At 30.8% G+C, this 65,707-nt stretch overlaps 6 protein-coding genes and 1 pseudogene across 10 annotated transcripts; 5 read left to right on the top strand and 2 right to left on the bottom strand.

The window, feature by feature from the left end:
- The first annotated feature begins 10,131 nt into the window (after positions 1-10,131).
- Positions 10,132-11,463, top strand: LOC130982761 (uncharacterized). The gene has a single exon (XM_057906844.1). It carries the CDS (start codon positions 10,237-10,239, stop codon positions 10,858-10,860), a length of 624 nt encoding a protein of 207 aa, XP_057762827.1. The 5' UTR covers positions 10,132-10,236; the 3' UTR covers positions 10,861-11,463.
- A 9,891-nt stretch (positions 11,464-21,354) lies between these two features.
- Positions 21,355-28,901, top strand: LOC130980043 (golgin candidate 1-like). Its single transcript, XM_057903640.1, has 21 exons — positions 21,355-21,639; positions 22,236-22,316; positions 22,995-23,041; positions 23,123-23,728; positions 23,817-23,879; positions 24,041-24,118; positions 24,227-24,430; positions 25,150-25,206; positions 25,303-25,377; positions 25,458-25,529; positions 26,048-26,110; positions 26,220-26,318; positions 26,595-26,672; positions 26,799-26,867; positions 26,994-27,041; positions 27,122-27,217; positions 27,300-27,376; positions 27,742-27,787; positions 27,870-27,968; positions 28,065-28,109; positions 28,413-28,901. The coding sequence occupies exons 1-21, from the start codon at positions 21,612-21,614 to the stop codon at positions 28,479-28,481; spliced, it is 2,100 nt and encodes a 699-aa protein (XP_057759623.1). The 5' UTR covers positions 21,355-21,611; the 3' UTR covers positions 28,482-28,901.
- Positions 28,902-28,949: 48 nt separating this feature from the next.
- LOC130980044 (uncharacterized) lies at positions 28,950-31,442 on the bottom strand. 2 transcript variants are annotated; one of them, XM_057903641.1, is made up of 3 exons: positions 31,271-31,442; positions 30,476-30,699; positions 28,950-29,622 (listed from the first exon to the last, which is right to left on the bottom strand). In XM_057903641.1, the coding sequence occupies exons 2-3, from the start codon at positions 30,656-30,658 to the stop codon at positions 29,368-29,370; spliced, it is 438 nt and encodes a 145-aa protein (XP_057759624.1). In that variant the 5' UTR covers positions 30,659-30,699; positions 31,271-31,442; the 3' UTR covers positions 28,950-29,367. The 2 variants fall into 2 exon arrangements, with proteins under 2 accessions (XP_057759624.1, XP_057759625.1); XM_057903642.1 differs by having other exon boundaries at positions 30,476-30,695; positions 31,271-31,429.
- A 2,517-nt stretch (positions 31,443-33,959) lies between these two features.
- Positions 33,960-36,522, top strand: LOC130983271 (uncharacterized). The gene is made up of 3 exons (XM_057907487.1): positions 33,960-34,209; positions 35,308-35,613; positions 36,218-36,522. Exons 1-3 carry the CDS (start codon positions 33,960-33,962, stop codon positions 36,316-36,318), a joined length of 657 nt encoding a protein of 218 aa, XP_057763470.1. The 3' UTR covers positions 36,319-36,522.
- A 4,361-nt stretch (positions 36,523-40,883) lies between these two features.
- LOC130979586 (probable RNA-dependent RNA polymerase 3) lies at positions 40,884-49,996 on the top strand. Of its 4 annotated transcripts, none has more exons than XM_057903051.1 (18): positions 40,884-41,325; positions 41,857-42,028; positions 42,115-42,244; positions 42,629-42,703; positions 42,930-43,119; positions 43,358-43,556; positions 43,662-43,749; positions 43,848-43,988; positions 44,744-44,815; positions 45,316-45,422; positions 45,926-46,074; positions 46,225-46,447; positions 46,761-46,986; positions 47,179-47,351; positions 47,648-47,807; positions 48,454-48,592; positions 48,907-49,079; positions 49,749-49,996. In XM_057903051.1, the coding sequence occupies exons 1-18, from the start codon at positions 40,977-40,979 to the stop codon at positions 49,758-49,760; spliced, it is 2,778 nt and encodes a 925-aa protein (XP_057759034.1). In that variant the 5' UTR covers positions 40,884-40,976; the 3' UTR covers positions 49,761-49,996. The 4 variants fall into 4 exon arrangements, with proteins under 4 accessions (XP_057759034.1, XP_057759035.1, XP_057759032.1 ...); XM_057903052.1 differs by having other exon boundaries at positions 49,746-49,996; XM_057903049.1 differs by lacking the exon at positions 49,749-49,996 and adding an exon at positions 49,209-49,649 and having other exon boundaries at positions 41,863-42,028.
- A 2,226-nt stretch (positions 49,997-52,222) lies between these two features.
- LOC130982237 (40S ribosomal protein S26-3-like) lies at positions 52,223-53,832 on the bottom strand. Its single transcript, XM_057906140.1, has 5 exons — positions 53,611-53,832; positions 53,431-53,523; positions 53,270-53,354; positions 53,023-53,156; positions 52,223-52,497 (listed from the first exon to the last, which is right to left on the bottom strand). Exons 1-5 carry the CDS (start codon positions 53,611-53,613, stop codon positions 52,420-52,422), a joined length of 393 nt encoding a protein of 130 aa, XP_057762123.1. The 5' UTR covers positions 53,614-53,832; the 3' UTR covers positions 52,223-52,419.
- Positions 53,833-60,480: 6,648 nt separating this feature from the next.
- Positions 60,481-63,208, top strand: LOC130981288 (pentatricopeptide repeat-containing protein At1g59720, chloroplastic/mitochondrial-like; annotated as a pseudogene).
- Positions 63,209-65,707: the final 2,499 nt, after the last annotated feature.

Here is a 65,707-nt window from a genome sequence, read left to right as displayed (position 1 = left end):
AAAAATTTAGGAGTTTGGAAGCTAAGTTATGGCTCACTGAAATTTTGCCAAAAATCATATTTTTACAAAAATGCTCTAACCTCTACTTTCATCAATTCACCATTCAAAACCAACTTTATATGCTCATAATCAACACCAAAATATATCATACCATAGAAACACATCCCCACATCCTACCACAACCAATCATACCTCAATTTAAACAATCTCATACATGAACTTCTCAATTAAACCAACAAGATCATTAATAATTCATCACATGTATATATTCATTCCCATCATCCTCATCATTCATCATTAAAATCATCATGCATTAATACATTCTCACCACAACATCAATTACCAAAATTCATACTCAATCCAAATCAACAATCATCATCAAGGATACTAAATATTTAACACAATCATGCATTCCAACCTATCTTATGGTCATCTAGCCTAAGTTTTCACAAGACATTATATATTAAATACAAGAAACTAGAACCATACCTTGGCCAATTTCTCCCATAAGCCAAAAACACCCAAATTGACGAGGTCACAAGCCTCCAACACTGAAATCTCAGCACTCATGGCTTAAACAAGCTTCCAATCTCTTCGATTGTGTTCCAATCTCATATATACACTACCTAACATATATTATCACATTCTCATGCACCAACTTAATTCTCATTCACAATTAACCAACGGATTCACTAGGGTTTGAGGATCTTTACCTTGTATGTGCCTTAATCAAACAAAAGCCTGCTAATTCCTCAAGTTAACTTGATCCTAAACATCAAATTAACCAAAGATCACAACACCCACAACACAAATTTTCAAAATTAGGGAAGAAATAATTGAAATTAAGAATGTGACTTTCTTACCAAATTTCTTACCGGACTTTGTAGAGCTCAACGATGCAGTCGTGTGGCTGCAAACGGTGCGGCAATCGAAACTCGGAGTAGGAAGATATTTTGGTTTGAAATTGGTGTTAGGGTTTAAACTTCATATTTAGTCCCTCCCTTCTTGATTCAGCGTTCCTCATGTAATGAGGATGAAAGATGGCTGAGTCCTTTTATTTAATGAGGTTTGGGTTGGGCCTTGGGCCTAATATGAGACCAGTTTTTCCAGTTCGTTTTGTTCGACCCAATTTTAGGCCAAATTCTTTAAAATTAGTATCAAAATTCTTATTTTAATTAGCTCTATCTCGTTAGATTATAATATTCTATTTTCTAATTTCTTGATTAATAATTAACTTTTTTGATTAATTATTTACAAATTTTGTGGATTTTACACCAGATATGGAGGATGATAAACCACTATTTTATGGTGTATTTTGTATTGAATTGAGTGGATTTTATCCATTATTCTCACACTTATTCATATAATTCACAGTTTTACATTTTCCTTCCTAATTTTGTGCTATGAGAAAACATGCTTCTTTGGCCTTAAATTTGCTAATTTTAATTTTCTCTTATTACCATTCGATGTCGTGATATGTTTGTTAAGTGTTTTCAGAGTTTATATGGCAGGAATGACTTACAGGATGGAAAAAAAGCATGCAAAAGTGGAAGGAACACAATGAATTGAAGTTTTGAGAATCCGATAGTGACGCGTACGCGTGACTGAGTCAATGTCTAAATGACGCGCACACGTGGCTGACGTATACGCGTGGCCAGTGAAAAGTCCAGCGACGCATACGCGTGGTCGACGCGTACGCGTGTCAGAGTGTCACGTGCTGCAATTGCAGAAAATGCTTGGGCCAATTTTTGGGCTGCTTTTGACCCAGTTTCAGGCCCGAAAATACAAACTAGATGCTACAGAGTGAAGCTGGAAGGGGAACTAATTTTCATTCATTCACAATTTGTAGGTTTAGATGTAGGTTTCTAGAGTTTCTAGTTTTATTTCTTCTCCAATTCAGATTTTCATCTTGCTTTAATTTAGTTTCTCTTCTACATTTTATTATTCTAGCATCTTAGTTTATCTTCTCTTGTTGATTTCTTTATTTTCCCAATTTATTTTATGAACTCTTCATGTTAGATGCAATTTCCTTTTAATGTAATTTGAGGTATTTCATGTTTATTGCTTCTTTCTTCATTTGTTGTTATTGATTCCTTGCAACTGTGATCATATATTTTACATTCTCTTATTACTTTTCTATACTTTTATTTTGTGCCTTCCAAGTGTTTGAGAAAATACTTGGGTGGATTTCAATTTAGATTTTTATGTTCTTAACTTGGATTGATTATTTAGAGACTCTTGAGTTATCAAAAGTCTTTTGTTGATTGGTGATTAAAGATTGCCAGTTTGCTTGAACTTCACCAAAGCTAGTCTCTTACTATGAGCTGAGTAGGACTTGTGAACTCAAGTTGATTGTATACACTTGACCTTCCTTCATTGGCTAGAGGTTAACTAAGTGAAACCAATTTACATTTACCATCACAATTGACGATGATAATGAGGATAGGACTTCTAATTCTCAATGCTTGCTAAGAGCTTTCTTAGTTATTGGTTTATTTTTCTCACAATCTATATTTTCTTGTTCCTTATTTCAAAAACCGCAAAAATATACTTTCCCATAACTAATAATAAACTACACTTTCCTGCAATTCTTTGAGAGACGATCCGAGATTTAAATACTTCGGTTAATTTTATTGGGTTTACTTAAGTGACAAACAATTTAAACATTGACCGAGGATAATTTGTTGGTTTTGAACTATACTATACAAATAATTGAACTACTCTTTGTGAGAATCAACAACCACCACCATATACCTATGAACCCCATCTTCAATATAGCCCTCAACCACCATACTCACAAGCCCCCTACAATCAAACATTTTCATATGACCTTAACCCATATCCACCATATCAACCACCTTATGAGCCAAATGAACCATACATAGGGCCACCCCAATTCCAACCCAATTACTCCCAAGAACCACCACCTCAATATACACCACCTCCAATGTATGAAAATTTTCTACCACAATATGAATTTTCTTTTTCACCACAACCTTCCATAGAAGAATGTCCATATCCATCAGTCCAAGAGAACTATGATCCTACTTATGATAGCCAAGTGGAACAAGAGCCAATGGATCGTCTCAAGGAAGCAATGGATCAACTTCAAGCAACCATCCATCAAAAGTTTGATTCATAGGACTCATGCAACAAACAAAGCATTTTCACGGATGAATGTAGAAAGTCAACCGAAGAGCAGCGCATGAAGGAGATATTGGAATCTCAACTCGAGAACAATGGACTGGAGTGTGTTGTGCAACAAGTGAAAAAGATGGAGATTATTGAACCGCCACATCTTTATCATGATAAACCACCCTCCTGTCATGAACCATTCCTCCCAAGCAATGAACCTTCATATCCACTCCACTCTCCAACGGATGACACTCTTGGTGTTTTTCTTCAAGGGCAAAGAAAGATGCAACGGACAATACTAGAGTTCATATATGAGAAGTGCACCCATTGTTACATGTGGATAATCTAATGAGAAGCATAGCATGAAGGAGAAATTAGAAACTCCGGTGGAAAATGAGGAATGTGACTTCGTATTGGAACAATTGGAGGAAGCCATAATTTTTGAAGAGGAAGAAGTGGTTAAAGACTTAGGAGATGCTGAACCTCCATGGGAATCTAGAGTTGTAGAGTATTCCTCTAAGAAGCTTGAATTTGATATTGAGGAGGCTAGTGCACAACCTCCAAGGCATGTTCCCTATGAAGAATTAGACGGGATAGATCAAGAAGCAAATTTCCTTGGTGATGATGATCATGAATCAAGCCATCCTAGTTATGAGTTTGCACCCACAAGTGAACCCCTTGAGTTAAAAGAACCATCCCCCGATGACATTGAAAGCAACGTTGAGGTAGATTCCTCTCAACCTCATGTTTATGATTTGAGTGACGGAGAAGAGTTGGATGAACTCGGTAAGGAAGAGCTTAAAAGTGAAGAATCTTTTCAAAAGGTGGAAGTCCTTAGGCAAGGTTGGACGGAAGTTGAATATGCTTTGTCAAGATCGTTGGAGACTTCTCTATCTAGGTTGCCGTCTACTCCTTCATATGAGTGGGTAAAACTTATCTCTCTTAACTTTATTGTCCCACTTGAGTGTTGTATTCTTGAAACGGATGGCTAACTTAGGAGGCTTTGTGGAATTAAGCATAAGAGAAGGATGTTTAGTGGTTAGAGTTGCAAATCAAGACTCATCAAGGTTGAGATTTCAAGAGCTAGATGCAGAGGTTGGTGTAGAGTTCAATTGAAAGGGTCTAGGAAGCTGTTTGGATGCTTCATTGAGAATTCGACTTGCTTGTCACCCGGTTGGAACAAAGATGATCAACTTAAAGACGGATATAGAAACAAGATTTGGAATCCCAGCATACAAGAGGATTAACTTTGGGAGCTCAAAACTTGTGAAGAACTTCATCAAAACTTGGTGAATTCACTTGGAAATGTTGGAGCGTATTGGAAGTCCAAGCGTTGGTAAATTCATTTTAGAGTTTAATTTTAATGTATTAATAGTGTAAAATATTTTATGGAAATTTCAAGATGAGTTCAAGCACAAGTCACTATAACAAGGAACTTACCGAATGTCCAACTTAAGAACTTTAACTAAAAGTACTAAGTGGGAGACACGCCACCATGGTAAATTCTTTCTATTTTCTCTTTTATTTATATTGGTAATAAATTGCATTTTTATTTTTAGTTAGGTTTATTTAGTTATGTTGTGGTTTTACTTATTTAATAAAGTTTAGCTTTACTTTGGCAGCTTGTTAGTTTATTTAAAAAAAACGGGAAGCTCACGCGTGCGCATCGCCGATGCGCACGCGTCATATTGAATGTTGCTTTCTGGTACATTTTTCCGAGAGTTAGTCTGGAACTGTGCGGGTAGGGTGCCTGCCGCACAACCCACCCCACGCGTACGCGTCACCCATCCATTTCGTCCTTTTACGCATACGCGTGAGCGACGCTTACGCGTCATTCTCTCACCCTGCTATCCACACGTACACGTGGACGACGCTTACACGTCGTTTCTCTTCTCCCATTTCTTTCTTCTTTCCTTTCTCCTTCTTTCTTCTTCCTTTCTTACTTTCTTCTTCTTCATTTCTTTAACTTCTCATCCTTATTCTCTTTATTCTCTTTTGTTTATTGCATTGCATACTTTCATTCATTGCATTTTAACTTTGCTTTTGTAACTTATTTTTATTTTCCTCCTTATGTGTCCTATTTTACCATTGGTGTTAAATTTTCTACTCAACTTTTGAAAATTTCTTAAATCATTTTGGTGCTTCATTACTTGTTTAGCATTAATGAAAATTTTTGCCCCACACACATGATTAGTGCTTTCATCCCTTCTGACTCATTATTCTTTGTTTTTATGCTTCGTTATCAATGAGTTAGGATATGACCAAATGCTCTCATGCTTATCACTAATCTTATCTGTGTCATTTCTTATTTTACCTTGATGTTTCTGAGTATTCTTTTTATTACCTATGCTTTGACTTTACTCTTGCATCAAGTGTTAGCTGATATGCCATTTTCTTATATTATTTTCTCACTTGCATGCTACCATGTAGTTGAGAACCTCATTATTATTTGGCATTAACTCACCTATGTTTTATTTGTTTGCATATCTTTGTTTGTGGATTATTCTTCTTGTTTTTTCTCTTCTTTTAGGATGGTCACTAACGCCCAGCCTTCAGGAGTTTGAAGTTCGTCACAGTCATTCAATACCGGAATCCTACTCGGAATACCACAGACAAGGTTAGACTTTTCGGATCCCCGGGATCCTACTCGGAATACCACAGACAAGGTTAGACTCTCCGGATCCCCATGAATGCCGCCATCTATCTAGCATATACCACGAAGATTCTGTTGGGGAATTTAAGAGATATGCGCCCGGCCTAAGGTAGAACGGAAGTGGTTGTCAGTCACGTGCGTTCATAGGTGAGAATGATGATGAGTGTCACGGATCATCACATTCATCAAGTTGAAGTGCAACGTATATCTTGGAATAAGAATAAAGAGAATTGAATAGAAAGTAATAGTAATTGTATTGAAACTTGAGGTACAGCAGAGCTCCACACCCTTAATCTATGGTGTGCAGAAACTCCACCGTTGAAAATACATAAGTGAAAGGTTCAGGCATGGCCGAATGGCCAGCCCCCATGGTCTAAGGACTATGCGCCCCCAGATGTTCCTTAGATCTAAAGTGATCAAAAGATGTCTAATACAATAGTTAAAAGTCCTATATATACTAGACTAGCTACTAGGGTTTACATGAGTAAGTAATTGATGCATAAATCCACTTCCGAGGCCCACTTGGTGTATGCTTGGGCTGAGCTTGATCTATCCACGAGCTGAGGCTTTTCTTGGAGTTGAACTCCAAGTTATAACATGTTTTGGGCGTTCAACTCCGGATCATGACGTGTTTCTGGCGTTTAACTCCAGACAGCAGCATGTACTTGGCGTTCAACGTCAATTTACGTCGTCAATTTCTGAATAAAGTATGGACTATTATATATTGCTGGAAAGATCTAGATGTCTACTTTCCAACGCCATTGAGAGCGCGCCATTTGAAGTTCTGTACCTCCAGAAAATCCATTTTGAGTGCAGGGAGGTCAGATTCCAACAGCATCAGCAGTCCTTTTGTCAGCCTTTTTCAGAGTTTTGCTCAAGTCCCTCAATTTCAGCCAGAAATTACCTGAAATCACAGAAAAACACACAAACTCATAGTAAAGTCCAGAAATGTGAATTTAACATAAAAACTAATGAAAATATCCCTAAAAGTAGCTTGAACTTACTAAAAACTACCTAAAAATAATGCCAAAAAGCGTATAAATTATCCGCTCATCAGTCACCAAAAAGGGAAGGAAAAAGCTTCTAAATGGGCAAACAATAAGTCCCGCCGCACAATCTTTGGAAAAAGCGCATCAGTTGTAGCAACCCGTCCACTTACACATCTTTGCATGCACTGAGGACGGTGCAATCTTTTAGTGTAGGGAGGTTGATACCGACTTCCATGGGTAACTACTTCCTTCTTCAACACCAATTCTTACTCTTCTTTGTTAGTTAGTTGTTACATTGCATAATAGATTGCATGTGTAGTTAGTTGCTTGCATGTATGTACTACTTGGTTGAAGTAATGATTTCTTTTCCAAGAAACTATTTTAGAGTACTTCACTAATTCGAATTAGAATTTTTGTTGAACTTGCCTGAAGAAATTTATTTTCGAACATGGGTTAGAGCTAAAACACACAAAAATCAATGAGATTTTGAACTTAATTGATTGGTTGCATCTTATCAACTAATATTTTATTTTGGTGTGTGTTGTTCTCTCTAAAATTGTGATATTTGTCTTGCTTGATTCTATATTTTCATTGTTTGATGTATGCATACACTTATGTGATTGAGACTCTTGTTTCGCTATAGCTCACATACCCATATGGCCTTACCCTTTCATTATCCTTTGCAAACCAATGTTGTGCCTTTTTAACCCTATTTATTCTTTACTTTAGCTCATCACTAGCTCGAAGAGAAAAACAATAAATGTCCCTGGTGAGTTTGGAAAACTCCAAATTAGTATTTGTGATGAACAAACATTATTAAAATAATTAATTACAAAATTATTAATTTGATTTTCATTAATAATTTTGTTTTGCAGGATTTTTAATATGGGCCGAAAATAAAAGAAAAACCATTGCAAGCCCAAGTATTCTATAAGTACATTCAGCATTGATGCAAAAATGTTTTAGTTGTTGTGGCTGAATTATTATTCTTGTTATTGGGCCAGATTGAGTTATTATTACTACAAGCCCAAATGAAAGCTTTCCTATTTGTTCAATACTTGATCCAAAAATCCATCAGGAAAGCAAATGTTACTAGTTGGGCCAAAATGAAATCTATTGCTACCAAGCCCAACATTAATGAATGTTTCCATGCTTTATCCGAATCCATGAAGCAAAGAAAAAGCCTCAATGCTTCCAACGGATTCCATTTCACTCTTTGGAAGGATTTGAAATTTAATTCACTAGCATGGGGAACATGAGAGAGAAAAGGTCAAAGTGATTTGATGGCAATTAATGGTAGCTTACACGCTACTACACAAAAGCATGGAGAAGTGCACCTAATTACTTTATTCATCATAACACTCATAGCTTTGCTTTTGTTTTCTCTTTCTTCTCTCTCTCTTTTTCTTCTCTTCGGTCATTAACCAGGAAACTATGGAAGCTACACTAAGCTACTCTTACCGAAAAGAAGGAGCTGCATGCATAAAGACCATCAAGTTAATGATGGCAAGAAAAAGAAAACCAAAAGTATGTTGTGGCTGAGATTTTCACCAAATATGGTTAGATTTGGTGAGGTAATCTCGGATCCTTCATACTCAAAAAGAAGGAAGAAGATTCGGCCAGCAAGGGAGATTTTTGAAGCATGGCTTGTCTTTGATTCTGCTCAACCACCACAGGAAGTAGCTAGAGTGGCAAAGTGATGGTTGAGGTAGAGATTGAAGCAGATGAAGTCATCATCATCATGAAGCATCAAGGGCCAGAAATCCATCTTGGAGAGGAAGCCAAGGATGGAGCGCTCGGATTGATGAAGAATGATGATCAAGAAAGAACCAGAGGTAATTGCATGTTGGATTTTGCAGGGTTATCTCTTCTCTCTCTATGTGGCCGAACCGGTTCTGTTTCTTGAAGGAGGAAGAAGTTGGTTTGGGTGTTGGCTTCAAGTGTGGAGGCTTCCCTCTTCTTTAAAAAGAGAGAACAACCACTGTTTGGAGCAAGGAGTAAGATTTGAGAGTGCAAGGCACAGAGTTCTCAGAGCTACCTAAGCTAGCAGTTCTTCTTCTTCTTCAATGTTTTCTGTTTTGTATTTTTCTGTTTAATTTTGTCATGTCTTGAGTCTCATGGAAAAAGGCAAACAGTGAGGTTTGTATGAAAAAGCCATAGAGCGGAAAAAGGCAAAGAGTGCAAAATTAAAAGAAAAAGCCATAGATGTCTTAGAGTTCCTTTGTACATCTGTGTTGTATTTCATGATTCTGTGGGAATCCCCTTGTAAGTTGGGTTAGCACTTTACAATTTATAATTTGGATGATTATAGTGAAATTCCATCATTATTGTGATGGAGACTGGATGTAGGCTGCACTGCACTTAGTAGCTGAACCAAGATATATCTGGGGTAATCTTGTCTCTCTTCCTACTTCAATTCTATTTTTTTTACTGTTCAGATGAAAAATAAAAAATGTCTCGTGTCAAGTGACGAGACAAAATGAAAATGTCTCGTGGCTAGGGACGAGCTAAAAACAGAAAAGTTTCCTCTGAGTCCAGCAAGAGTTAGCAAGCAAAAAGGCGGCTAAGATTCAACCCCCCTTCTCTTAGCCACTGAAACTATCAGTCCCTAATTTGAATCCTTGGTTAGCTTAGATGAGTGAGAGTGTCCATGATTTAAGTGTGGAGAAGTTGAATTTGAAAATATTTGGTCTGAAAATTGGGTATTGTATATTTTTGTAAAAATGAAAAAAAGATAGTTGAGCACATATTCTTACATTCAATACCTTACTCATTGAGAAAAAATAACAAATAGTAGTAATTCTATTTTTCACACTATATATATCTTTTTACATTTCAATTATTTTTTGCTAAAAGAATAAAAAATAACAATTTCTCAATATGTACTAATACTTCTTGTATATATTCCAAAGTTGATTTGTCTTACTAGCTATAGGATAAACTTCTACTAAAGCAAACCTTTTTTCAATTATCATTTACAAAGGTGTAATTGTAAAACTTATAATAATTATTTAACAAAAAGTCTCCCAAAAAGTATTTAGCCAAAAACTACTAAAATTTATTAGTTTTGATTTTATTTAATGCACTCTATAATAAACAAATATTAATAAACTAGGACAAGTTTGAATTATTCGTGTTTTTTTTTTAGTATTATCTATTATTTAATATGAAAAATCTTGTTAAAAAATATGTAACCCTACATAAAACGTTTCCTCACGCGCTATTATACGAGGTGGGACTTTATTAGTCTTGCCCTTAATTAATTAATTTAAGGAATTTAATTACAATAAGATCTCTTGGATCCCTTTAAATACCATATCATCCCCCATTCCCTCATTTCACAAACCAAAACACACCAATTCCAATTCACTCATCACACCCTCACTGGATCACACATATACATACATATACTTTTTCTCTTTCTCTCTTTAAACAAACCAAGAAAACAACACATCCATCATGGAAATTGAAGCAAGGGCAGCACCAATGGTGGCAAAGAAGCTCTTGAACATTCTAAGAATAGTTATGGTCATGTTAAGAAAAGGTATATCAAAGAGCAAACTCATTTCCGAGTTCAATCTCTTGCTCAAGCGCGGAAAGATAGCAGCCAGCAACGCAATCTCCACCACTCTCACTCTCCACCACCACTACGCCGCCGCCTTCACTCGCCGCCGTTCCTCCTTCCGCAACAACAAAAACCTCTCCTTCTACCCTCGCGAATACCAATTCAGCTGCACTAGTAGCCCTGCCTTTAATTACCACAGCCGTCGCCACCATCGCTGCCACCACCACGAAGACGTTTCAACCCTATGTAAGGTTCTTGAGATGCTAAAAGATAACAACAACAATAGCAACTGTGAGATGGTGATGGATTCGCCATTGATGCCATTGCCAGGGTTTGGAAAAAGCCCTAAGCAGTTGAGGATCACTGATTCCCCTTTTCCTCTCAAAGACGAAGAAGATTTTGATGATGACGATGGTGGCAAAATTGATATTAAAGCTGAAGAGTTTATTAAAAGGTTTTATAAGAATCTTCACTTACAACACACAAATTCTCCTTATTATTGCTCTTGGGACCGATAATATATATATATATATATATATATATATATATATTAATTTTAATATATTAATAGTATAAAATATTTTATACAGTCGTACAATCACAATTATATTTTTACTAAAGTTATGTGATTGAATGAATATGTAAAATAATTTTATACCATTAGTACGTTAAAATTATATATATATATATATATATATATATAATTTGTACCTTATTTGGACACTAAGAAACACAATATATTGACTTTATTTATTGAGTAATGTCAAATATTGTGTGTTTCTATTCTGTATAATATATGTTCTTGTGTCCGATAATAATATTAGCGTACAAATAATATTCCTATTTTCACGTATGGAAAAAAAAAACTTCCTATAATTTACTTATTTACATATACACCCGCCTCCTCTACGTGTTTTCACTGCTTTGTCAAAGGAAAGTATCACGTGACTGGGGATATCAGTGCAACCACAGCATCACGTGACTTAGTTATTAAGTAATTTTGATGTAGTAGGGTTTTTTTTTTTTCAAGGGGGAAGAGGTGATGCCTTGTATATATGTGTGCTTATGTTGTATATAGTGTTTGATTTCAGCTCAAACTCAATATATGATTTTGGTGTTTCCTTTTTATTTTTATTTCACTGCCCTTTTGTAAAATATGGTGGTGGTTTATTTTATACATCTTTAATATTTCCATGTGTTGATAATAAGAGTTCAAATTACATGCATTCTATAATGTAAACACTTTGTGTATGTATAATACTTAATTAATCAGAATATGTGAAATGAGGGAAATAAATTATAAGACAAAAATATTCCACATGTAAATAAGAACTTTTATATACATATAATAAATTATACAATTATACTAAACTATACATTAAAATTAGTTATAAAAATTAGTTATCAATTTAAAATATAAAATATAAATTAAAAATAAATTAAACTACACAGATACATATATATTTATATATAAATTAATTTTAATATATAAATAATATTTATATAAATTATATTTAAAATAATTACGCTACAAAATATCTACGAAATTGCAAACCATTTGAGGACCGAAAAGGATGGGTGCCATTTGGTTGCTAATTCGAATTAACAACTAAGTCATTACTAAAATATAGAGATTAATTTATAAATAAAAATGACCAATTCAAAAACTAATATAATACGAAAAGTATTAGGAACAGTAAATTTTATAATTTGTAATTATTAATTAGTTATTATTAATTTTTTTAATGATATAAAATTATATCTAATAGTAAAAAATTACTTACTTTTTTTTGTTAGTTAAGTGTGTTAATAATGTTACAAGTATAAAGAGTACATAAAGTTAGTCTCACATAAAAAAAAGTAAGATGAAGAGTTTCTTAATAATGAATCAATAGCTAATTTGTTATCAATGTATCAATCGCTAATTAGCAACCACAATTCCAATTGCTTTTTTGGTCACTACTATTTAATATATATAGTAACTGGAGAATTCTTTGTTGCTATATGGTCCCTAATCCCATCTTTTCAAAAATTTCATTTATACGTGAGTATTAGCTACCGCCTACCAGCAGTGCAAATCAATTGTTAAATCAATCTCTAATCCCAATTCATTAGTATATAACTAATACATGTTTATCAACCTTAATAATTTTACAAATACCACTTTTAAGTTGGACAAACCAACATACTCCTAGAAATATATATCATCACTTTAATTGTCATTATCTTTGAATGATTATTGTTCATCCATTATGATGAATATATATATATATATATATATATATATATATATATTTAAGAATTTATGGTTCTCTTGTAGAAATGGATTTATTGGCTCCCATCAAAGCAAGGCACCTTTTCTACTACTACTTTCCATGATAAAAGTGAGATATATATAAAAGCAAGGAACTTTAAGTACTATTATTATGTGTGTCAATAATGTTAGTGAGTAATTAAATATAGAAGTTTAACGTTCTACTTTAAAGTTGGTGAGTTGGAGGTTGGCTTTATTATCCCTTTCAAGTCTATATCGATATCTTGTCTCTTCTACTCAATTATTGGCTTCTCACCCTCTCCAGCAATATATATGGTGCTGATGGTAGTTTATATATGCATGTCCATTATTTCCACACAAATCTTTTTACGAGCATATATTTTTTTATACAATAAAATAATTCTTTCAATATAATTTTTTTATATTTAACATTTTAATTAGTAAATACTTTTAAAATTAAAGTCATTTATTAACTAATTTGAATTAGTCCAATGATAAAATCACTTGACTGTTTAAATAAGTATCAAAAATTCGAATATCATCATATGCATGAAATAATTTATATTAATCAATAATAAATTTTTAAATTGAACTTAAATTTGTAACAAATTAATTTTTAATCTATTAAATTAAAAGATACCAAAAAAAATTATTCATTAATTAAATCTATAAGTTATGCATCACATTCAATATGAGAAGGGATAGAATTAGTTGAATACTCAAATGTAACGAGACACTATTTATGTTATTAGGAATATATATATTAAAATTAGTCATTAAAATAAATTATTAGTATAAAATATATATTAAAAATAAATTAAACAATGTATAAATATATAATAATTAATTTTAAAAATTAATTTTAATATATAAATAATATTTTTTTAATTAAAAAACACTAAATATATGAGTGATTTATTTACATTAAGAGATTTTAACATAAAAGTAACAATTAAAATATAAATAAATATTATATTAACTAATCTAATCAAACATCTTAACTTATATAACATATATAATTTATTATCTTTAATTTACATAAAAATATCGTTTCATGCAAATAGTTACCTATGCCATGCTTCGGTTGATGCACGAAACCAATATATAAAGTGCATGTACAATCTAACCGCCCACTTTGTGGTTGATATTTTTAACCTTTTGAATCAGCTTTAATATATTAATTATATCTTCTTCTTTAGAGTAAAGTTGGGACACGTATGTCTTACATGTCATGCAAGGTAACAAAGACATTATATTCACCATTTGTTTCACAACACGTTTACATATCATATCATTGTTGGACATCAATCATTTTTGTTTTACTTTATATGTGAATAAAGTCTGATAAATCCTTTCATTTCTGCATTTCAATTTACTTTTTGGTTTATATATATGGTATTTGTTCGTTCATAATGTTTTCAGTAACGGTCAATATTTGAACTCTTCATTTTATATGAAAGGACGTTTGGATTTGCGTCTCGCTTAGCTTCATTATTCTTACAGTAGAAGTTATAATCAGGGTATTAGTTTATTCAAAATCAATTAATCAAGTACTATTTTCAATATAAAAGAAATTACAGTAGTCACAAATTCTTAATAATCAATGTAATTGATCTCTAATGACAAAGTTCGAATACATGGAAAGTTTTATGGTGGCATGGAAAATAATGGCTAAAAATGACTAAGAGTTGACTAGTCTATAAAAAAAAAGACAAATAGTGATCCAATGATTTCTAAGTTTCAGTTCTCTACAAGTCTATCATGCTCCACATTTGAAAAAATTTTCATGCTCCACCATGCTTCAGCTGCCAAGTGTCAAGTTTAGAATATTTAAAATTTTTTTTAAATACTTCAAAAAAGGTTCAAACTCTTGACCACAAAGATATAAGAATGATGTTCATACCACTATGCTGCAATACCTTTTATTAATATATAAACAAATTATAATATATATAACAATTATTTATTTTATTTATATTCAATTTATTTTAATTTTAAAATTACTCATTTTAAAATTAATTATATTTTATTTAATTATAAATTTTATTAAATATATATAAATTAAAAAGATAAATAAAAAATTTTTATTAATTACAATTTATTTTTTTATGATTATATAATATCTATTAATATTATTTTTTCAAAAAATACTTATAATATATAATAACAGGTAAAGAATCACATTAGAATTAATACTTGAATTAATATAAACTTTCAGATTGAGATTTTTTATTTATTAGAATTAAATTATAAACTTTTTTTTAAGTAGAACATTTTTTTTTGCACAAAAGATAGCTGATTTCAGTAAATGGAAAAGATGTTTTGTTTCACAAATCCATAACTATTTATATTGATCAGTATTAGGAAAAGGAAAAATAAAAATTATAATAATTTATTGAAGTTTGTCCACTTACTTGTAATGTCCAAACATAAAAAATATCTTTTGGACAACATAATTACAAGTCTATCCTGCATTAAATTCATGTAAATTATTGCGCTCCACACCAGCCTAATGGATGTCAAAATCGATGCGGTGTAAGGTTACTGAGTCACTTGGTCATTGGTTCAATCGGTGAGTCACTGGTCGAACCAATTAACCTGGTATCATTAAATAATTATATAAAATTTAATTTTTTTATTATAAGTACTTTTATTTTGTTTTTATAAAAATAATTATTATTTTCAAATTTTAATACTTTATTAATTAGTTTATATTTATTGTATTATTATAGGTGAAAACTCACGTACTTAAGAACCGTTAGATGATTTGACAAGTTTGACTAAATATCATCTAAACTTTTTCAACTATTAACTTCATATGAATGCAACTGCATGTGAGTCTTTACCTATTATTATATACTACAAGTATTTATTGAAAAAATAATATTAATAGATATCATATAATTATAAAAAAATAAAGTGTGATTAATAATTTTTTTATTTATCATTTTAATTTGTATATATTTAATAAAATTTATAGTTAAATAAAATATAATTAATTTTAAAATGAGTGACTTTAAAATTAAAATAAATTAAATATAAGTAAAATAAATAATTGTTATATATATTATAATTTGTCCATATATTAGTAAGAAGCATTGTAGTATAGTGGTTTGAGCATCATCTTTGTATCCTTAGGAGGCAAGAGTTTGAACTTATTTTAAAGCATTTTAGAAAATTTTTCAAATATCACAAGCTTGACACTTGGCAGCACTAAAGCATATAGAGTATGGTAGACTTACAAAGAGTTGGAGTATTATAGTCAAAGCAAAACTTATTGTATGACCACTTATCTTCTTTTTATAAACTAGTCAACTCTTGGCCATTTTTAACCATCACTTTTTATGCCACCATAAAACTTTCTCAAATACATACATATCTATATGGTTAATTACGAATTTGATGAACATAAGATCTCATTAGCACAACGTAAATTAAATACATTAGTTAATGACTTAATGCCTTAGGAGTTTGAGTGAGCAAGCGAATATATATTACCACTATATTAGTGTAAAACCGCCACAAAAAATGCTTCCTAAGATATTGGATCTTATTATTAGAAACCTTTGTCATGAGATAGAAGCCACGGTGACCGTTCAAGCTAAGTCATAAACTTCCTCAACTTTAGAGCCATAACTTAAAAGTTAAAGGTATAGTAATAGATTGATTGATTTATTTGTCCATTTCTTAATAAAGCAGTGGTTGTGGTAACACTTGCAGCCATTTTCTAAAAAGACAAAAATAAAAAAATCCATGCATGCTGCTTTAGGGTTCATTAATTATATATATTGAAGAAGCAAAACGAAATAGAATAAAATTAATAATGGTGGTTGATTCAATTAAGTGATAATGGTAATGGGATAAAATAATGGACTTTAAGAAAGCTATGGTGTATATTGTAGATATAATAATATATTAATAATATTATTGTATATATATATACTTGTATCTATGGACACCTGCAAATTTGGAAAGCTCAATACTTTAATTTACCCTTAAAAAAGAAAGAAAGAAAGAAAGATAAAGAAGAAGCTTAGCTTAGTTTAGGTTTTAATTAACGGTATCCTAAAGGGTTTAATTAAGATTATATATAATCTTTTAATTAATAGTATCTTAAATCATTTTAAAAAATTCAAAATCTAATAAAATGAGACATCTAATATTATTGAAAAAAATATCTAAAAATTAAAAAAAATCTAACAAAAAAGAGATATTTAAAATTATTTTAAAAAATAAAAAAACTAACAACACAAGACATTCAACTTTACTGAAAAAAGAACATTCAAAAATTAAAAAATATCTAAATTATTAAAAAAATCAAAACTTAAAAAGAAGAAATATCTAAAACATAAAAAAATATTTAAAACATATAAAAAAGACATATCTAAAATTTAGGAGACATAAACATTTAAAACTAGAAAAAATATATTCCAACATCTACAACAAAAAAGAAGAGGAAAAAAAAAAGGAGAGGAGATTGTACTCTTTTATGCGTCGTCAACCATGGAAGACGCATTACTTCTGCCAGCAGATGACTGGTGCACGACGGAGCGCGAATTTGGCGTAGCATGGTGGCTGCACGAGGTGGAAGAGACACTAAATGGCTTCGCGGGATGAGGATTTGCATGAAGAGGGTGCGAGGTCGCAATAAGAGGGGTTGAGGGGGTGCACTGCGTCATATTTTCTAGAGCACAATATTGGGATGCATTAATGAAATTTAAAATTAGATCTTTAAAAAAATTAGTTGTCTGGTAATAAAATTGGCTACACACTATTGGTCACTTACTATATTTTCTTTATATAATTTTAATAATTGAAAAAAAAAATATAAACATTTCAAGAATCAATGTTTTTTATTACTATTAGCCAATACCTTAAGCCTATTATATTTTTCGACTATTATAATTTAAAGATTAAAATTTAAGATTTAAAATTTAAAATTTAATTAATTTCGTATTTTTTGACATTATGTATAAAAATTATTTATTAGTCAAATATTGATCTAAAATGATAAATTTTGTTAGCTATATAACACAGCTAAAAAGATAATCATCATACAAACTAAACGATGTAATATGATCGAATCTACAAATTAAACAATCTAATATGATCAAATTAAACTTACAGAATAATTTTTGGAAAAAAATTACTAAAAATAAAAAAAATCTACATTGTATTTATTTCTTTTGGACTTTTGGTATGTACACTTACTCCATTGCGTCTCGTCTCCTATCTTATCGCGAACCAAAAGTATTGCTTTTTCCATTAAAGGGTTTCATCCTATGTATTTATTAAAAGAGTAGAAAAGGAGGAAAGAAAAATAATAATGGAAGTTGGGATAGTGACCGTGACTATATATTAGTGCTTTTTTATTAAATTAATCATCTATTAGAAGTGCTTATGTGTCTCTCTATATTTAACGCCAGGCTATATCTTTATTTTCAGTTGGCAGTTATTTGTAACTTTTTGTAACATCACGATCAATTAAAAGATAGCGCCACTAATAATTCCAATTTATTAGTAAATCTCATATGTCCAAAAAACCTTAATCAAATCTGTCCACGAGTTCTGAGAGAGAAAATGAAAGGTTTTGAGGGGAGGAAGGAGAAGTGAAAGAAAGATTTGAGATTTTTAAATATTGTCTTGTTCACGAATTTAAAGGAGTTTATTACATATTTTTTTATAATTTTATCTTTTATTAAAATATTATATACAAATAAAATAGTCAAAATCGTGACTCAACTTGCAAAATCGTACGCTTTAGCGATTTTGCAGTCTTTTTTCGTTTTGATTTTGTTGTCAAGTGAGAGTATTGATGTTCATATGGAATGGTCGAGAAAAGTTGTAAAATGGTTCAAATCATGATTTTGTCAACAACCCTGTATGAAAGGAAGAAGACCAATCCATAAGTGGTATTTCAGTGTTCTCTGATCGACCTAGTTTGGAATCTGACCCGAATCCAGGCCAAACGCGTGGAGAAAAAAAGTAGAAAGAAATCCTAAATTGTTTCATTTATGCATTTCTCTCCCTCAGGGACTTAGCCTCCCTCCCTAGAGATAGAGATGATTCTGAATCTCTAGTTTTCTCAAACAATGAAACCTTAGTATCTCAATCAATTTCTCTATTCTCTTCTCCTTTTGTCGTTGCTAGAGCTGATTGTCTTGGTTGAAATAGGACCTGCAACAGTACTTTTAGCCTCTTCTTTACTACTTTATTCTAGTCGTGTCTATGCTAGTGAATATCATGTAAACATTAGTTTAGAAAGACACATAGCTTGAATTTGCTCTGAGTATCTGATTTGAATGCTTTATGCCTTTACCTAAATTCTTTTATTTTAAAACATTTCAATTAGTGAATTTGTTAACGTGTGAATTGAACGTGCAACTCCTTTCTTTTTATGAATATATATGTTTTATTGTAATATTTTGAATCTGATTTTATGTTTGAATTATTAAATAAATATATTTTTTAAATGATTTAATGAATCTATTCTAATTAGTGTTATGTTTAACTATGTGTGATTTTGTTTAAAGACTTGTTTATGAAATTAATTTTATATTATATTTTTTATATTTTATATTTTTTATGATTTATAAAATATATTTACATTCTGTCTAATAATTTTACAAATTACAACTTTACATTAACCTTTCATGTCAAGATAGAAACTACAATTTTACTACTTTACATATAAATTACTAAATATATATAAATAATTATATTATATACTATAAAATATTTTAATTATATTTAAAAAATTCAGATAGTTAGTATTTATTGATAATTTATGTTATTGTTATATTTCAACAAATATATTTTAATTAAAAATTTTAAAATAATATCATTAGTAACAGCTGTTTTATGAAAATTAAAAAGACACCACCAAGATGGGTCCAGCTTGATGTTCCAACCAATCTTGTTTGTCATGGCCCAATAATGCTTACCCTAGTTACTCTTTAGTTACAAGACTAACGAAGTAAATGTATTCAAGACCAAAAAAAAAAAAAAAAACGAAGTAAATGTATTTGTTGTCTCTACCAAACCATCTTATGATCTAAACAATTATCAATTAGTTGCTGCAGGTATAAAATAAGAGTTGAATTTCTGATATTTACTCAACTAGACGAATGAGTTAGATATTTAGCCAATTTAAGTCGGTATGTCCTCATGAGTATTTTATTCTATCCACTTTTTGATATAATATTTTTTTTTCATGGTATTTTTCAGTCAGATAGACTAAGGTATTCGGCATGGATCTGAGCTCCACTTAAAGATCTGTCATTGGTCAATGAATTACTGCATGCACATACCAAAATTCGAATTTCAGATATTTGTTTAAACAGATGAGTGAGCTGATCATTTGACCAATCCAAGTTGGTTTTTTGGTATAATATTTTAGAACCTCCCATTTAAGCAGGCCCAATGTTTGGTTCCATGTAGATTTGGGCTCCCTTATCCAACAAGTGGATCCGAGTTGTTGTGTTTTGTACAATTTTGATTTAGACCCAATGCCACACATAAAGTTTGGGTCAAACCACAAAAGAGTTATTAATTATTTTGGTTGTTGGAGGCCCAAATATAAATAAACCCTTAGGCCACACCCAAAAAAAAAATGGAGGTAGTTGTATTTTGAGAATAGATCATTTTGAAGAGGGAGATTCGTGGCTGAGGCATGTGTAAGACCAAAAAATAAATAAAAAAGAGGGAGATTCTATGATGTGAATAGGCTTTAAAAAAAGCGAAGCAAGTAACCACTAAAACCATGTGGAGTGGCTGTTAAGCTACTAAGGTTTTTCTTTTTCTTTTTTTATTTTTAACTTTTTTATGATGAGAAGTGGACTTAACAACTAATTTCTCAAACCAAATGAAAATTAAAAATGATTTTGATTGTTTACAGTTTACACTATTATATAATGAATCATCTAACCATAAATAAAATTTTTTACTTAATGGATGTAAATTCAAAACACTTTTAAACAATCTATTAAAAATGATTTTGATTGTTTACACTATTATATAATGAATCATCTAACCATAAATAAATTTTTTTACTTAATGGATGTAAATTCAAAACACTTTTAAACAATCAGAATTATATTTAAAGTATTTAAATATAGTCCATTAGAAAATTTATTTTCTATTCACGTTTATAATATATTATATTTTCAATCTTTTCTATTTTTAATGTGATTTTTAGGAACCCTTTTAATTTTTTTAAGAGCATCTCCAATAAAATATTTTTAGAATATTGCATTTGATACTTTTAAAAAATTAATTAATTTAGAATTAAAATTTATATTAAAGTTGATTGATAAAATAAAATTGATATTAAAAATATGATTTTATTTTAATAAAAAATCAATAAAATTTTACTATTTATACAAATTTTATTTTTAATTTTAAATTATTATCTGTTACATATGATCCCATAAATATTTTTATGTTATCTTATAAAATACAAAATAAAATTAAAATTGCCAACGAACTATAACTCAAATGACATAAATCTCTTCTTCTCACTTAAAAATTTTAGATTCGAATTTTATTTCTAATTTAAAATAAAAAAAAAAGTAAAATTAAAATTTGATCTAACATTAAAGATGCTTTAAATTTTGCCAAATTACCAATATTAACCGACTACATAGCCAAAAATTATAATATTTAAAAATAAATTGAAAAGGCTTAAATAAAAGATTGGAGGGCCAATATTGTTGTGCATAGATGTAAGAGTGGAGTACCCATACACCCAACCTCGAGAAAGTAGCGGTTTTCTAATTTCTCGCGCAATTCTGAATTCTGCAAGAACAGAGAGAAAGAGAAAGAGAAAGAGATCAGTTTCAGTGCTTTCAATTCTCGCTTTGGTTTTGAAGATTAAGTACCTTAAACGACGTCGTTTCGGTGATGGAAGCTCAATTACCGGATCTCTGAATAAACAAGAAGAAGAAGAGGAACCATTCGAACTGCACTCGAATCTAAGCATATTCATTCCCTGCAATGGCGTCGTGGCTCAAAGCAGCTGAAGGTAATTGATCTCCCTGAATACATTCGCAGTTTCACCCATTTCCGTCGAAATCATTCTTTTTTCGTCGTTGATTCAACTTTGTTATTTAATTTTTATTCCGAGTTTGATTCGAAAATGATTTTGGGAGCTCAGAGAGGTTTTGGTCTCAGCTGGCATCATTGCATCTTCTTATATTTTGATCGATTCACTGAACCTGCAACACATCGTTAACGCTGACACGCTCTTATTCTTCAAATCAACATGCCAAGTTTTTAATTAAGGTTAAGTTTGGCATTGAGTTATAATATTAGGATGAAAGTCAATTTATTGAGAGTTAGGGAATTAATTAGTGAATGTTAACTATTTTACATAATATGATATACCCCCATACATAATCTCTGATGCTTTGTCCATATAGTGTAAGGAGTATAACATGTTTAAAATTTCAATGTACATGTCTAATCAAGAGAAGGGCGCCTGCACTAGTTCATTTGATCTCAATGGAGCTCACCTTCTTTTGTATTGCTTGCTTTTCAGGGTGTTGCCTTGTTATGTAATGAGTTTATCATTTTGAGTTCAAATTTGACATGCCTTTTTCTTTTTTATTTTTTTATCAGATTTATTCGAACATGTAGATCGAAGAGCAAAGCTGGTTGTCAGTGACTTAGCTGAAGAACAACCAGACTCTAAGCCTCCAGGTTTTGATTTCTTTTACCTGCCTTTTAGCGATCGGTTTGTGCCAAATACCTAGAATCGATCCTGGGTATATTTTTGTGAAGTTATGCTGACAGTTTATTCAAAAGATAGACTTCTAAAACCATGATGATTAGAAGGTTTCTTGTGTTATATATTTTAGTTTGACTATTGATGGTTCTTAAATGTGAGTTCCATTTTGTGATCTTTTATATTGAGTAATATATTGGCTTAAAAGTTTGGTGTCAACTTTTGCTAGGTCAAGAGAAGACGGTTTGATACCTCAACTTAAGTTGTAAGACATAAAACTTATGTGTGTTTTGCAGATATGGCCATCCCATCAGGAAAATGGTTTTCGCAGAGCTTTCTTTTTAAACTATACCACTAACAAATCTTTTACTTTCTCCCTTCTAGATTTAAAGGTTTTACATCTAATTTGTATCTAGGTTGATCTATGAAAATAACGACTGTTACTACTACTAATAATAATCTTTGTTTAGCTATGTGGAATTGGCTAGGTGAATCAAACCATGCCATAGTTATATAGTCTTGTCATTATCTAGTTTAATTTTAAACTAGAATAAATGAGTAAAAAAGCGTGCCTTTTCAATATTAAGTTTGGCATATTCTGTTATTAGAAGTGCTAGCAGTTGTTTATTGTATCTTAACTTTTTTTGAAATAGCTTCCAATGGGCAAGGATCTAAAGGCAACAGGACCAAAAAAGTCAAGGTATTGCCTGTGCATTACTATACATGGATAATGATCTTGTAGTTAATTTTCAAGTTGAGCTTCTCTTCTTGATTTCTTCAGGCTCATAAGAGACTATCCACGCCAGCAACTGTAACGAGTGATGCCACTGCAGAGAAAAGTGAAACTCTAGCTGCAGCAGTGGATGCAACAACTCAGAGGGACAATGTTGAACTTGTAGCTGAAAATGATCGGAGTACCCCCATATCTGCAGATCAACCAAACAAGGAGCAACCTGTGGATTCAACGTCTCCCTTGTCCGACACTTCATTATCACAAAAGCCAACTGATGATGTTGGTAAACATGCCACAGATGATGTGAAAGTTTTAGCAGCTGAAACTGTTTCTGAAGTTGCCACTGTATCTACAAATGGTGAGCCTGTCAAAGAGAATGCTTATGAGGAGGATCCTCCCCAAACTTCCAAAGGAATTGAAGCCCCAAGTGATGAACTCACTAATGTTGGCCAAACTAACAAGCCTAGGGATCTGGATGCAAATCAAAATGTGAATCAAGAGAGATCAGAATCTGTGGGTGCTGATATTGTTCCTAATAATGATGATGGACCTAAAGATGGTGATGTAAAGAATGAATCAGTTCCGAATAGAAAGAATGATCAGCATCATAAAACCGAGATCTCCCCACAGAAAGTACAAGATCAACTTGAAGAGGTAACACTGATTTTGGAGAAATTAATTTATCAATCATTATTTCATAAAACATCACATCTTTTCTTCTAATTTTTTAGTCGGTTCATAGGCTCAAGGGTTGCTTAAAACAACAAAATCAACTGGTGGGTCCAAAGAGGCAAGGTTAGCTCGGGTAAGAATGTTGTTTGAACCAATATTTGTGTTGGCTTAGCCTCAGATATGGGACAATCTTGATCAGATAAAGATCCTGTAGAGTATTTGTGGAATGTTGAATTGTGTTTCTTTGTAATTGCTATTATAGATGCCTGATTTATACTTTTTCACGATGCTTAGGTCTGTGCTGGATTATCAACTCGCCTTCAAGAATACAAATCTGAAAATGCACAACTAGAGGAACTTCTCACTGCAGAGGTGAAATACAATTACTATGTCCTGGTTTCAGAGACTGGAATGTCTCATTATATGCTGGCAATGAAACACTTGAGTTGTTGCATTACTAAAATAATTCCATATTTACAGAGAGAGCTGAGTAAATCATATGAAGCTAACATAAAACAGCTACAGAAGGATTTGTCTGAAAGTAAAAGGGAAGTAACAAGAGTTGAATCAAATATGGTTGAGGCCTTGGCAGCCAAAAATGCTGAAATTGAGGCACTTCTAAGTTCCATGGATTCACTTAAGAGGCAGGCTGCACAATCTGAAGGAAATCTAGCTTCCATTCAGGTTCTTCTTTGTTAATTTATTTAAGTAAGCTTTCATGCAGTATTTTATGTCCATATATGCTACTACTTTGGAGTTCAATAGGAATCAAGAGATGCCAAAGCCTCCCTCATAGAGAACCTGGTGTCAGCTTTGCAACTTACTTTTTTGTTTTTTTCAGAACTTTATTCTCTAATATTTGCTTTGGCCTTGTGGAAGCTTTATCCTTCTCTGATTAACTCATTGGATCGCTTGAATGCTGCTACCTTCTGCGTATTGCCTTCATGGTCTTGCAGTTTGAATAATACTTTTCTCCATGTTGGTTTATTAATGTTAATATCTGGCTTGCACCGTTTCCTTGGCCTACCAAGAATTTATTGTTTATGAATGATGTTGGTTGCTGGAAATGCATGTTTATCTATCCAATTCATAAGAAAACTGCAATTAATTGAAATATATTATCCCACTGACCATAATATAGCTATAAGCTGCATTTATCCATTCCGAAATCCGAAGTGTGTCTTTCTGCCCTGTCTTAAATTTTACTGAATTAGACGATATCCGGAGTCTTTTTCTCAATAAATTAGGAAAACCTTTGGCTATTTTGGATTGAGTAACATGACAATCCTCTTTATTCTGTTGGTTTCTTCATTAGTTTCCTTCTATATATTTAGGACTTCTCATTTCACTATGGCTTGTACGTTCATCGCAATGCTTGGATAACACTGTTTATATCTTATTAGGTAAACATGGAATCTATGATGAGAAATCGAGAGTTAACAGAAACAAGGATGATGCAGGTAAGTTGGTTCTCCGTTACATGCTTCCTATACTTGTATGATATTTTCCATTAATATGATAAAGCTTTTTGTGTAAAAAATCTGTTATCCTCGTAGGCTCTAAGAGAGGAGCTAGCATCTGCAGAACGAAGAGCAGAAGAGGAACGTGCAGCGCATAATGCTACCAAAATGGTATGTATCTTGAATTGCTTATTTCTTTTATTCTTGTGTATTTGCCTTACATTCAAGTGATTGTGTTATTGGTGTAACAGGCTGCTATGGAAAGAGAAGTAGACTTGGAGCAACGAGCCATTGAGTCATCTACAGCACTTGCAAGGATACAGGTAATGTAAGAATTTACTGCATTTTATTTAATTTTTAATTAGTGTACACGTCCTGTTGAACTGTTATTTTCTGTTTGTTTTAACTTCCATTTTGGTGTCCGTCACTGGTTTCTGTTCTGTTTTTGTTTTATTGTGTTCAATTTTACTGTTTTTGTTTTATTGTGTTTAATTTTAAATTCCTAGGTGTTCTCATTCATTGGATTAGAAATCTTTGAGAATACAAAAGGATCTTGTATAGTAAATTTTAAGATGATTATAAAATGATTTTCATCATCAGAAGTCTTGAAAGCTTTTGTGTTTTATTAAATTTGAAAGAGGCAAGGGAGATCATTTCAGCTCATTGAATGCTGCTATTTAGTCTTGCTTTTTTTAAATTACTAACAATGTGTCTGTTTTACAAATTAATCATGAGTAGTGGTACCAAATCCACAAGGAAATCATCCGTGTAAATAAGGCTACTACTAGTCTCCCTTTTCAATCAAGGTTAATAGATTGATTTTAGTTGCTTATTTTTTCAGAGAATAGCAGATGAGAGGACAGCAAAGGCCACTGAACTTGAGCAGAAGGTGGCACTTCTTGAGGTACATAGAACAATTAATCTTTATTTTTTTATTTTAAACCATGAAGGCTGATTAGTAATTAATATTCTGCCATGGAGATCTACTGAAGCTTTTGTCAACATTTTTTTAGGTAGAATGTTCATCTTTAAATCAAGAGCTTCAAGATATGGAAGTCCGGCTGCGTCGTGAACAAAAAAAGTCACCAGAAGAAGCAAATCAAGTTATTCAGGTATATTGTTTGCATACAGGCTAGCCATATGCTTTAATAGGTTTAACAGAAAGTTCTGAGAGTTCCAAGAGGGGTGGGGGTTGTTGGTGGGGGAATGGGAGGGGTATGTGGGAAAATTACTTGAGCTATTGCTGCCAAAAGACCAAAATGATTCTGGCACCAACTGTTGGGCCATTGACACACATCATTATTGTTTAAATTCTGTTTTAGTGAAATTATGCAAATATTTGTGATAAATTATTCATCCTTATGGAGCTAGTGCATTTCATATATTAGATGCAGGCACGGCAGGAAGAACTGGAGCGTGCACGTCAGGGTCAGAGGGAAGCTGAAAATAAGCTATCTTCCTTGGAGGCAAGTTTTTCTTTTTACTTATCTGTTAATAAAGTTTATCAGAGATAAGTAGATAACGGTCTCCTGTTTTGTAGTTCATAGTTTACTTTCCTATTATTTCTTAAATGTTTGGTTTCACGGTTTCAGGCTGAATTTCAGAAGATGAGAGTTGAAATGGCTGCCATGAAGAGGGATGCTGAGCATTACTCACGTCAGGTGATAGGGGGTGTTTTTCACGAATATCTTATTTTGTTGAATGGGGTTAAAATTTGAATCTGTAGGTAGGATACACATTTTTTGGAATATTACTTGTACTAAGCAAGCATTATATCCATGTAACAGGAGCACATGGAGTTAGAGAAACGTTATCGGGAACTGACTGACCTCCTGGTAATTTGCAATTTCTCATCATGTGTTAGATTGCAATTAATTGTAATGTTCATTAAATTAATGTACTACCTTCGTCTCAGTACTACAAACAAACACAATTAGAAACCATGGTTAGTGAAAAAGCTGCAACGGAGTTTCAATTGGAGAAGGAAATTAAGCGTCTTCAAGAAGCACAGGTATGTTGTTATTTGTTAGATTCCTGTGGCTACTTGATTGTTAGTTTGACTGTGCATCTGATATCACTATCATGTTGAACAGGCAGAAGCTGAACGAAGTAGGGTTTCTCGTCGAGCGTCAACATCTTGGGAAGATGAGACTGAAATAAAATCCCTTGAGTATGTTTCTTCATATGATGTTAGCATATAGAGATTGTTTATCTGTGTTGCATTTTTAGAACTTATAGGCCAATAGGGTGCAAAGTTAAGGCAAAACCTTTAAAATCATTAATCTTTTGTAGAACTAATTTGTTTACATCCCCATGTTAAATCATCTCTGATGTAGCTGTTTCTCTCTTTTTCTTCTTCATCTTCTTCCTTTCTATTAAAAAAAGAAAGAAAAGAAAAAAGAAAATGAATAGTTGGTTGATAATATCACTCGATTATTTAGTTATTCCTCTTTCATATCTTTGTCACTTCTCCATCTGTGTTTTGATTTCCACTTGTAGACTTTGGAAAGTTATCTTATAAAGTAATAATTGCAGGGCTCTTCCTGTGCATCACCGTCATCTGGTTGGTGCAAGTATTCAGGTAACAATCATCATGTCTCATGTTATTCCCATTCCCCCTTTGAGCATTAGTTTTTACTTTGTATTTGGCTTGCCACGTGCAGTTGCAAAAGGCAGTGAAATTGTTAGATTCGGGAGCTGTCAGGGCAACAAGATTTCTCTGGCGTTATCCCACAGCTCGAGTTATTCTTTTTTTCTATTTGGTGAGATTGCTTAATTTGATGCTTAAAAGTGTCAAATATCTGAGATTAATACCATGGAAAGAAATGAACTCTGCTAACCTTGAGAAATTGCAACAGGTATTTGTACATCTCTTCTTGATGTATCTCTTACACCGCCTTCAGGTAAATATATTCAGCCGTTGCACCGCAAAGATATGACAATTATTAGTGCGCAACTGTGCATTTTATTCTGTTTTTGTAGAATTGATTCTACTGTAGAATTATTATATAGAAACTAAATTCTAGATGCCACAATTGGTTTTACCAAGTTAACCAGACATTAATCTCAGAATCGATTTTCGGACCCCAAAATTGATTCTTCCACCTCCCACCGAGTTTGTGATATGCAGTCACGTTAATGATTTTGGATACTGAACTGCTATCAAGTATTGCCGACTGCAGCCTCACCTTTTGCCCCCTGTGCAGGAACAAGACACTCTTTCAGCTAGAGAAGTTGCAGAATCTATGGGACTTTCTACCCAGAATTTGCATTGAGTTATACAAGCATTCTATTTAGGCTTGTACCTGGTGTTGATCCTTTATTGACTATATATTTCAAGTGTGCATTTACAATGTGGCTGCTTAGAATGCCTTCGAATTGATTCACCAAAATACCTAAGGATCCAATGCAAAAGAGGAAAAATATTAGAGCATTTGCTGCAGTTGGAATTTAGAAAATATGTTGGGATTTGCTGAAGCTAACTCAGTTGTATCACCATGTTTATTGTAAACCTGTTGAGCGAATCCAATTCTTTAATGACATGTTTTATTCGTTGTTTTAAGTGAAAATGTATTCCTTCTGGAAGATAAATGTTGTAGATACAAGTTTCTTTTGTTATTTCCTTTGACTTTTTGTATCAAATGTAAGATACTATCCCATAACTATGAGAAATATATAATTGATAATTTTTTTTACCCCTAAGAATCTGAGCATATTATTTTGCACTGTAAAAGTATAAGATGGAATTCAAGAGAAGTTAACATTTGTTGCATAACATATTACATTGAGAAATTGAAATATCAACGGATATTCAGGTTGCTCATTTTTACCCATTTACAACTACTCTTTCCAGAGATACTAAACGTAAGATACAAGTATAGCTCAATTGCTTTAGTTCCTGGGATAGACTACCATGTAAATCAAGAAGTTTACCAACCTCTCTCCAAAGAGATTATTCTTCAAACTAAAAATAAGAGAGACAACATCTAATACCCGAAAAAACAAAAATAAAGATAAAAATAAAAACATCGTTATGCTCATTGATCGTGTGCTTGTTAACTGACACTATCAATAACTAGATGTCTGGCACGTAAAATGCAAGGCCAATGGTTTTATAGTCTCACAGTAGAAGCAAACAAAAACACTCAATTCTCTTTCACTTCACTTTGTTTCTTCATCTACCTCGTACTCATCCTCGTCATCGTCGTCGTCCTCGTCATCATCATCATCAGGTCTTCTGATTCGAGACAAATTGCTTAGCTCAAGTGCACCTTGCTCACTAAAGAACTCATTTCCAAATCTAAAGTCCCGTTGTTTAACCAGAAGCCAGCGGAGTAACCGGTCTTCCTTGTTTAGATAGTGCAGCTCCTTGTTTATTTCAGGAGTAGCCATCATGCTCAGTTGCATCAAATAGCCCTACATCATGGAAAAAAGGAAAACTACAATACATTAAATTACAATTGACTAATTGATAATTTTCCATTGCTACCTCAGATAAATTTGTCAGTATGGCTATTTCACATGCAGCATGCGGCAAACCACACATTCAAAAGAAGCATTCACTCCTTTGATTTTCCAATAAGAAGTTGCAATTCACTTCTATGAGCCACATGACCACAGTCTAAAATTTACACATCCAATAAATCAACTTTAACTAATGAGCTAGTTATGTTGAACATTTCTCCAAACTATTCAGCATACCAACGGAGCCATTTTTACATTAAGGTTAAACCACATTCATCTGGTAGTTTCTGTAAACACATGGCTCTGTCCATTGCTAATATAACTCGAATGATAAAAGCAGTTCACTCACTGAGATTTTGACTTAAACAGTAAAGAAACAAAATTATTCACCAAACAATGGTGATTAGACCACACACCACTGACTCACAGGTAGCAATGTAATACAACAAGGTGAATTGGTAAATGATACAAATGATGCGCATGTATAACAGAACAATACCACATCAAACATAACAGTTCCTTGGGTGGGAAGGAACCCTATGCTAATTGGTGAATGAATTCATTAATCTAAAATATCGGTCAAATAAGTAAAATTTTATTAAGTTCCACCATCACCATAATTTTCAAATAATAGATGAGGTCAGCGAAACATCAATTGAATTCCAAATTTCATTAGGCAGAAAAAACACTTGCACACATCAAAGCTGATAAATATAAATAAAACTATAATGGAAAAAATAAAAAGAATTGCATATGCATGCACAGTGGAAAGTCATTCAACATTGCGAATAGTCATCAACCTCACCTTATAATGTCTGCCATCTAACTTTTTTATACCGTAGCCTAATTGAACTTCTCCGAAACTCTTAACACCGGTGACAACCCCATTTCTTCTACAAACATGTTTCCCCACCCTAGTAACCAAATCCAAGAGGTCTTTCTTCTGTATATGGGGCTTAAACAGAAGCATACAATCGTAAAGTGGCATCTTATTCCTCCTGCACTAGGACGGCCAAGTCAGCTACCTTTCTGCATCAGATAGAAGTTGATTAGGAAGGCTAACTATGTTGCTAATATCACACTTTTTTAGCAACAAAATTATCAACATCAAACTTGCTTGGATTTCGCTTATACAATCGGATAGATCCGTGATCTGTGATATCTATTCTAAGGGTACTTGCAGTGGTGGTGGTAGTGGTGGTTTGAAAACGAGGTGAATATCTTCATGGATAAGTTCAATGTGTAAATTTACACATGAAGCTCATCCATAAAAATTTCCACCCTATTTGTACCCCAACCAAACATACCCTAAGATTTCAATTCAATCCAAGTTATATTAACTATATAATGAATCAGTGCAAATACTTTCATTTCAAGCACTTCTCGTTATAAACTTCGATACTTATAACAAACAGAACATCAATGAGCTGAAAATTTTACTTTTCCAGTTCTATACATATCATATGTTCTCTCTACCACCAGAAAAATATATAATATACTTTTATTAAAATCTAATTTTTAGTAAAAATATCATGCGATAAAAAAGGTACCAAGCAAATCAACATCAGAAATCCAAAAAATATTGGGGGTAAAAATTTACCTCAAGCGTAATAGGAATGCGAATGACTGCTTGGTCTGCGGCGCCGACGGCGAGAAGGAGGAGAGTGGATTGTCGAGGACGGCGGCGGAGGCAGGAGGTGCTGCGAGAGGGAGGGAGAAGAGAAGAGCTCACACTCGAGTAAGAAGAGCGAACGGGTTTGCGAACTGTGATAGTGTGATATTTAAGGCGAGGGCAATTTCGGAAATTCAATTTGTAGTCCAATGCACCACTTTGTTTCCTATTTTTTGGTCTGGAGTCCAATAACTCATTTTGCCCACTACAAATTAGAGAAGAAGGAAATGTTGTTGATAAAAAAATTAATATGGTGGGCTTGGGCAACAAAATGGGCCTCTTATATAGTTTGGTTTTTGGTCATGTAAATATTGTTTTAATAATAACAACTGAATTATTTAATGGGCTCAGCTGGTTTTCAACTTATTACAATCCACAAAAACTAACATAGATCGTAGACAAAAAAAAAAGTAATAATCTGTATATTTAGGATTTACCCATTTAGTTATCTTGTATCATACTGTCATAAAGATATATATTAAAAATAGGCTGATTTTTTTTTATTTGAAAAAAATATTGGTGTTTTTTTTAGAAATAGAATTATTTTGTGTAATTACAGATGGGTGAATTTTGTAAGTGAGAAGTTAACACGTGGGGAGTGTGTTGGACACGTGGCAACATATTGACTAACACGTGGGGCGTGTTGAATGATTCCAATAATATTGTAATACATTTCAAATATTAATATTCAACCAAAACACCTTTTTCATTTCCATATTAAAAATAATTTCTGCTAAAAATATGATAATAGAGTTTTTTTTATGTATTTAATGTATTAAAATATAAAAAAAATCTTTGCACAGTATAAATTTTTTTTTATGATATTCTTTTGTTTCTCTTTGGCTCATTGTGGCGCTTTCTCTTCATCTTATTTCTATTATTTCTCCTTTAAGTTTTTTTCCTCAATAAATTTATACTCATTTATATCAATATTTTAAAAAATTGGCATTTTTTCAACCCATTATTACGAATTTGTATTTATAATTTCATTGAATAATGTTACATGTACATCAAAATCAGCAACCAAATTCAGCCATTAGTATAAAATATATGTTAGAATATAAATACATATTGAAAATAAATTAAACTACATATGTATTTATACACAAATATATTAATGATTGATTTTAGTGACTGATTTTGGTGTACAAATAGTATTTTTGAATTTCATTTTACCCTTTTTTTTTTCAAACAAATATCTTTTTTATGAGTTTTGAAATAAATTAGCTACTACAAATACTACTTTACAACCAGAATAAGACACTATTATTAATAATAGATATATTCCTTTATTATAGTAGAAAAGAAGTTTAAATTGTCATCTATCTTTTTGATAGTGTAAAATCAAAAGGCACTTAAATGAATTCACCAGATTTGGCCTTGGAAGTATATGAAAACTTATTTAGAATAATAAAACAGATTTTATTCACACACTTTCTAATTAAGTTAACTCTTAATAACACCCGATAAAATACATGACCATCTTATCTTCAACTAACACTATTAAATTTCATCTCTCTCTCTCTCTGCTTCCATTCAACATTTCAACTAAGTTAAAGCAACATTATCTTCTTCTTCTTCTTCTTTTTTCCCATTATTTATTATTTCGGAAGAAGTAACCTATTTGCTGCTTGAAAATTGTATATTCTAAGTTATTGGAGGTGCAAAATAAAAAAGACAATATTACTTCATAGTGTTTGTCTTTAGGAATATGTGGAAAGCTATGAAGAATAAGATACAAATTACGTAAGTTCTTGACACTATAGAAGAAAGACATGACCATCAACACCACTGTGGAGACAAGGTTTCTATTTAAATGAATAACAATTTCGGTTGGGGGATACGGTGGATAATATAAAAAAAAAATTGTATCAATATGACACTTCTATAATAGATGTGGGATTTTGTAATAATAACTTAATTTGAATATAAAATTTGAAAATGAATCAAAATATAGCATATCTCAATTTTGCAAGGTTGGAGTGTGATAGCTAGTATGGTGACCTCATAAAAGAGGAGATTGCATATTATTCAAACTTTAATGATGAGAGTGTAAAAATATATTTGTTATATTAGCTTCATAATTAAATAGTGTATGGCAGCATGTGCATTTTTCATTTTTATTAAAAATTAATTTACATAGTATAGCATTTTTTTAATTAAATATATTTTAATTATTTATTTATTTTTTTATTAATAATTCAAATTAAAAAGAATATCTTGTTATTCAGGTTAATCATTTTCTTGTAGAATTATAAAAAAATATTTAACCTACACGCTTATTTATTACCTATAATAGTTATTTTTTAAAAAATTATTCATTCTCTCTTTTTTTTTTCAAAAAGCATTAACATTTGCTTCTAATAGTAAGAAAAATAATTTCTAATAGTAATTTATTTTCAATTTAGCAACGGTAAAAATAATCATATTTATTATAGCATATTAATAATGATAAGTATATAATTATAAAAAAATTAACTAAAAAATAATAATCATAAAACTAATGTCTTTAAAACTGTCACTAAAACTAATTTTTGTTGTAGTAGTACTTGTATTACTATTATCCGCTATAAATACTCACAACTTTTTCATCAACTGTTAATAAGAAGTTGAGGACATGGCAAACTGCACCAAGCAAGTTCCTCTTCCTCTTTCGGTGGAGACTTTGATAGAGGAGATATGCAAAAAGCATAACCAACCTCCTCTTGATCCCACTTTGAGGCTAAAGCTCGCTCTCATTGGGGAGCAACGTGCTCTTGAAATTCTCAAGCAAATCAGAAAGACTGGAATCGAAACCTCTTTCAGTGGTTTCATTAAATTCATGATCGATAATTCACCTTCTTCTTCTTCCTTTAAACCCTATAAAGGTTGTTTCTTAAGTAAAGTCTTAACTTCTTTAATTTCTTTATAAATCTGGAGAAGTTTTGACATTTTTACTAAATAATTAAGAAAATTTATTTTTGACTTTTGAGTTAATTTATTTTTTTGAACAACTTTTGACTTTTGAGTTAATTAGTTTGTAGATTTTTTTTTTCTTTTAATCATTGTATTTATTTTTCATTTCATTTCTGCCCTCGTCCCTTTCATTTCATTTTATCAAGTATGTCTTTATATATATATATATATATATATATATATATATATATATATATATAGGCTATTATTAATAGTTGATATTAAAAGATAGAATATTTTAAAAGTATTCAAAATTTAGTTACATCGATGAATTATGAGCTTAAGTACTTAAGAAATTGTTATTCTTAAGGCATGGCTTAACAAAACTTACACCCTTTTTTTTCTCAAAAGATAGATATTATTTTATTATTATAAAATAATAATGTTTTCATAAGAAAGTATAAAAAAAGTTGGATATTTACAAAACTTACACCTTATTTAGTTTTTGTTCTTTTTTTAAAAAAAAAAAACATATTCCATTCCGTTAAAATAATTGTCGCCTTGACTTTTTGATAAATTAAGAAATTAATGTATTTAGTCTTATTTTTTTATTTAAATAATTGATTTCAATTTATAAAAAATTAAAATAAAATTATTTTATAATGAAACTCTTTAAGCAAAATTACTTTAATTAATAAATAACAATTGATTATTTTTTTAAGATTCAAAGACTATTAATAGCTGAATTGATTAGAAATAAAATAGTTTGAAATTTATCTAAAATCTATCTTAAAATTATAAATTGAAAAAAATATTAAAAATAAAAAATTAAATTTTCAATACATGTATTAAAAAATTAAATAATTTCACTAAAAATAAAATTAACGTATGCATAATAGATTATTTTATACAAAAATACTACATAACCAATAAATATTAATATTTTTTATCAATAATAACTTACGCCTATATTTACATATATTTTAAATATAAAAAATATATAATTTACACTTATATTTATAATTTTTCTTTGTTGCAAAAACTAATGGAAGTTGAGGTGAATTGCACAGAACAAGTTCCTCTTCCAACTAAAGTGGAGAGTTTAATAGAGCAGATATGCAATGAGCAGAAGAAGCCACCATTGGATTCCGTTGTGAGAAGGAAGCTCGCTGCCATTGGAGAGAAACAAGCTCTTGATATTCTCAACTGCATTAAAGAAAGGGAAATCCAAAAGTCTTTTGGTGGTTTCGTTCTATACATGATAAAGGAGTTATCTTCATCATCATCTCCTTCTCCAACACAATATGCTTCTACTCTTTCGGCCACCAATGATACTGAAGATTCTGATGTTACACTTAGTTTGAGCACACACCAAGGTTCTTTGCTTTTCTTTCCTAAATTATCACATACCATATATTATTATCGAATTTGTTCAAGTTTTGAGGTAAACACTAAACACACATTTAAAAACCTTTTTATCCAAGGCAAAATTTAAAAAATAATCTGCCTTTATTATCATAATAATAAACAGCTTGTCTATTTCAGCAAAATTTGGTGTTGCTGTAGTCCAAAAATATTGTAATGATAAGTCACTCCCGAAATTCAAATCAAAAGTGTTTGAGAGTTGTTAGGCTCCTTTGTTTATACTGTTTGCTTCCTTGAGAGGTCTTGGATGTATGTTTATCATGTGTAATCCATTATTCGAAGGTAAATCATAGGTAAATTAGATAAAATACAATTTTCTTTTTTTTGATGGATTAGACAGTTTCTAATCTTAGGCATCACACATTCATACACATTTAAAAATTTTATTTACTACTTAATCACGGTCAATCCCAATAAAACATATTAAGAGACAACACATTTAATTACTCAATCAAAATCTCAAATACAGATACTAATTATTTGGATTATCATCTGAAATTGTCCAAAATACTAATTAGTAAATTTTTTTGTTATTACTATTTTTGAATGGATCAGGATGCACAAGGGGCCAAATTATAGTGAAGGACGACGAGAAGGATGTTATCTTGAGTTTGGAAGCCTTGGTCATAAGTAAGCCCAAGGCAAATAGAAACTAAGAGGGAGGCTGAATGATTATATTCAAATTGCTTCTTGGAACTGTTATGGATATAGTGGATCTCAGAGGCAATGAAAAAATCATCAGCAAAACATGATCAACATATATTTGAATTATCTGATCTTTCAGTTTTTTTCCCCTTCATGTGTGTGTGATGTCTTTTTAAGTTGTGTTTTAATTACATTATCGATCAATGTAGTTTTCAATGCTTTATTTATTAAGCCTGAAGAAATATTATCAATATGAATGCTTCAACTTGAAAATTTTCCTCTCCAAAGTACAAATATTATCAATATGAATGCTTCAACTTGAAAAAAGTAACACTAATGATTATATCTCTAATATTCCATAAACTTCTATTGTATACATTGTATAAATATTTCATTGGCTCCTTATACTTTCCCTTTCTATATTTGTATAGTTGTGTATTTTTACACATTCGCATAGTGGTTTGTAGTTCTACAAGGTAGTGTTTGTTTTCGGAGACAGTACATGGAGACATGGACAACACATTCTTAAAAAGCGTTTGGAAGCAAAGACATGGACACTGAACATTGTCTCCGGGACAGTTTTTTATACTTTTGTGTCCACTCTTTTACGAAGGACAATGATGGACACGGACTGTTTTTACGAATTTTTTTTCTTTTTTGTCCATGGTGCTATTTTTTATTATTCCACTGTTACCCCTTCTTATTTTTCCTATTTTGCGTTGTTTTCAAAAAGTACCTTTTTACTCCATGCTCTTTTTCTATCTCTACATTCTTTTTCTTTTTCTTTTTTTCTCAGGTACTCTCTCCTTTTTATAAAAATTTTTATTGGACTGGATAATTTTTTTTTTCTTATCATTCTTACTTCAACATCATTTTAACTTTATATTATATTATTTGATTTGTAATAAAAATAATAACAAAAATAATTAGTCTGAAGACTTTTAAAAGATAAATATTATAAAGGTAAAATTGATATTTTAAAATGCTAAAAAATAATTTATAAATTGTAATTGATTTTATATAATTTAAAGAAAAATTAATTTTTTGAAAAGAAAAATAAAATTTTAGATAAAAAAATTAATTTTTTAAATAAAAATAGATTTTTATGTGCAAAAATTAATTTTTTTCCATTTAAAAATGGATTCTTTTTTTAAAACTGATTTTGTATTTAAAATTAATTTGGTTTATTAACCTAAATGAAATTTTTTATTAATGAAACTCAGATTTTTTTTGTTAATATTAACCATATGTATTCCTACATATTAATAATAAATTTTAAAAAAATTATATTTATAAATTTTATTTTAATATAAATACTATTATATAATTTTTTATTAAAATTTTTGATTGCTTCAAATATTTTTTTCAAGTTCCCACTGTTTGTACTCCTACTTACTCTCATTATTTATTAAATTAGTTTATACTAAAAAATTTGAAATCACATGGCTATTTTAGTCATTTTATATAATATTTTAGTCTTGTCCATGTGTATCCAAACATAATACTGGACATTACATTAGTGTCCTATCCATCGTATTCAAACACGATGCACAAAACATAATTTTTAATGTCCCTGTCCTATTGTCTTTGTCTCAATGTCCTGTTCTATCGTGTCTCTACCAACAAACGCTACCCAAAGTCCTAAAAAATCTCATTGAGTCTTCGGGTAAAAATAGAAAGTAATATTAAGTAATTAACATAATTAATTATTTTTTATTAATATTTAGCAATATTAAATGTTAAATTTTAAAAACATAAAAATAAAATATTAGACCAAAATATTAATTAATATTAATAAAATTATTAATCACTATCACTTTTCAAAAAATATTTTTCATGAACAGAAAGGAATGCCAATCTATATATATGAGAATCAAAACTATATTAGGTGTATTTGGCAAACCCGTTTGAAAGGATAAAAGTGCGTTGAAGTTCTTTGAACGCTACTTTTTTATGTTTGGCAATCTTTTTTCTCTAAACGCAGAAATGATTTTGCAGCTTAAAAGCGCGTTTACTAGAAGCAAAAAATTGTTGCTTCTGCATTCACTTCAACGTGAGTTCATCTTTGATGATCATTATTGGTTTTTTCCAAAAAAAATTCATATTTATTTCAAGTCATTTCAAATATTTTAAATTTCTTCTCAATTTTTAGTATTTTTTATATTTTAATTTTTTTATTAAATTTGTTATTTTAATTCTATTATAATATAAATTATTGATCTTATTAAAAATGATAAAGTAAATAAAAAACTAATCATATATAACAATGGAATCATAAGTAATAAAATTTTACAATCCAAAATAATACTAAATAAAAGAATACTGAAAGTACTAATAAAATTATAGAATATTTTTTTGTTTGACATTGTGAAATTTATATTATAATTCTTGTTCATTGTTTATTATTCTAATTTGTTATAATATGTATTATTGTTCGTATTGAAAATGATAAATTAAATAAAAAATTAATTATAAATAATAATAAAAACATAATTAGTAAAAAATTAGAATCCAAAACGATAAACAAAATAAGATTATTGAGAGTACTCATAAAAAGTACTAAAATATATTATTTTATATGTTATTTTTAATTTAATAAATAAATATTAATTTTATTAAAAAAACTATAACAAACTAAAATAAAATTTTATAAAAAATATTATATAAAAAATATACTAAAAGAAGTATAAAAAGAATCAAATATACTAATTTTAGTAATTAATTAATTATCTATCTAAAAGTGATTTTAACTAGTATTATTCAAACAATTTCATTTTATCAAAATCAATTTTTGTTTAAAATTGCCAAATATAAATTATGTTGACACAAACTCACTTCTATCCAAAATTAATTTTACAAAATTACTTTCATTCAAACTCCAGTCTGACCAATTATAATCCAAACACACACATAATAAGTCTTCAATTGTCGTAAAAGAAAGACACGTAAATCCTTCCTATTGAATTCATACCGTTGTCAAACGAAACTCTATATCCTCCAATTTGGTCATGATCATAGCATATTTATAACTAAAATTAAATTGGAAAAAAAAATTAATTGTATAGTATCTAGTGTCTATTACTATTTTTTTTCTCTTATTTAAATAAGGTGGTTATTCTAATAAAAATTTTATGATTGTTATTATATAAAAATATTTTATTTTAATTATTGAATAATAAATTATAAGACTTAATTTTTATATACTATAAAAATATTTTTTTTATTTAAAATATAATTAAATAAATAAACTATACTTTTTAAATAAAAATTATTATAAAAAATGTTTTTAACATTTTTATTAAAATAGTTGTTTTTAAATAATACTTCTCCGCTAAGTTAACCACAAAGAAGAGCATTTCAAACAAAAATGCATGTTAGAGTGTTGGAGAGGACACACCACTACTACTAGGCTACTAAAGTACTACTACTCTTGAGTCTTTTCCGTCATCATATTTGAAACTTGGTAACAGTGTTATGTCTTATCACCCATTTTTTCACTCCACCAATTTTGTTCATTTACTTTTTAGACATCGTTTTTTTCGATTGTTTTTCTTTTAGATATTAACCGCATTTTAATAACTCAGTTATTAAATTTTATAATATTTTTTAAAAATTTGGAGACCAAAAAAATACCTTTCATATATTATTATATATTTAAAAAAATATTAAAATTTATTATATTTTATTATTATTTAATTATTAATTTAATTTGTTAATCTAATTTTGTAATTTAATAATTTAATACCATATTTTTTCTTAATTTTTTAAATATTGATAACTAATTAATAAATAAAAATAATAAATTTAAATATTTTTTAATGTTTGTCTATATTTAATATTAAAATATATCATCTGTCTCTTCCTAATCACCAAAGTTTAATCAATATTTAAATGAGAATCACTCATATATAAAGATGTTTAAAACATCTTTTTTTAAAGATTTTTTTTAATAATTAAAATTTAATTTATATAATCGATCAAATTGTGTTATTTTTATCAAAATTAGACGAAATTAATAAACTAAATCTTGAATCAATTTAAATTAATATTTTTTATAAAAATAATTATAATATTTTTATTATAAAAAATAATTTAAAATATTTTTATTATATAAAAAATTTTAAATTCTAACTTTTCTCTTCTTTCTATACTATTATTCAATTAGAATTTAAAATTTTTAAAATTAATATATGAGAAAGTATAGAGAGTCAATGACCTAAACGTACAATATGTACAATGAAGATTTAGAAAGTATTAGAGATATGATTATTAGTATTACATTGTCCTATTAGGTTATGTTTTTGGGATGAGTGATTTCAGGACATAGTATTAGAGTTTCAAATCCGGAAGGTCAAGAGTTCGAATTTTGATGAACCCAAAATTAATTTTTTAGGCCATTGACTCCCTAACACTACTTTTAATATATATAATAAAAATATTTTAATCATTTTTTATAATATTTCAATTAAATCAATTTATTTAGTCTAATTTTGATAAAAAAAAACATACGTTAAAATATCAACCGTTATATGTAAACGCGGAATCATGTATAGTCACTACTCTTCGGTGTCCTCACTCCTAGTCCTAACACGCTCTCTTTTCACTGTTCTTCACCATTTCTTCTTCTTCTTCTTCTTCTTCTTCTTCATTCACACATTGTCACAAACACATGGCGACTAACAACGGCACAGAGCAAGTAGTGGTGCCTCTTCCAGTTACGGTGGACAATCTTCTAGAGCGCATCTGCAAGGAACAGAACCAGAGTCCTCCAGATTCTGAAGCCAGGCGCAAGCTCGCTGAAATTGGCGAGCAAGAAGCCCTTACTTTACTAAACAAAATCTCAAACTCCAAAATCAAGTCTCTAAGCGCATACATAGTTTACATGATCAAAATATCAACTGGCTCATCATCGCCATCTTCATTTCCTTCTCCGTCGATCTCCCCTTTTGCTTCTTCTACTCTCTCTCCCAACCGTTTCACCGGTTCAGCTACGCGCACGATGAGCCAGCACCACCAAAGTATGCTTCTTTACTTCGAGTTTGCATCTTTTCACTCGTTGCTGGATTCAGTTACACAAGAAAAGGAGTAGTTCTTCACTTCTTTGCTTCCTCTTTTGATTTTTCTTTAGGAAAAGAAGATGGAACTTTTTAACAATTGACAAATTTGAACTTGGAATCTCTATCTGCTTGATCTTATTTCTTACGTGCATAGCGTTTTTTGAGTTTAAAACGTCGTTTTCCACTTTCCTTTCTTTTTTCAAGACTAAATTATTTCCCGGTTTTGCCCCCACCCTTTTGTCAAAATTATTTTTGTTTTGTTTAATTTTTTGAGTTTGTTTTTCTTTTGCATGATTGTTTGTATGAATAAATAGAGTATCATTTGTGCACCATGAGTACTGCAAATGCAATGTTGAGTGTGATACTATGATTCATTAATAAAGTACCGTGCTTCTGTCAGGAACATAACACTGTTTTAATGTCGTTAGTAGGGCTTTTAGTGCCATCGTGGGATCATTTACAAGCTTCACTCTTTGTCGTTCATTTTTGAAGCTACAGATACAGTTGGTTTAGGCAGTTCTCAGGCCGTTGTTACAGAACTTAAACGAAACCCCTTGGATTTTTATGCTGAAAGAAGAGAAGAGAAAATGCTTAGTCCACAGATGGAGGCACTTGGAGAATTGGAGTTCAGAAGGGCCTTTCTGCTGTTGAGTTACATTGGAGGGTAAGCTCAGTGCATCTTGGCTATTCTTCTGTTTGGTTTTTGGTTTTTCCTTGCATATAATTCTGTTTTCATTCATACAATTACAGGGAGAGTCTTGAGACTCTTCAACCGGACTATATCAGAAGCTTGAAAGATTTGCCTATGGGAAGGTTTGAGAGAACAATATGGCAAGATGTGGGGCATAAATATATAAAGGATTGCCGCGATCGGCAATCGGTAAATATCATGAACTGATTTCTGGATAGTAATTTGGGTTGGTTTATTTCTTTGCAATAGGTTTATAGTTTATTCCTTTGCAATTGGTTTAAGTGCAACTGTGACATCTGCAATCAAGTTGTCTTTTGTTTCAAATTTTAATGTTTGGCAGTTATGGTAGTCATAAAATTTGCATTAATAAACTTCACTTGTTGAACTTTTAATTGTTTAAATAGTGCTTGACATACAGAAATCAAAATTTTGTTTAACAGAATGGGAATATCTTGTTTAGCCTTGGGATAGAAGACTTTTACAGTCTACAATGATGCATATCAACATGATGCTCTTTCATTCTGTGTTAAATTTCTTTTCTGTTTGTACTAACGACAACCTTGGTTTCTTCAGTATGTTGACTGGGATTCTAGTAGGCCACATGTATATCAGTGCTATGTTTCTACGGATGGGAGCTTAAGATTCAAGGTTTGTAGATCTCGGCATTGTTTTCTTGTACTGTCAAAATTTTTGTAACCACTCGGTGGTTTTAATGCCATCAAGGTCTCCATTTGTATAGCATTAAAATTATTATACTTTTATGAATTGTCTGTATCAATAAGCTGCCTGTATATTGGTTATTTTTCTACATAGATATTTTATTTCTATGCTAATGCTTTACTTTATTGCTCCTGTATGTATATCAATCTCTCAGGGTCCTGTTATACAGAACTCAAGAACACACCTACAGAGAACGTTAGGGGATGACAATGTCTTACTAGTTAAATTCTCCGAGGAGGGAAGTGTCACGAAGACGCGAATCACTGTTGATGAGGCTATCAACCTGTATGAGAGGTTTGGAAAGGAAGGGATCCAAGTTGGGCTTAGATTATATCGCTTTTTTGGTAACCATTTTACCCTTGTTCTTTCATATTTACCCCCTCTCCCTTTTCTGGCTAACCTCCAATTATGATTTAACTACTAAATAGAGTGAGAAATTTGCTTTTTAATTTTATCCTTTGATATATAATATTCTATTTTTAATAAATCATTACTGTGTCATATATCAGATGTTATCTCTTGAGTTGTTTAAGAAACTTGTAGTGACTGGCATGTAACATACATCTTCCACCAATTGAGCAGTTTTTAAAGATGGTGGAAAGGAAGAGAAGAAGAAGGACCCAGCATCGTCCTCTGTAAAATGTTATTTTGTTAGGATGAAGTCACTTTCTTCTGCTGATGAGAGGGCATCGTACATTCTGGCAGATCGGAATATGATCGAAGCTAGATGTTTGTTTATGCATGCTCACACATTAGCTAGTGTGGATAAGTATATGGCCAGGTAGTATGACAAATACTTTATTTTAGATATCCATATTTTATTTGGCCTGCACTTAATCACCTTGTAATAGATTTTGTCCAAGAAACTAACTGTAGTGGTATTCAGATTCTCTCTTCTTCTATCAAAGACGTTCAAACTTGACATTGACTTGGCTAGTGTGAATGTTAAGCAAATTGATGATGAATATTGCCTGGTATAGTCAATTGCCAATATACTCAATTTTTATAATTTACAGTCTTGCATGAAGCAAATTATTATTATTATTTGACCTCCCTTGTCATTGGGAATTAGGATGAAAAAGGAGAAAGAATTCCTGATATAGATGGCAAACTGCGTATTCATACAGATGGAACTGGGTTCATCTCAGAAGACTTGGCGTCGTGCTGCCCTACCAGTTTGTTTAAAGGAACTGCCAAAAATAAAGTCACGAAGGTATCTCGACTTTTTAGTGTATATTCCACTAAATTGTTCTTCAGTTAAATTCCTTTTTTTTCCCAATGACTGGTCATTTGTTAAGAATCCACATTAAGAAGAAAAAAAATATGTTGCAAAACCACAGTTTTGGTTGGTGGATTAAACATTTTTTTTCACTTCCTGTGAAAGGATGAACTCAACTTTTCACCTTTCGTGGTTTATATATACTCTCCGAAATGGTGGCTTGTGCTTTATCTTATTGACTTTAATGACTGAAACATTCTGTAGTTGATCAACTTTAATGACTGCACACATAAAAACTGTTCTAAAGTTGATGCATGGAAGAGAAAAATTTTGGATGGAAGCTCTTTATTTTTCTGGTGTCTGTTTTTTTTTTTTTTTCCCCATCATGTCTTCCATAAGAATAAGAAGTCTTCCATAATGCAATATGTTTTTCCCTGTACTTTATCATATTCTGGTTCTCCTTTTGTTGGTATTTTCCTAGTGAAGTAAATGACAAATTTTAAATGCCAAGAAATATTTCAATATGCTTTATGATCTAGCCCCTTTGTGAGTATTCTGTGCTTATGGCTGTCTTTAAACTTAGGAAACTCCCGATCTGTTAGCTTTTGATGATACAATGGGGGATGGTCAATTTCTATGGTTTCCTTGCCAGTTTTAATACTGCAATGACGTTTTCATATTGCTTGTTCATGTCATATGCGCGGATGTTGTCCTAATAGAATTTATAATTTTCCCTTTTGCCCATAAAGCCTTTGATGATCCAGTGCCGTCTCTTCCACAAGGGTTCTGCAATTAAAGGCACGCTTTTGGTTAATCATACGGTATGTTTTTGAACAACACTTGGTTAAAAGTCATGATTTCTTCTTTGGCATATCTTTATCTAGTCAATATTATCGAACCCCTAGTCTGCTGAGTGCTTTTTAAGCTGTCTGAATTGATATGTAAATTATAACTGTGTAGATAGATCATAAGATACTTTTTGGTATTTCAATATTTTGCTCCACTGTTTTTATTCTGGTTCTCAATGATTAAGTTGAACATGTAGTCTTATAATGATGAGAAGGATAACATAGGTGATATGTTTATAAAATATTATTGCAATTTAACATTGATGGACTATATTACAGAAGTGTATAAACCCAAATTTATCTGAATAGGGCATGCTGGTATTTTAGTTTTCCATTATATTTTTCCTGGTTACTAGAGGTGCTTGACATACTCTCTTACTTAGAATTGGACAGGTATTGTGGTTTATTCTATAAAATAATTTATTTTCTCTAGATAAAGAAAAACATTATGGTAAAGTATACCTTTTCTGCAGCTTCCTCCTAGGACAATCCAGGTTCGGGATTCAATGATTAAAGTTAAGAGCGACAAAGAACTTGAGAATGCTCCAAGCATAGATTCGTTAGAAGTAGTGGGAACGAGGTTTTTCACTTCATCACCTTTCCTGCTAGTATTTTGGCGTAGTTATCATTATTTTGATAATTAAGTTATTTCAGAAGCTGATAGAGTATATGTCCAATCACATATTACTTGTTAACGGGATAATGTATTTGCTTTTATCGATTCATGTGTTTCATCTGGATGCACAACTTAGCGGTCCACCAGACCATTATAAAATGGGCCCTTTCAGTGCTGTGCTTTATTGTTTATATTTACATTTCACCATTTACTAATAATCCTCGATATAAATGGGCTAAAGAGGCATATAATGATTTCCTTAATATGGGTGCTTGAAGGAGATGCGGGTGTCACCTGGTTGGGTTTGGTGAAGGTAGATATATGCATCCAAAAGGACACTATTTGATGATTCTATGTTGCCCAAAATTTGCAACCAATAATAGATAGTAGATTGTTCAAGCTTTTTTCTTATGAGATGCCTAGCAAGTCTACTGTTCTTTCACTAACTAAAGTTCCACATGTTTCAGCAATCACCCAAATCGCTCATTCTTGTCTAAATATCTCATTGCACTTCTAAGCTATGGTGGAGTTCCAAATGAATACTTCATTGAAGTACTTCAGGATAATCTGAAAGAAGTTGATCAAATCTTCTCTAATAAGCGCGCTGCATTTAGAGGTTGTTCATGCAGATTAGTAGATTTATTTTGTCATATTTCATCAAGGTCTTGCTTGTTTAGTTATTTTGGATATGAATTGAAGTGATATACTGTTTTAAATGTATTGAAATCTCACCAAGCAAAGCTTTCTTACCATCATTTACATGCAGCTTCTCTAAACCATGGTGAGATGGATGATTACACTGCACTGCGAATGATCTTATGTGGGATTTCTATTGAAGAGCCGCATTTGCAGTTTCAATTGTCCGTATTTGCAAAGGAGGAAATGAAGAAGCTTAGAGGAGGGAAGATTTATATACCAGATTCTTTCTATTTGATGGGGACTGTTGATCCCACTGGAAAATTAGAAAGAAATCAAGTTTGTGTAATTCAGTAAGTGTAAATCTTTTACTCTTTGGTATTAATTAATCTTTTGTCCAGAAAATTTTCTAAATTTTAGATGTATTTGATATTCAAAAGTCAAAACTAATGAAAACATAATATTTGTCTTGATGACACATACATCCTTGTAGTAAAAATGGCCATTTTTGCCAAGAATGAACGGTATGCAATATTGAGTAGAACAAAATGCTGTGACCATGTTTAGCTGCATCATGCTCTATAGTGTTCTTTTTAAAAAAAAGTGGAACAATTTTTGCAATTTAATATTATTATGTCTGAGCTGATTGTTCCTTTTTCTTTGTAGTGAAAATGGCCCAATTACAGGGGAGGTGTTAGTTTACAGAAATCCAGGTTTACATTTTGGGGACATTCACAGAATGGTTGCAGTACCTTTGGAGGAACTAAAATCTTATGTTGGTGATAGCAAATATGCAATTTTCTTCCCATGTGTTGGCCCTCGCTCTGTGGCAGATGAGATTGCCGGAGGCGATTTTGATGGAGACATGTACTGGGTTTCACAAAATTCTGAGGTTCCATTCCCTGTTTGAAATTCAATTTATTCTTATTTGTTTATTGCATTGTTGTCCCATCTTCACAAAATGGAACTCTTCTTCTGGGAAAAAATACCCTTCTTATTTGTTTATTGCATTGTTGTCCCATTGTTATTCTCCGAGGGGCTTTAAAGTAGTTTAATTTGACCATTCAAGTTTGAAATGCTGCAGCTATTAAAATCCTTCAGACAGAGTGACCCTTGGATAGAAACTCGACCTGAAGAACCTCATGATAAAGAACCACGTGATAAAGAACAAAATGTTAAAGAACCACGTGATATGTCTTCTGATGAATTTGAGGAACGGCTTTTTAGACTATACCTAAAGACTCGATTTGAACCAAGGTGAATCTGCAGCTATATATATAAAAATTTGTAGAATTCTAGTGGTATATATGCTTTCCGGAAGTGAAAATTGTGCAGAGTACTGCAGGCAAAATTAGATTTAAATACATACATGTATGTTTATGCTCATCTCTTCGAGATAACCACTCTTTTATGCCGATTTAGACACCTTATCCTGTACTCCTTACATGTAATCCTTGAATAACATAGTGAATCCAGGTAACAAGGCTGTTGGTGGAACACAATCTCCAATTGGTCTTAAGGATTTTCTTTTATTTTTATTTTCTATTTTTCAGCATTGCAATAGGTGCAGCTGCTGATAGCTGGATGGCACTCATGGATCGATTTTTAACCATAAGAAATGAAGAGGAGAAGGAAAGAGTGAAGGAAAACATAATTAGATTGGTTAATATATATTATGTTGCATTGGATGCTCCGAAGAAAAGTGGTCGTAAGGTTAGTTTGACCGCATCATTCTATTATTGCTTTCTGGTGTCTGCTTGTGGACTCCATGACTTTTCTTGACCAATCAATTAGCAGTTGTGTTAGTGCTTCTTCTCACTCAACATGGAACTATTTATCACATCGAAGTCTATAGGTTGATCTGGGGTTCCCGATCCACCCCACCCCCCTCCCCTCTCTCTTTCTACTTTTTCCCAATCATGGGATTTCATGATCTTGGATTGTTGGCAATGCAGTCATTACTTGATTAAATTTACTGTTATCATGATGAACTTTGTTATCTGTAAATATTAGAATTTATTTTATGTACTACTTTGCTTATTCATTATGGCGTGCAAATCTGGGTGCATTTCTCTTTTCTGCTGAATCAATTGTCCTAAACTTCTCTTATTCATTTGTCGCCAGTCATTGCCAATAGATGCAATGATTTTATATCTGTTCTATCATCTGTTGTTTTCGGTTTTCTACTGTTTAAATGTTTGTTTTGGGATTGAAAAATCATGTTTCTGGTGCCGTGTGGTCAAATAGATGATATGACTTTGAATTTGGTTTTACTGATGTAAATATTTACAAATAATGCTTTCAAGAATGAATACCATCTGAGTTTTCCAGAACTCTGACACATATACTTTATCAACAGATTGAAGTCCCAAAAGAGTTGTCTGCAGAATTGTTCCCACATTATATGGAAAAGGAGAAATCATTCACTTCAACCTCTGTGTTAGGAATGATATATGATGAGGTTCTCAGATGGCAACATAAAGAAGATCCTGCAATAGGTGAGGACTTGCATTTAAGTCAGGTATTTATACATTTATATAAATATAGAAAAGGATTGTCAAGCGCATAACATTCCCATCTGGCGAGGTCCCAGGATGATAGATGTATATTGCTCTAGTTTTTCATAGTGGAGAGGGGGTGTTTATGAAGATTCAAACTTGCAATCTTCTGGTTCTAAGACAGCAACCCTAACGTGATTTTGAAGCCTACCTTCATGATTTATTTAATTATTTTCCTCCAAATACTTTATATAAGGTGATGTACAATCTGTCCATTTTATGTATGCTGATTATCGTCCTGTCCATGTTACCAGAAATAAAAAAACTCCCTTGTTTTGATATTGAAGTACCTAAAACAAGTTTGGAAAATTGGCGAAATTTATATAAGGAGTATTTGAGGGATATGACTGCTGCCTTAATAGACAAAGAAAATGACAAAGATGCTTCCAAAGGGAAGGCAGATGAAGTCATCAAATATTATAAGCAGGTAAAATTCATATTTTTCTAGTTATATTATTTGTATATACCCTCATTCTATATGTAAGCACATTTTTTTTTACTCCCTGGATGTTACCATAAACAGTGTATGCTGATGGGAATTTTCCTTTTTGGGTAGAAACTGTATGATGGTGCTGACAATATGGAAGATAGTGCAAGAGACATAAATGATATTTATATTGATGCTTTGGCTGTGTATAATGCTACTTATGACCATGCCATGGCAGTGAAGCAAGTTAATAAATGCGGATTTGCATGGAAGGTTGCAGGTTTACCTCTATGCAGTCTTTATAATCTTAAACAAGATGAAAAGGCTTTTGTGGTTTCCCTCTCTGTATTGCGTGAGATTGGATGATCATCTTCACTCTACACAGTCATACTAGCTAGTTAATTGTATCATAGCCTATGCCAATACTTTGGTTGATGAACTGTTACCAAACTGCACCTTAGCTGTGCCTAATTTGTCCGTAATATAATATAGGTTTTCATGTTATCAAGTATCAACCTGTAGGATTGGTCATTGGCAAGTAATGAAACTTTGTGCACTATATTCATTGTAGATCTTTATGTTGCTGCCTTAAATTGAATATGTGATATGTGACCATGTTTGTTTTGGGGATTTATGATGTTAATATCTAATAATACGGTGTGGCAGTAGTGGAGACAATGATGGTGGTGATAGAGATGGAGGTGATGGTAGCACGGCGTAGGCACCATGGAGGAAGTCAGTCATTGTCGTAAATGAAGCAAACTTTGTGCATTGTCCATTATTTTGGTTTATTGCAGTTATTTTTGTGGCTGCTTTTAAGTGGGAATGTGGGATGTGGTATCTGTTAATATTGATGATAGGGATTTTTCATGTCTAATATATGTAGTTGACCCTACTAAATTTACCTGTCATTATTTTTGTAGCTCAAGAAATTAACTGAAAATTTAGAAACTTGGTTGTAGTTAGTCGACGATGATTCTTTTTTGGGTTAGAACTTCAAAGAATTTAGTAGTTATTCGTGATTACTTAAAAGTAGTGATAGTTTAGAAGAATTGTTAATTTATTATCTCACTGATCTTGAGAGATATTGAGATTCAGTTATAAACTTATAATTGTCTTATCTTGTATAAAAGCATGGTTGTGTAGGAAGTCTTACAGTCAATTTAAATTTCCTTTTAATCTTTAATTAAAAGTACAAATAATGGACAATTCTGACTATTTTTTATACTTTTTGTTTTCTATCAATTATTCTCTCCATTTTGCCTTGGAATCTATTTTTATGTTTCTCCTTTTATTTCATGTCTCCATATAATATACTAAATTATGAATGTAGATTATATTTGTAAAAAATGTTGTGGTATGTTGAACAATGTTATACATCTTATGCTAACTTAACAAAATATTTTATGGTAATTGATTCTGTCATTGTTTTTATTTGAATATATTTTTTCACATATTAATTATCAAATAATTTAATATATATATATTTTGAGATTAGACAAAAGAAAATGTTGAGATATAACTTTTTTTTTTACACGTATTTAGCCAATTTCACCCTACCAATATCTACCATTATTTTGTTGTTACAAAATGTTTTCAATTTTTTTCTTGATGTACGTAAAAAAATTTAATAGTTAAATATAATAAATATTTATTTAATTAGTGATTATAAAATTAATATTGAACCTTTATTTGAATTTTTTGTTTTTGTAAAATTTTATTTATTTTGGATCAAACCATATTTATAAATAAATATTAAAAATACAGACCTAAATTTTATAAATTACAAGATTTATAGAAAAAGTCTTTTTATATGTATGAGAAAAAAAAGTCTCCTTCTAAAATGTTAACAAGAAATACATAAAAAAATTCTATAGTAATTAGATACATTTTTTGGAATAATAATGAACAAAATTTATTTTAAAATACTAATTAAATTAAACAATTATTTAAAATAACTATCAAAATTTATTAGAAATATAAAAAGAGTAATAATTTGGTTAAAAAAATTGAGAAAGTAATATATATTTAGAAAAACAATATGGTTACGGTTTAAAAAGTTAAAAATTTTTCATAAATAATAGTTCTAGTAAACAATAAAAAATTTGTGATATACGTAAATATAATTTTTAATTAATATATATGATTTGAATATTAATTTAAATTTAAATTTATCTATTTTAAATATTAAACAGTATTTTAATTGTATTTTAATTTTTAAGTTGATAAATGAATAATTAATTATTTTTAATTTATTATGTATTAATTTTTAATTATAAGATGAATTTGATTATTTCACGTATTAAGTATTGAATTTTTTTTGTGATTATATCAAGTATTGAATTTGATTATATTTACGTATATTGTAAATTTTATATTGTTTACTATAATTATTATTTATGAAAATGTTTTAATCTTTTAAACTGTAATCATTACCCAAAATAAATAAAATTCACAAAAATAAAGTTCAATATCATTTTTATAGTCACTAATTAAATAAATATTTATTATATTTAGTTACTAAATTTTTTTACGTGTTTTAAGGAATAGCAAAAAAAAACAAAAAAAAAATTCTGCAACTTATTAAAATAATAGTAGATATTATCTTTTAAGTTTTCTCTCTTTAGATACTTGGTAATTTTTTCTATTGACAACAAATATATATAGGTATAGAAAATTTTCTCCTTCTCCACCATAGAATTCACCAATATAAAATTGTGTGTTGATTTATTGTTATAGATTTGTCATTTAATTGTCCTATTTATATCTGGAGCAAATAGATACAAGAAGATAAACCTATGACTACATATGATACACAAACCTTTTAAATGATACCACCTTTTAAAGAAATAAACTCTCTAATTATTTTAAATTATATCTCAAAATATTAAATTCATTTTAACTTTAATTATTTGTCTTTTAAAACATTATTAATATTATATGTTATTTATTTTTTTTAAAATATATATAATTATAATATTTAAAAGAGAATAAAACAGGAAGAATAAAATAAAAAATGAAATCTACTAGCATGATTGTTTTCATGAGAGACTTGGCATATGGATCATTTAAGTTTTGCCATAGTATGGGTTTTTTATCCTAAGAATTTCAATAACTATAACCATTTTAAAATAATAAAAAAATTACCACTCCAAATCGCTAAACTTTATATAACCGGTGTCCGTTGTTATCCAAAACAGAAAATCATGACAATTGAGTAATTCATGCAACAATAGGGAGAAAATAATTTTACGGCAACTGAGATTCAAAATAAAAAACAATAGTAATTAAGGATTATCACAAAATCGATGCAACATGTCCTACGATCTTAGAATTTGAGTTAAGCTCTAGGGGCAGCTCCTACTCCACCAGCAGGACGGGGTGCTTGACCAGGCTGACCGGGCCTTGGTGCATCATCCTTTAAAATGAGAAACAAATATAATCATCAAAAAACCAGTAAATGGTACATAAAAGGCATAAAATTGATTACCATCACTTACAATTCCTAGGCACAAAAGTCACAAGTCTATTCAGATATGTAGAACATATTATCATTTATCCAAAAGAGAGAATGCATAACGAATTACCCTAAACAAGACTGAAAGTATGGAGTCCCATTCATTTATGCAGTCAATCACATTCACATGCTCAAGTGAACAAGAAGACAATGTTATAAGAATGCAAAATTGACATCACAGTTCTAAGATCTGAATATAGCTAAAACTAAAAGACGGACAAGACGCAATTCTTAGTGGATTAGGATCAGCCTCAATTCTTTCCATTAATGTGAAGTTCCAACTAATTATCCAAACACTGCAATACTCCACAATTTAGGAACAAAATGTGTATCAACATAGCTAAATATTATCTAAAACAGTTTGAGCTCATTAGAATCAATGCAACAGATTGTGGAAAAGTTAAAAGAATGGCGAAACAGGCATACCCTACGCCTGGCAAAGCGCTGTGGCGGCTCGCGGTTCCTCCTATCGGTGCGAGAACGCACCCTCACGACATGAGAGTGGATGGCACAGGAAACACAATACTGCATCTTCACGTACAACTTCGGAAGAGTGTATTCTACAACCAACAAATCAAAACAATAGAAATTCATAAATTCAAAATAATTCAGCAACAAAAGAACACAAATCTTGATAAACAGAGATAGATAGATTATGTGAAGGAAGAATTACGCTCATAGACGCAGGCTTCCTGAACATCACGAACTGCAGCTTGCTCAACAATGTTCCTCACAAGGAACCGCTTGATCGATTTGTCCTGTGAATTTTATTAAAGAAAAAATTAATCTAAGAGGAGTGAGAAACAAATCTAAATGGAGAAAGAATGAGAGTACCTTAGGGCAGCACTTGCCGCAGTTGGAACAGCGGATGAATTTGACGTGGCCGCGGCCATGCTTGTTTCTTCCGCCATTTCTGCGCTTGAAAGTCTGAAAAAGAAGAACGAAACAGAGAATGTGAGGGATTAAGCAGAAAAGAAGAAGAAGTAAAAGATATCGGCGTAAGAAGAGATGAACCATTGTGGAAGCTCCTGCGGCTGTGAAATTAGGGTTCTGGTGGCAGCTTCTCAATAGCACAACAATTAGGTTTTATTGCTTGCTTGCTTTTATCCCTAAGCTATTACTGGGCTTGTTTAATTGCTTAATCTTTTAAAAAAATTTAAAACATTCTTATCTTTATTTTTTAGAGACCAAATTTCTAGGATTTGTCTTTAGGAAGCTCAATTTTTTTGAATTTTTCTTATGTTTACAATAAATTATTCATAAATATGATTCATATGGTGTTTAATAATAATAATTATTATACATCTTATGCTAACTTAACAAAATATTTTATGGTAATTGATTCTGTCGTTTTTATTTGAATATATTGTTTTACATATTAATTATGAAATAATTATATATATATATATATATATATATATATATATATTGAGATTAGACCAAAAAAATATTGAGATATAATTTTTTTTACATGTATTTAGCCAATTCCACCCTACCAATACGTGTAGAGATTAAAGAAAAAATATTTTTATCATGTATTTACCTAAATCAATAGAATATTACAAATTTTTATAGTACTCATAACATCTTTTAAGTTATTTTTTAAAATTATTTTATATAGAATAAAATATATTTTTTAATTATTTTGTATGGAATAAAATATATATATTTTTTTAATTTTTAAATTATTAATTTTTTTAATAAATTTTTTAATAAATTATTAATTTTTTAACAGCATAGTTCGAATTACTATTCGAGGCAAATTTTGACTAATTCGAACCAACTAGGTTCCAATTACTTGCTGAAGCGTCCAAACGTGTAATTCGAACTCACCTAGTTCGAATTACTCTCAATCCTCGTTCGAACCAACTAGGTTCGAATTACATGCATCACTTGTTCCATCAATATTCGAACTACCTTGGTTCGAATTATGTGTTTTTATAGTTCGAACCAACCTGGTTCGAATTATATAGTAATGTACTTTGGCTCATTCATGAAGCAATTTTCAATTTGGCGGATTTGCGTAATTTCTCAACTCCCTTGATTTATTTACGTTTTTTACCCTAAATAATATAATTCTAAATATATACCTTTCACATTATATATTTATTTATATTAATAAGATCTAAACTAATCAAACTTACACAACTAAAAATATTAAAATTATATACAAAATCAAGCTATTACAGAAATATAATCACATAAATACATTATTTTCTTTTATACCTTTTCCATAATAATATATATACTATATACTATCTGAATTAAAATGCAGATCAGTTATTATATGTAATTACACATATATATATGAATTTATCTAAAAAATTAGAAAAAAATTATATTATTTATTTAATTTTTCTAAAAAAATTTGAAAAAATAAAAAAAAAGTTAATATTTCAATGTATTATATATAATTTTTTAAATAAGTTTTATTTTTACAAATATTTTGATAAAAAAATTATATTATATAATAATATATTTAACAAAGTAATTAATTAATAAATTTAAAATATAATAATCTAATTATTTGATAAGTAATATGAAATAATTTTTAATTATTTTATATGTTCATGTTAAAGTTTAAAATATCATTTGAATATAATTTTTTAATATTATAAATTTTTTTACATAATAATTAATCCTAATGAATAAAAAATACTTATATTTTTTATATTTATCTATTTTATATTTTTTAAAAAAATAAACTTACATATTTATCTATTTTATATTTATAATATATATATATATATATATAAACATTGAAATAAGATAGCATATTAAATTTGTTACATTAAAATTAAAAAATTATATATTTTACTCTTGAATTTAACAAAATATATTTTTAATAAATTATATATGATGAAAAATATTTTTCGAAACACATTTGTACACTAATTTCTCATATATATATATATATATATATATATATATATATATATATATATATATAAAAGTCTGGTCGAGTTAGAAAATAAAAAACTAGAAAAATATAAAAAAATATTTTAAAATAATAAAAAAATAAAAAATGATTTTATTATAAATATATAATTATAAATATTATATATATGAAACTATAAATGTTAAATTTAAGAAATAATTTTAAATTATTTATCTACTTAATATTACTACAAAATAAATATGAATAAGAAAAATTAGAAGAGAGAGTCATGAGATGGCATATATATTAGAGAGACTAAAGAATAAAAGAATATATCAATACTAATATCAGTCACTATTACATACACATATGATACATATACATAGTTGATATATTATTTATTCTATTTTTCTAAAAAAATTTAAAAAATAATATTTTCATGTATTATATGTAATTTTTTAAATAAACTATATTTTGATAAATATTTGATAAAAAATTATATTATATAATAATATTTTTAACAAAAATAATTATTTTATAAGTATTGAATATAATAACTAATTATTTGTCAAGTAATAAAAAATAAAATTTAATTATTTTATATTTTTATGTTATAGTTTAAAATATTATTTTAATATAATTTTGTAATATTATAGAATTTTTTTGTATAATAATTAATTTTAATAAATAAAAAATATTTATATTTTTTGTATTTATATGTTTTATATTTTTAATTACATAAGTTGATTAGTTTAGCTCTTACTAATATAAGTAAATATATAATATAATAGTCATGTATTTAAAATTATATTATTTATTCCGTTTTTTTTAAATTGAAAAAAATAAAAAAACTAATATTTTCATGTATTATATACAATATTTTAAATAAATTATATTTTTAAATATTTTGATGAAAAATTATATTATATAATAATATAATATAATTGTAAACCCCGTTAAATTAGTAAATAATTAGCCTATAAATTAATTTCTAATAAAAAAGGTTTAAAATGTGAATATTATATCAAATTAGGATAGAGCTCATCGAAACAAGAATTTTAACACTAAATTCGAAAAAAATGGTCTAAGATCGAATCGAACAGGGCTGAACCGGTTGAACCGGACCCAAATCGGGTCCGTCGGCCCAACCAAACCAATCTTTAAATGAATCCAAGCCCCTTCTCTTCCTCATTTCAGCTGAACAACACTGAAAGCTCCAGGGAAGGAAAGGAACGCTGAAACCCTTACGGCAAAATTCAACTCGCCGTAGCTCCTCCATCCAAGCTCTAATCGCCGCACCGTTTGCGGTCACGCATCCACCGCGTCGAACTCTACATTTCTACCAGAATAATTTTATAGGTAACTTGTTTTTTTGTTCTCAGTTACTTCTTCCCCTAATTTTCAAAAATTGAGTGGAGGTATTGAATTTCTTTGTTCTTTGATTGGATCCAATTAGCTTGAGAAAAACGTTCACTCTTGCTTATGTGAAGCTTGGGTAAGGTGAGGATACTATAATTTTATTTTAATTTCACTAAATTTGAGCTTTGGGTATTAAATTGGATATATATGTGCTATGAATGTGTATCAGGTTGTGAATAAATAATTGGAGCTTGAAATTGTGAATATCGGAACTTGCAGGAAGCTGTTTTGTTGAGGTTTTGGGGCTGTCTTGGTTTTAATTAAATTGCCTTGATCAAACGAGGAAAATCGGTCAAGATATGGTTTAGGTTTCTTGTATTTAATATATAATGTTCTGTAAAAACTTAGGCTAGATGACCATAGAATAGGTTGGAATGTATGTGTGTATTGTTGTTTAGCACCTTGTTGTTATACATGGATTGGTATGGAGCTGTGGATTAGTTGGTGGTTTGACAAATTGTAATTATTGAATTGAGGATATCATTATGTATCTTGTGAGCTATGGTTTTAGTTGCAGGATTTGGTATGTGTGTATGTAATTATTGTTGGGTTAAAGTATGACCTTTATGTGATTTTTGCATTGAGAATGGAGGACACTTTATGTAGTAAGTGTAGGTTGTTGTGTTGATCTTATGGGTTTTGGTTTGAATGAAAAAGAGGTTTTGAAAGTTCAAAAAACCTTGGTTTTGGGCCAAACTTTGGTGAGGCATAACTTGTCTTATGGACCCTCAATTTGCTTCCAACTTGTTTTAAAATGAAAATTGGGTTTATGAAGTTTATACCACTCGAAGAACGGGTGAAAAATGCTTTAAATCGAAAGAGTTATAGATGTTGGAAGATTATACTTGAAAACTGTATTTTTTTTTTAATTCTGCAACTTGCTACTGAATCTATTTTTTTAAAGAACATGCATCCACGCGTACACGTGACATGGGATTTTGGCAATGCGTTCGTGTCTGGTCCTATGCGTACGCGTAAGGAGCTATCAAGCATGTCCACGCGTACGCGTGACCCACGCGCACGCGTGACATGAAGCTTTTACCTACGCATACGCATGACAAAGGGACGCGCGCGCGAGCTGCATCTTTACACTCCCATATGTACGCGTGGCCCCTGTTCCAGCAAACCTAATTTTTTTTAGTTTTAAATCTTATTTCAAACCTCTAAGCCTCTATTTTCATTCCTTTAGTCATAAATAATGGTGTTAAACCTGACAATCAGATGAAGCTAGGAAATGGAGATAACTTAGAGGTGAAGTAAAGCTAAAAAGAAAATGATAAATTGATTATGAAATGTTATGGATGATCATGTATGATACTTGGCTTGATAATAAAATGAATGATCATGTATGATACTTGGCTTGAATGATTAAATGATCGGAGATACGAGATTTTCTGAATAAAGTACTGTGGCTTGCCACCACGTGTACCAGGTTGAGAACTCGATACTCTGTTGACCCTACGACGTAAGAGTGACCAGACACTAATAAATTCCCGGGAATGGTACCCCCATTAAGCGATTTGATATATATATGAGTAAAAGCTATGCATAGACTCATGGGGATGCAGGTTGAGGGACAGTCCAATGGTTTAGCATACCGGACTTGTCAGGTAGGCTTGATAACCGATAGATGAGACTCATTAGCCATAGAACAGGCATGCATCATGTGCATATTACTTGAATTACTTGTTTGTGCTTTAACTGGGTTTGCCTAAGTGCATTTACTATGTTAAGTGTATATTTGCTACCTGCAGTACTTGTAACCATCTTGTGTTTATTTTTATCTACTTATTTGTCTGTGAAATATTGTCAGAGATGGAGGTGTGGAGGAAAGGGAGTAGGACTTAGATTTAAGATTAAGTTAAGCTAGGTTTAGATACTTTTAGTAAACCACCTTTTATGGCTTCTGTTTAATACTCTAATAAGCTCTGTAATCTGAGTGTCGACGTTCTAATATTGCCTCTGACATTCCCAAGACCTTATATCTTATATGTGTGGCACCTTTACCATACTGAGAACCTCTAGTTCTCACCCTATATTGTGTTGTTGTTTTTCAAATGCAGGTCGAGAGGCACCTCGTTAGGCGTCTGGACTTCTAAAGCGAAGTGGTTACTGGTTATTTTATTGTACAGTGATGTATATTTATGTACTTAGCTTTCTCTCCGCATAACTTGTTCTTTTTTATCCTCATAGAGGTTTATGGAGAGACAGGATTTTGCTTATGTACATTTGGGTTTTGGATATGTATATATATATAGGTGTAAATATTCTTCGGCCAGCCTTGACTTTGCAGGTTGAGTTAGGAGCTTGTTATTTTATATCATTGGTACTCTATTCCTACTTTTATTATCTTGTGTTTGATAGTCATAGTTTTCTTAGCACGCAAGTTAACTCGTTTCTTGAGCGTTGCGCTTTTATTTCGCGATTTTTATTTCATCTATTTTTCAAGGCTCCTAGTATATTCTAATCTTTCTGCTATTATATGTATACATTATATTGTAGAGGTCGTAATACCATACCACCTTTGTTTTACGGCTTAAGCGTAAAGCTCAGTGTGGTAAGGTGTTACAATAATCTAATTATTTGTTAAATAATATAAAAAATATAATTATTTTATATTTTATGTTATAGTTTAAAATATCATTTTAATATAATTTTTTATATTATAAAAATTCTTGAATAATAATTAATCTTAATGAATAAAAAATACTTGTAACACCCTAACTTTCAGCACGTCATGATCGTACCAAAAGTGAGGTGTTATTGACCTATTTTTCGTATTTACTATTTAATACTGAGTCTTTAGTTCGATTTTGCGTTTTAATTTTTAAGAAAAAGCCAAAAAAATTTGTTTATATTAATTAAAATCATATATTAAAGATCTCCAAGTAATACTAGTCACATAGTTAGTAAGAATAATAAATATCATACAAAAGAATTTAAATGAAACTCAGATACAACTCCTATCCCTCTGTATAAAATAAAATCTTAACTAACAAAGGCGAGGAAATTATAGGAAAGCGACTCAATACATAAACTTAACTCAAATAAGACTAATAATCGCCCGCAGCTTTAAACTGAGTCTTTGAACCTGTGTCACTGAAAGGGTGAAAGATTTTGGGGTGAGAACAAAGCACACGTTCTCAGTAAGGAATGGAAATGTCGTAAGAGTAATGAAATAAAATGCAAATAATTAACTTTACTCAATACAAATATATTTTTATCAAATCTTTTGAAAATATTTTTTAATATTATTTTATATAATTAATTACATTCTCTAAATTTTCGAACTTAAGACAAATCTCAATTACAACCTCAGTTCTCAATCACCTCAATACACAAACAAATAGCAATAAAATAAACAGTATAATCACAAAGAGACAAGATAAGCAAACACAATCAAATGCAAATGTGCAAACAATGATGATGCATGTCTAGTCCTATCGCAAGTAATGAGCTCATTTGTTAGTTTCGACCCGCACCCGACGCAATCCGACTCGCAAGTCAGATAAGGCATTCCAGCGGCATAACTTCTACAAGTTTCTACTTCTTGCAGGCGCTGATTCTCCAATTGAAGTATGCCGAACATGACCTCTGCAAGTACTTGCAGGCGCTGATTCTCCAGCTGAAACATATGCCTCTTTCTCTTGGAAGCCATTCCATACACACAGCATCCCCGCACAATCATTCACACATAAAGCCCACGACTTAACATTCTCACATCGGCACCCTAACTAGTTACTTTCTGTCACCCTTTTGTGACCTTTTATTCATTTCATAATCACACGTGCAATATTCTCTTTCCTCTTTCCTTCTTTCTCTTAACAAACCGAACTTAATCATAACTTGAAACAAAATCTATTATAAAAAAAATTGATTGTAAAACATTATACTTTCTTAATAAATCAAGTTGAAAATAAGACTTTCTATAATAAATTGAAATCAAATAGTTTTCAGTAATTAAAATGTTTTCTTTGAAGTTAAGTCACTTTCTATTTTAATAAAATTTAGACCATTTAAATAGGTGTTTGCTACGGTACGGTGATAAATTCATACATACCGATATGTTTAAAATATGGACAAATAATAATAAGACATGTGGAATTTATTTTCCACATCAGCATTTAATTTTTTCTTTTTTAAATATATAGTATATCACCATTTTTACTAAAACATCCTTTTAATTAAATAAAAATAAAAAATATTTATTTATTTAATTTTATAAAAAGACTTAAACATCATTTTTTTATTTGATTAGACAAAAACATCCTTTTAAATTAATTAAATTTTAAAATTCAATTAATCCTAATTTTATAATTTTAAATAATTAAAACAACAAAATAAAAACTTATTAAAAAAACAAAAAATTAAAATTGTTCTTCATCTGTGCTAAATATATTAAAATAATAAAAAATTAAAATTGTTCTTCGTCTCTGGATTCAAAAACCTTCTCTCGTTCACTCCTCTGAAGGTTTCAATCTTCTTCATCTCTCTCTCATCGTCCGTCGCACGCAAGACGCGATCTCACTCCCTCACCTCCGTCCATCTCCCGCCGCCGTCGCCGAAACGAACTTTGAAGCCACCGTCGTTATTGTAGCTCTGTTCCACCATCGTGTAGCTACTGTTTCAGCTTTGAAAGCACCGTCGCGCAGCTCGGTTCCATAGTCGCCGGGCTCGCCTCCTTTTTCCGTCGCGCAGCTCTGTTCCATCATCGCCGGCGCTATCTCTGTTCCTTTTTCCTTCATGTAGAACACACTCATAAGAGCCTATGCTAGAACCGCAGACCAAAAACACAAGTCCATGGAACTTTACAAAGCAATGTTAATGATGGAACGAGAACAACAAAGTGCAGCGGTTATTCCTGATAATTACACATACCCTTTTGTATTAAAGGCATGTGCTTACTTGTTCTCTCTTTCTGAAGGGAAACAGGTGCATGCTCATGTATTGAAACTTGGGTTTGAATCGGATACTCATATTTATAACAGTTTGATTCATTTTTATGCAACTTGTGGGTTTCTAGACTTGGCACACAAGGTGTTCGAGAAAATGTCCGAAAGAAGTGAGGTTTCATGGAACATCATGATTGACTCTTATGCAAGTGCTGGTGAGTATGACGCTGCATTGAGAATGTTCTGTGAGATGCAGAGGATTCATGATCCTGACGGTTACACCATGCAAAGTGTGATTAGTTCCTGTGCTGGATTGGGTGCTTTGTCTTTGGGTTTGTGGGCTCATGCTTATGTCTTGAAAAGGAGTGACAAGAACATGATTGGTGATGTTTTGGTTAACACTAGCTTGGTGGACATGTATTGCAAGTGTGGCTCAGTGGGGTTTGCAAAACAAGTCTTTGAAAGCATGCCTTGTAGAGATGTGAATTCATGGAATTCAATGATTTTGGGGCTTGCCATGCATGGCATGGCTGAGGAGGCGTTGGACTACTATGCAAGAATGGTGAAGGTAAAGGGACTCGTGCCGAATTCAATCACTTTTGTTGGTGTCTTGAGTGCATGTAATCACAGGGGAATGGTTAATGAAGGGGTTATGTCTTTTGACATAATGACCAGGGAGTACAAAATTGAGCCAAGATTAGAGCATTACGGATGCCTCGTTGGTCTTTTCGCTCGAGCCGGACGCATCGAAGAGGCTATGAACTTGGTTTCAGAAATGCCTATGAAACCGGATGACGTGATCTGGAGGAGTCTGTTGGATGCTTGTTGCAAGCAACATGCAAGTCTTGAGCTAAGTGAAGAATTGGCCAAGAAAGTGTTTGAGTCAGAGGGAAGTACTACATATAGTAGTGGTGCTTATGTGCTATTGTCAAGAATCTATGCTTCAGCTAGCATGTGGAATGATGTTGGATTGCTTAGAAAACTAATGACTGATAAGGGTGTGAATAAAGAACCTGGTTGTAGTTTGGTAGAGATTGATGGTGTCACTCATAAATTTTTTGCTGGGGACACTACTCATCCTCAAAGTGAAGATATATACAAGTTTATGAGTGAAATTGAGGAGAAGCTAGAAGCAACCGGGTATGTACCTGATTATTCAGGTGCACCTTTAGTTGATGAGGTTAATGAGGGAAAAAAGAATACTATGAGGTTGCATAGTGAGAGATTAGCTATAGCTTTTGGATTACTAAGGTCAAGACCAGGCATGCCAATAAGAGTGTTTTAGAATCTTAGAGTGTGTAATGATTGTCACAGTGTTACAAGATTACTATCAAGAATTTATAATGTAAAGATAATTGTGAGAGATCGTGCACGGTTCCATCATTTTAAAGAGGGAAACTGTTCTTGTAAGGATTATTGGTGACGAAAAATATGCACAATCATATATAAATGAAAAATCTATGGTGAACTAGTATATCGTTAAAAAATTTTATTGGCCCAGGTTTGATGTTATGGATTTCTTAAAATTTCATGTGACAACAGAGAATCCTATCTTCACAGCAATTATTATAATCATATATCTCTCTGGATATTAAAAGCGACATGAATGATGAATGATTTGGTTCAACTAATAATAGCCAGCTAGTTGATACCAGTGAAACTGCCGGCCACATGCATTCCATTGACACAAATTCAACGGACGAACAGTAACATAAATTGGTTTGAATGTTTGATGTAAGATTGTACCAGAGAATTGAATTTTTTTTTTTTTAGGTTCAAATTGTAACTTTAAACTCATTGATAAATTTAGTTTGCATCTCTCTGTTTTGTTTTGTTCTGTCATTTGTGAATTAGAATCTCACCCAATAAGACATACACACATAAACAGAACCTTTTCTATTAGAAAAATAAGCCTGTTTATAAGTATTGTAATAAATAAATAAATAAATAATCTATACAAAGACATACACTAACACTGATACACTTAAGAATAGCATAGTCAAAGAAATTTACCCCAATACAAATGAAATGGAATAAATGAAACAATAGTAGTGCACATGAAGAATTGACTAAGTTATAACTATAGCTCAAATACATAGGAAGCCCAAAAACAACGACTACCAGAAGAAGGGGACAATATGCTGATATGATTCCCTAGCCAATGCAAAATTTAGGGCACCTCCATTGAAGGTTGGTAAGACCTTAATGAATTGTGCTTTTTCAACGCAATGAAGATGGTGTAGTAGTGCAGCATCTTAAATGCTTTCACATGTATAATTGATATTTGAACCCGCTTGGATCTCTATGTACATAGCCCTTGCATTAATGTAATTGATTCAAGACTCCACAAATCTCGCTACTCAAAGTAAACCTTGTGCCTCAAAGTCTTTTGCAACTGGAGTGGCATAATAGAAAAATAAAAGTTAGGGAAATAATTGAAGTATAATGCGCAAATATCAAATCATGTTATATAAATTCTTTTGGATTAATGTATCAATTATTCTCACATTTCTATGATGAATTTTCAAAGTATATCCTCCACTCAGATTAAGCAAAGTACAATAAGACATAAAAAACAAAGTACAATAAAAGTACATCAGAAAAAGAAGAAAAAGAAACCACACCTCATCATATTACAGCTAAGCATGTGAAGACGGGATAACAGCAATTTTAGAGACTTGTTTAATGTTTGATTACTAAAAGTGCTTCTTAAATAATCTAAAATTGCAGGAAGAGTAAGTAATATAAATATATATAATAGTTTATATGAATAGCTGAATAACGTGAAGATTAATACATATATACCGTACCATACAAGGAGTTACAGAAAGCTAGGAAGTACCTGCACTGTGGTGATAGGCGCTGCACCAGGATGATCTTGAAAAAACTGCTTATCATCCCCGAAGATCTACACAAGTCGCATATTGGTTGTCAAGAAATGCCCAAGCAAGTTAATAATGACATCTTTACAATGAAAACATTAAATACATATAATTAAGTTAGCACTATATATGAGAGAAGACAAATTCCAAAAGAAACTATATGAAAAATTGAGACCAGAGACAAAATTTTCAGAATAGAAATTCTACTTTTGTTATTGACTATCAGAAATGGAAATTCTAACGAGTCAATAAGAAAAGAACTTATGGAAACACCAGCTCCACCACGGCAAATTACGCAATTTTCTAGATCAGTAACATAATAGATATGTCACAAAATTTGATACCTTCTATCTACCAATATGCAACAATACAAAGGCTATGGGATCAAAGGCATACAGATCACTACGACTTAGTGAGGAATATGAAAGAATATATTCACACATCAACAAACAAAATTACTAGGATCAACAAACAAAATTTCAATACCCAATTTAAAAAAGGAACTAAAAAGTTAATTCCTAAAGTGGGTCACAAGATTTACTTCCTTAATCATCACAGGACCAACCTCAGAAAGAAGGTCCAAGCATGGTGGTAGAATCTCTTTGGAAGCATGGATTGAGCCATACTAAACCAATAGGAGCAGTTTTAACATGGCAGGAGCAATTTTACCATGGCAAGTTTTCATCTTCCACTCAATGAACAATTTATTAAATCAACCACAACAAAACACAATATAACAATCAAAAGGTAGAGAACAACACCAAAACAATAATTTATCAAATTAACAAGTTAATAAGATGAATTAACATTTTAAACTACAGCAAACTAACAACAAAATAAGAACTAGAAAACATACTAACCATGAAAACAACAATAAAAAAAATAGCTGAATAATTAATACAAGAAAGAACAAGAAGAAGGAAAAAAAATAGGGTGGAGCAGTTCTGAAATTCAAACAGTACAGGAAAAGGGAGGAGCTTTAAATCGCGACGGAGATGGCTGAATGGAGGCAGACAATGGCGGAACGGTGGCCGAAAGGC

Source organism: Arachis stenosperma, chromosome 5, assembly GCF_014773155.1.
Source record: "Arachis stenosperma cultivar V10309 chromosome 5, arast.V10309.gnm1.PFL2, whole genome shotgun sequence".
Lineage (NCBI taxonomy): Eukaryota > Viridiplantae > Streptophyta > Magnoliopsida > Fabales > Fabaceae > Arachis > Arachis stenosperma.
Note: the sequence above shows the minus strand (reverse complement) of the source record. Positions and strands in the feature narration are given on the sequence as shown.

Bases quoted from the DNA above. Each gene is read 5' to 3' on its own strand.
- LOC130979586 (XM_057903048.1), top strand. From the start codon at position 40,977: ATGGCGACTAACAACGGCACAGAGCAAGTAGTGGTGCCTCTTCCAGTT. The intron at 46,448-46,760 runs GTAAGTGTAAAT...TTTTCTTTGTAG, and splicing joins AATCAAGTTTGTGTAATTCA to TGAAAATGGCCCAATTACAG. The intron at 47,808-48,453 runs GTTAGTTTGACC...CTTTATCAACAG, and splicing joins CGAAGAAAAGTGGTCGTAAG to ATTGAAGTCCCAAAAGAGTT.
- LOC130980044 (XM_057903641.1), bottom strand. From the start codon at position 30,658: ATGCCACTTTACGATTGTATGCTTCTGTTTAAGCCCCATATACAGAAG. The intron at 29,623-30,475 runs GTGAGGTTGATG...TCCATGATGTAG, and splicing joins TAGATGGCAGACATTATAAG to GGCTATTTGATGCAACTGAG.
- LOC130983271 (XM_057907487.1), top strand. From the start codon at position 33,960: ATGGCAAACTGCACCAAGCAAGTTCCTCTTCCTCTTTCGGTGGAGACT. The intron at 34,210-35,307 runs GTTGTTTCTTAA...TGAATTGCACAG, and splicing joins TTCCTTTAAACCCTATAAAG to AACAAGTTCCTCTTCCAACT. The intron at 35,614-36,217 runs GTTCTTTGCTTT...TGAATGGATCAG, and splicing joins TAGTTTGAGCACACACCAAG to GATGCACAAGGGGCCAAATT.
- LOC130982237 (XM_057906140.1), bottom strand. The intron at 53,157-53,269 runs GTAATTCTTCCT...TGTTGGTTGTAG, and splicing joins GGAAGCCTGCGTCTATGAGC to AATACACTCTTCCGAAGTTG. The intron at 52,498-53,022 runs GTATGCCTGTTT...CTCATTTTAAAG, and splicing joins AGCGCTTTGCCAGGCGTAGG to GATGATGCACCAAGGCCCGG.
- LOC130980043 (XM_057903640.1), top strand. From the start codon at position 21,612: ATGGCGTCGTGGCTCAAAGCAGCTGAAG. The intron at 23,042-23,122 runs GTATTGCCTGTG...TGATTTCTTCAG, and splicing joins ACAGGACCAAAAAAGTCAAG to GCTCATAAGAGACTATCCAC. The intron at 25,207-25,302 runs GTAAGTTGGTTC...TTATCCTCGTAG, and splicing joins CAGAAACAAGGATGATGCAG to GCTCTAAGAGAGGAGCTAGC.
- LOC130982761 (XM_057906844.1), top strand. From the start codon at position 10,237: ATGGAAATTGAAGCAAGGGCAGCACCAATGGTGGCAAAGAAGCTCTTG.